General features: G+C 41.6%; 1 protein-coding gene across 1 annotated transcript; it reads right to left on the bottom strand.

Moving 5' to 3' along the window:
• Positions 1-16,064: 16,064 nt before the first annotated feature.
• Positions 16,065-50,037, bottom strand: LOC142103355 (solute carrier family 22 member 6-B-like). Its single transcript, XM_075187417.1, has 10 exons — positions 49,663-50,037; positions 45,157-45,260; positions 35,920-36,074; positions 35,427-35,595; positions 23,958-24,081; positions 21,566-21,684; positions 21,046-21,260; positions 18,249-18,357; positions 17,966-18,166; positions 16,065-16,381 (listed from the first exon to the last, which is right to left on the bottom strand). The coding sequence occupies exons 1-10, from the start codon at positions 50,035-50,037 to the stop codon at positions 16,321-16,323; spliced, it is 1,632 nt and encodes a 543-aa protein (XP_075043518.1). The 3' UTR covers positions 16,065-16,320.
• Between the last annotated feature and the right edge of the window lie 22,052 nt (positions 50,038-72,089).

The raw sequence follows: 72,089 nt of genomic DNA, 5'->3' as shown, positions 1-72,089 counted from the left end.
CCTCCATTTAGGGAAGCCAGTGGAACAGCAAGAAGCTAACCAGGCCCAACTCCTGCACTGTATACAAGGGGTGATGTCCTGCCTGGAATCCTTGAATCTTCCCCAGGCAGCTTCTCCGGCTCCCCTACTTTTTCTAGCGTGAATGTCGCTACCTCCAGGACTCTACGGATTCCCACTCCTGAAAAATATGACGGTAATCCCAAGGGATGTCGAGGATTCCTCAATCAATGCTCCATCCAATTTGAACTTGCACCGGAGAATTTTGCTTCAAAGAGGGCCAAGGTAGCCTACATTATTTTCTCTCCTTACCGGACAAGCCCTGGCCTGGGCCTCCCCGCTGTGGGAACGTAATGATGCATCTCTTTCTAATTCTGCCGTGTTCATCGAAAATTTCCGGAAAGTGTTCGACGAGCCCTGTCGAGTCTCTTCTGCCACCTCTAGCCTTCTTGCCCTCCGTCAAGGATCCCGTTCGGCTGGTCAGTACGCAGTACAATTCCGTACCTTCGCTTCTGAACTGGGGTGGAATGATGAGGCCCTGACAGCTACCTACTGGCAAGGCTTCTCGGGATCTTCCCACCAAACTTGATGAGCTGGTATCTCTGAGCATCAAGGTGGACATCCGTCATCAGGAACGCTCTTTGGAGAAGAATCAAGATCGTCGCTCCATTCGCTTGGCTACTCGCTTTCAGACTCCGGCTCCCCCGGCAGAGGAGCCTATGCAGATTGGGCGTTCTCGTCTGTCTCGGTATGAAAGGGAGCGTCGGATTAGGAACCAACTTTGCTTGTACTGCGGAGAATCTGGTCACTTACTGTCAACTTGTCCAGAGTGGCCGGGAAACCCCACCTCCTAGGCAATAAAGGGAGGATGTCCTAGGATCCAGTCTCCATACTCCCTACTCCCTTAAGGATACCAACTTTCTGATCCCAGTCACCCTGCAATCACCATCAAAAACTGCTATCCTCTTCCTCTCATTACAAAACTCTTCGACCGCATCCAGGGTGCCAAGATTTTCTCTTAATTGGATCTTAGAGGAGCTTATAATCTAATATGCGTTCGGAAGGGCGATGAATGGAAAACTGCATTTAACACCCAAACGGGCATTACAAGTACCTAGTGATGCCCTTCGGGCTCTGTAATACTCCAGCAGTTTTTCAAGATTTCGTCAACAAGATCTTCAGGGATCTTCTCTACCAATCCGTGATTGTCTACTTGGACGATATCCTAGTATTCTCATCTGACCTATGTTCTCATCGTTTCCATGTCAAGACAGTTCTCTCTCGTCTCAGGAAGCATTCCCTGTATTGCAAGCTCGAGAAATGCCTCTTTGAATGTTCCCAGGTGCCTTTCCTTGGTTATCTAGTCTCTGGCACTGGTCTCCAAATGGACCCAGAGAAAGTAGAAGCCATCATCAACTGGCCACTACCTGATTTCTATGTACAAATACATTAGGGGTCAATGCAGAGAGCTTTCATGGGAACTTTTTACCCCAAGGACCATACACAGGACACGTGGTCATCCCCTAAGGTTAGAGGAGAGGAAATTTCACAACCAGCAAAGGAAGGGGTTCTTTACAGTAAGGGCAGCCAAGATATGGAATTCATTGCCAGGGAAGGATGTGATGGCAGATTTAATAGATATGTTTAAGAAAGGGTTAGACAAACTTTTAGCAGAAAGGTGTATCCAGGGATACGACCGTTAATTAAAATGTAGGATTGTAGTGGATATAGGGTAAAAATAGGACTGCAATATTGAGTCTGGGGGGATTTTTACAATTGAAACAGATTGGCGGTTGCTTACTCTGGATCAATTTCAAATATAAGTGCAGGATCGCAGGAGATCCAAAATAGGCTGAACTTGATGTACTGGTGTCTTTTTTCAACCTCATCAACTATGTTATTATGTTACTATGTTACCTGCTAGCCTTAAAGATGCACAACGCTTCATTGGGTTTGCTAACTATTACCGTCAATTTATTAAAGGATTCTCTTCCATCATCGCTCCCATTACGGCGTTGACACGCAAGGGGGTCTGCTGCAGATCATGGCCTGCTGAGGTGATAACAGCCTTCAAGACACTTAAAGAAGCATTCATTGCGGCTCCCATCCTTAAACAGCCAGACCAAGAGAGACCCTTCCTGCTCGAGGTTGACGCTTCTTCGGTAGGAATTGGGGCTGTCTTGTCCCAAAGATCTTCATCCGGCTTTGGAGACGTGTGGATTCCTTTCTAAAAAAAATTACAGTTGCGAATTAAATTGTGGGATCGGTGATAAGGAGCTCCTGGCCATTAAGATGGCTTTGGAAGAATGGCGCTACCTTCTCGAAGGGGCATTACACCCTGTGACTGTAATGACTTATCACAAGAATCTTACTTACCTCCAGGAGGCTCAGTGTCTCAACCCCCGCCAGGCTCGCTGGTCTCTTTTTTTTCTCAATTCCAACTCATCCTGACCTTTCGTCCTGGTTCCAAGAATTGTAAAGCCGATGCATTATCCAGATCATTCGATAATACAGATTCCTTGGTCACTGCAGATAACAAAACCATCCTTAACCCCATTCAAGTGGTGGCAATTACCAACTCCTCCTCCGTCTCTCCTTCTCCTGGATGCTCCTTTGTAGACCCACATCTCCGGCCCAAACTCCTGTGCAGGGCACATGAATCTAAATTTGCAGGTCATGCCGGTTACAAGAGGACTAAGGAATTCCTTTCCAGATAATATTGGTGGCCTTCCCTAGGTTCTGATCTTCGCAAGTTTGTGTCAGCATGCTGTATATGTGCACGTCACAAGACTCCTAGACAAAGCCCTCCTGGTCTTCTTCTGCCGCCTCCCATTCCTGACTCCCCGTGGATCAATATTACGATGAATTTCATCACCGACCTTCCTCAGAGTCACGACTATAATACCATCTGGGTCGTGGTAGACTGCTTCTCCAAGATGTCTCACTTTATCCCATGTAAGGGGCTTCCTTCTGCTCCTGAGTTCGCAAATCTGTTCTTAAAAGATGTATTCCGTCTCCACGGGTGTCCTCGGGAGATCATCTCCGATAGGGGAGTACAGTTTGTGGCTAAATTCTGGAGAACTTTTTGCACCAAGATTGGAGTCAAACTCAAATTCTCTTCCAGCTACCACCCTCAAACTAATGGACAAATGGAACGAGTGAATCAAGATCTGGATTGTTTCCTGCCATGCTTCGTTTCAGAGAATCAAGCTTCTTAGAGTGACCTCCTTTATAGGGCCGAATTTGCTCATAATAATCTCTTACATTCTTCTTCATGTTATTCTCCTTTCTTTATGGTCTATGGCAGACATCCTACCCCTCCTTTCTTATCCGAGGCTCCAGCAACTCCTGTGCCTGCTGCTGACTCCCTAATTCACGATTTGTCACAAATCTGGACCAAAGCCAAGGCGCCACTTTCTACTTCAGTGCAACAACATAAGATTGCTGCTGACATCATAGAAAGAATCTTCCGGTACTGAGAGTGGGAGATCATGTATGGCTGGCAACTCGCAACCTCCGGCTCCGAGTTCCGTCGATGAAATTGGCTCTCCGGTTTATCGGTCCTTTTGCTATATCTCAAGTCAACAATCCTGTTTCTTACAAGCTCTCATTACCTCCTTCCCTCAGAATCCATGACACCTTCCACATCTCCCTGCTGAAACCTCTAGTCCTCAACGAATTCTTCAAAGAACCTATCTCTCCCCCACCCATCAAGACCTCTCTGGGGGACGAATTCGAAGTAGAGAGAATTATGAAGATTCGTTTTGTTCGAGGTAATCCCCAATATCTTGTGCATTGGAAGGGCTATGGCCCTGAGGAGAGATCCTGGATCCCGGTGGCCGATCTTCATGCTCCTCGTCTCCTTGCCAAATTCCTGGAGAGGACTGACCTTTCTTTGAGGGAGAGGAAGAGGAGGGGTACTGTCAGGCGCCGTCTCCGCTGATCTCCGTCAGCTGGGGAACGGACGCCCTCCTTTCTTCTGGCACGCAGCGCTCTGTTGCTAGGCAACAGACGTGCTGCGGCTTCCGCCTCAGAGGCTTGTCGGGACACCTGTCCCGTGGGATCCACGCCTCCTGGCTCCTCCAATCATCCTCTAACCTGTCCTATTTAAACCTGGCTCTGGCGCCATTCAGGTGCCAGAGTAACAGGTTCTATCCTAGTATCCTGGTTCTCCTGCTTCCTTGTTCTCTATTGTGCTTCCATTATTCCTGCTCTCCGTTGTGACCCAGCTTGGCGACCATCCTATAGTCTGTGTGACCCATATTGTACTGCGACCTCGGCTTGTTGACTACCCTCTCGGATTCTCCCTGGTACCGTACATTCCTGATTGGCTCGACCCAGACTGTCTGACCCTTCTACGCTACACCGGCAACTGGCTAGTAGGACCGCGACCTGCGTACCCTGTGCAGCGAAGTCCAAACCACCTTGCAGGGGTCGCTGGCGAACACCAGGGGTACGTTAGACTCCGCACCTGCTAGTTCAGTGGCGCTAATACCGGTTAGTGTTCTGTTCCGTTATACTCCTCAGAAAGCCTGCGGCCTGACAGATTGCAGCTATGCGAGTAGTGCCATTATCGGAATTATCAAAGGATGGTTGGAGAAATTGCTCATTATACAGATAAGCGCAAAAGATTGTTTATTAGGTACGCATTTGCACTATTGGAAAGGATATCCTTGGAATTGCATAAAGTCTCTGCTCACGATTTGCCATATATGTTCACATCTGCACTATATCTTTTGTGAGACTTTTACGTCCACAGATATATGATATTGTGAATTTCTTGTAATATTTTCATCTATACATATCTTTCAGTACTGTTAACACAAACAATACTACACTATTGTGGCACCCTGTTCCATGTGCTTATTTTCCTAGATATGTGTTTATATGTTTAAAATATTTTTTTTAATAATTTAATAAATTGCATCATCTATATAACAGCTCTTCCATCTCTATATTATTTTCTATTTTCGTTAGGGGCAATTTCAGTAGATTGCCTATTGAGAGCAGCACTATAGTTAGGTGTAAATTATCTTTACCAATTAATTTTGAATTGTTGGATTTCTTTTAGCGCTTATTCAGTTTTTCCTTTATAGTATTTATAAAATACTAGTTTAATAATAGTTTGAGGCTTTTTTTCTGGGTGTTTTCAACATTCAGTGACCGCATGTAGAACATTGCAGCGGCTGCAAAAATGTCATCTGCCATGCCACCAGCTGAAGCAAACCCATTGGATGAATTAAATGACAACAAAAAAATTAATGTAAGTTGCAAGAGATAAAATGCTGAAATGCTACGCACACACTACATTTTAAACTTTATGCAGGTATTATGGAGAGTGAAGAGGCAGTAAAAATCCAATGTAATTAGGTGGACAGAAGCAAAAGTAGATATTTATGCACATAGATACCCAATTGTAAAGGGCTAAGTAATTTGCTGTCTTTTATATAAATAAATGAGCATGTTGAAAGATGAAGGTGGCCTGCACCCATACTACAGAAATTCAAACTTTTGACACACAATACATTGCCAGAGTATTCATTGGTTGCAAAGAGCATGGATTTCATTACCTTGTTTTACTTATATGCTCTGTGCCATAATGCTGCACTTATGAATCAACGAGTGGACTCGTATATATATTTATGGGGAGAGAGGGCTGAAAAATCATTGCCCCGAGTAAGCTTTGCCCACCCGCGGGGTACGTGGACTGCCCGAGACTTGCAGCAGAAGCGGTCCACAAGAAGGGGTGTACTCACTCTGACGCCAGGGCAACTGGGATGCCTAACACTGCCACATGCTTCTTGAGTGGACGTGTGTGGCGTGCTCTTGGACCCATTTCTCCTATCTCCGTGCTACCGGTTCCTGCTCATAAGCTTTTACTACACTGAGTTAAGTCCTGGGGGCATCCGAGTACCTGTGAGTGAGTCTAACTTTACTGGAAAGGTGGCTGCTAGTTCATAAAGCTTATGACAGTTACTAGGAAGCCATAACATTGTCAAGGATTATATCCTGGGACCAGTGATTTAATAGCAATCTGACCTTCAACTGTTTGGTTTTGCTATTACTTGTTAGCTGACTCGCATTGCTCTCTCCGCCACCATTTTTGTTTAAATAAAAACTGTGACCTTTTACCAAATTTACATTTATGTCCATGTGGTTATTTATTTATTTATTTATTCATTCAATTACAGTAATAGTAAGTCTGAAAATGCGAAGAAGGTTTGGGTGCACTGAAAGGGAGATATCAACACTATGCAGTTTATTATTTTTTTCATTGAATCAGAGAAAGCAAATGTAATGATGGCAAAGTTACAAAGTCCTTCATTAAGACAGCTCGCTGCCAACTTTGGTCAAAATTGGTGAAAATTGGGCCAGTTTTGAAGGGATCATTAAAAAAATAGAATGGCAATGGCTGGAAATGAATGTTAATGCTATAAATAGTAATATAAGAGCAAAAAAACCTCAAAATTAAATTATTTTGTTATTAGAATCCCCTTTGCCTCCAAACTACTTGAGCGATTAGTGTAAAAACGCATGTCTCACTTTCTCTCCTCTCACTCCATTCTCGACTCTCTGCAATCAGGCTTCTGCCCCCACCATTCCACTGAAACTGCTTTCACAATAGTGACCAATGATCTACTTACTGCAAAATCTAATGGTAATTTCTCCATACTTATTCTCCTTGACCTCTCTGCTGCTTTTGATACTGTTGATAACCCTCTTGTCCTACACACCGTTCACTCCATTGGCCTTCATGACACAGTCCTTTTCTGGTTCTCTTCCTACCCAGTGAAGCACTCCTTTAGTCTTTCTACCTCTGACACATCCTCTCCTCCACTCCCACTGTCTTTTGGGGTTCCACATAGCTCTGTTCTTGGCCCTATACTTTATTTTATTGTATACCTCTTCTCTTGGGACACTTATTCGCTCATTCAGCCTCCAATACCATCTCTACGCTGATGACACCCAAATCTATATCTCTTCCCCTGATCTCTCTTCTTCTGTACTATCTTGTGTAACCAACTGTCTTTCTGCTATCTCCACTTGGATGTCCCAGCGCTACCTAAAGCTCAACATGTCCAAAACAGAACTTATTATCTTCCCTCCTGCCAGAGTCACCACCTGCCCTCAAATCTCCTTCACTGTCAATAACACCACAATATCCTCATTCTCCCAAGCCTGCTGCCTTGGTGTCACACTTACTCAACATGCTACAAAAACTCATCCGTTCTCTCATCATCTCCCGTCTTGACAATTGCAACCTCCTGCTATCTGGTATTCCTGATATCCATATATCCAAACTTCAATCCATCCTTAATGCTGCTGCAAAACTTATCTTCCTCTCTCACCACTCAACATCTGCTGAACCACTTTGCAAATCCCTACACTGGCTCCCTGTGTGCCCAGAATCAAATTCAAATTACTCACCCTTAACTACAAAGCCTTCAAGTACAAAACCCCTGCATGCATTTCAAATCTCATATCAAAATACTCTCCCTCCCACCCTTTTAGATCTACCTCTGACCTGCGCCTTGTCTCGTCTCTGGTAACCACCTTTTACTCCCGCCTACAAGACCTCTCCCGTGCTGCTCTCCAGTTATGGAATTCCCTACCATGCTCAATCAGACTTTCCCACAGCTTTCAAATCTTTAGATGCTCTTTGAAAACCCATCTCTTTTTTAGAGGTTACCTTATCCTCGATAACACTATTCACAATAATGCACCCTCACAACTATCCCAATCTCCACTCTGAGCCACACTTGCTCCTCTTGTTTCAGCTGTGCCCTCTTCCATTTAGAATGTAAGCTCTCTAATGAGCAGGATCCTCCATACCCTTTGTTTTCATGTGTCCATTTTTTTTGTCTGCCTTGTCTGTTCTTGTTTTACGTATGTCCTATTTTATGTATGTTCTTGTCTTCCCTACTGTACGGCGCTGCGGAGCACTGTGGTGCCTTACAAATCTATGATAATAATAATAATTTTACCTTTTTTTCACAATTTTTATTGAGATTCAGATCCAGACCAAAATCAAAACCTTTCGGGTTTGTTCAACAAAACCTGTAGCAAAGTCAAAACATGAAGTTGGTTTAGAACTGACATTGGTTTTGAAACCGAAACGCAAGGGTCAGCGCACATCTCTAATATTTATTAATTTCACTGCCAAAAAAATAACACTTTAGATAAGCTCTGTGCCCTACCTCCCATACAATCATCTTGTTTCAATTATAAAACAGTTAAAGCAGATTGTAAAGGAGTGGAAAAGTACAAGTGGATCACACCAATGTTGTCCCGCCAATGACAAGGTTGTTTTGAAGATCTACTGGAATACTATCTCAGTTCAGTTGCTAGACCCAGAGAGATTAACTGCCATTGCTGTTGTCATCAATGTTCTTCCTTTGGTGATCTATGCGGTCTACTTGGTGACAGAAACTCCTGCAACAATATCCACAAAAATGGGGAACAAGTGTCCTCGCTCCAGCAGCAAGCCTGATGCCAAAGAGAAATACCAGGCATACAGCGCCTCTGAGATGGCAGATAACTAAAAGGGTGCACATGTGGTGCAAAAGGGACAGTCTTCTATAGACCAAGAGGGAGGCACAGGTAAGCTAAATAGTGAAGGTCAGCCATGGTTGCCAGTGATGGATTGTCTTAAGAATTCTAGAATGGTTGGTTTATCTTTCATGTCTCTGCTTTCTACTCTCTCCCTCATTCCAATCATACTACACAATTAGAGATGTTCACTGACAAGTGTGTTTTGGTTTTGGTTTTGGCAAAATCGCCCTCACGTGTTTTGGTTTTGAATTTGGTTTTAGATCTGTATTTTATAGAAACATTTTCTTAAATATGCTAAAATCACATAATTTTTCTATTTTTTTGTTCCTACATTATTATTAACCTCAATAAGACTAATTTCCAGGTCACAATATTATTTTCATCCACTTTCGGACAAAGGCTGCTGGCTGGATTCTAAGCGACAGAGCAACAACACAAACACAAGGCAGTTCTTAACACATCTTGGTAACATTGTCACACAGCAGTGGCAGAAACAAAAAGTTGTGCATGATGGAATTGTCTTTGGGCCCTCCCACCCCCTTTTGTGGCTGAAGTGCTTGGTTTGTTTGGGCCCCCACAAAACAAGCTACCAATAGCTTAGCTGCCTTAAGCCCAACAGTGCTGTCAATGTAAACCATGTCTGCTCATGCTGCATCTTTAATCTCCTTCTCCTCTCTGGATACCTCTCTCTCATCCCTGAAGAACTGCCAATCTTATTTAGACACAGGAATGGATATTACAACCAGAGTGGCATTACATTTGCTTCAGACAGACTGTGACACGAAACATGTGGACAGCATGGAATCTGTCATGTTGGAATATGCTGCATTGAACAGAGATTTAAATCAATATATAAAATCATTTGAGGAGACCGTACTTAAATTAAAACGTGATCCACCGGATGAGATCCCGGATTTAATAGATTGCTTTGAGAACGTCCGCTATAAGAGGGCGAAATGCGTCAGTTGATTACCTGTTGCCTACTCTTAATGTGCATCTGAGAGACTGCAATTGGTACCGATCATATTTCTTATGAGGAACTTCTTACTCAGAATACGTTTTCTGTTCAGACAGATTTAGTGGTGCGTACCTCATCCAACGTGCTATCCAGGATCATTTCAAGCCGGAGAGCCGCGATTGGCGAGCACAAGTGCAGTTTGGGAGAAGTATTATGTATTTCTTTCTCTACACTTTGTAGCCGGCTCATTCAGTGGTTATCAAACCCGGAGATTCACACGTTTGGTTTAATCTATTATATATTAAGTGTCACGGGCACTAGGAGTCTTTACCCAGGTATCACCATATGATGGACTTACCAGAGCAGTATAGTTGGTAATATGGTACTCTGCTAGCGGGGTGACCACGGAACAGGAGACAGCAGATGGTAAGAGAATGCTCGAGAAAAGTCTATGACTAGCAGCACTGGTAATAGGTAGATAACTGTACACGAGGAACTAGATGGACAAGGAAACGTGAGGGTAGTCAGTGGTCTGCGGATAGCAAGTTGTACCACTGCTATAGTGAGGAGGAATGTCCAGGAGTAACAAGGAGGTGGTGAGAGTCAGCGGTCTGTGTATAGCAAGTTGTACCGCTGTCTAGGTGAAGGAATGGAATCCAGGTGAAGGTATCAGGGGAGTCAGTGGTCTGCGTTAGCAAGTTGTACCACTGCTATGTGAGAGGATACTTGAAACTGGTGTCACAGGGAACAGGAGACAGTGGTCTGCATCTAGCAAGTTGTACCACTGCAATATATATGTGAGGAGGAGCACGAGGAGATGACTGCAATGCAGAGTATACACGGGCACACAGAACTTGATCCCACGATGATATGCACAATATAATAATAACTGAGCAGCACTGCACAAATATACAGAGTCACAATAACTATCCAGGCAAAATAGGAAACACAGTCAAATGATAGCAATAGTCTCAGTGGATAGGAACTCCGGAGGAGAACAAACTCAGTCCAGCTAGATATGCAATACACAAGCACAGTCAATGAGAAGTATGCATACCGCGGTTCAGGAGAGCAGGCTGTCAGAGAGACGTGCAGGGATACCTGAGCGGCTGAAGGCCGGCAGGAGGAGAGACCACTGGAAGACGGAAGCGGTAACCAAGTTGGTGCAGCGCACGGTAGGTAGACCAGCAAGAACAAGGCAATACTCAGGAAGCAGTAGTATATGGAACTGGACACCTGGAGAACACGGGAGCGTTGAGGCGGTCTGATAACCAGTAGCTGAGATGAAAGCAGCGGAGCGCTGACCCGATGAAGACAGGCGAGTTGACACGAGCAGGAACACTGTAGAAGCACGGAGACAGCGGATAGGAATCAGCTGGCTGCAGACACGATGAACACTGGAGAGTTGAGGTGAGCAGGACTCTGTAGAATCACGGAGGCAGCGGATAGGAATCAGCTGGTGCAGTCACGATGAACACAGGAGAGTTGAAGTGAACAGGATACTGTAGAAGCACGGAGGCAGCGGATAGGAATCAGCTGGTGCAGTCACGATGAACACAGGAGAGTTGAAGTGAACAGGATACTGTAGAAGCACGGAGGCAGCGGATAGGAATCAGCTGGTGCAGTCACGATGAACACAGGAGAGTTGAAGTGGTCTGGAAACCACAAACGAACAACAGGAATCAGCAGGAGCTGAACACACGAGGAAACACAGGAACACCTTCAGAGGCTCATGGGGAATGAGACTCCAAGATCAGGCAACGAGGTATTGACCACAGGTGCTTTAAATAGGGAGTGTTGCCTGATCAGCCAATTAACTAAAAGCAACAGGTACTGAAGGTTTGAAAGGGCTGCACATGCGCAGACCCTCAGGATGGTGGACGACCACGGTTCCTAAACACACGAGAAGCGGCACTCACAGTCCGGTGAGTGACATTAAGACTCTCATGGTATCTCAAACTTTACGGGACATTTCTCCCTAATGGATTAGTAATGTGGAGTTTTATCTACTTTTCCACTAAGGTCTGGATCCCAATTATCTTTACCAAAAGTGCATATGAACACAACTTTTGATTTTGTCATTTGAAAAGGTTATTTAATTATACCTATTTATCTTATTGGTTTTATTTCTTTTTATTGTGATATCCTACTCTTATTGAATCTTTTTAGGAATACATATTATGTTTTAAGGGTATATTGGATTTAGAACATAAATAAATATAATATAATATAATTAATATTTTAATACTATATGCCGATTGGTTTCGTCTTATTTATTTATTTTTTATCCACTATGCATCAGAAGAATAATACAGAGGAGGCCCTGAGGCAGGATGATAAATATGTCCAGTTTAATGAACAGCTAAGAGGCCTGAGAAAATAAATGGCTGTGTCACTGTCCCCTGCAGATGAAGATTTGGAAGATGAAGACGAGGATATCGCTGTCAATCAGAGCACTCTTATAACACAGTTGGAGTTGGTGAACCCAGTGAAAAACAAAGTATGTGGTCACATGTACGAGAGAGAGAAGCAATTGAATGGATGATTGAAAACAAACTTCAGCACCTATAGCACACTTAGGTAACATTGGCACAAAGCGGTAGCTGAAAGGAAAAGTGGGGCAAGATGGAATTGTCCTTGGGAGCCTCCCAGCCACCCTTATAATGGATCTTAAAAAGGACATGCACACTAACAAACTAAACACTTCAGCGTCAAGAAGTGACAATTTTGTGGCTTAAGTGCTGCGTTTGTTTGGGCCCCCCTCACAAAACAAGCTAACAATGGACTTAAGGCAACTAAGGTAACAGTGCTATCAATAAACTCTACAGTGGCAAGATGTTGTTGTTATCATCTTCAGCCTCATCCTCACCCTCATCAGTGTACATAATCCTAACACAATATTAATTCATCCCCGCAGGAAACAACCATTACAGAAGTCTCTGAAACATAAATGTCAAAATCAAAAATGTAAAAAAAAAGCTTTTACCTTTTTAAAGAAAAAAAACCCATCTTTAATAAAGGTGAAACTTTATTATAGAAAAACATAAAATTGCCAACATGTCATTTTACCCAAATATTAATAAACATTCCAGCATCAGCTAGCTTCCATCTCTCAGCTAGATGCCAGCACCTGCAATCTACACTGTCATCATTCTCACCTCATCAGTTTGTACATCATCCTCACACAATACTAATTAACCCAGTGGGGATCCACCATTACAGAAGTCTCTGTACTTTGATCTAAATGCCTTCCTCGTGGAATTTGTAGTTCATTTTGATGAACATAATCTTTTTCTCATTTTTAAGAAGTAGCCTCCTATGCCAATCGCCGACAAGGTTCTTGGCTGTGCTGAAAACTCTTTCCGTGTACACATTGGAGGGTGGGCAGCTTAGGTATTGCAAAGCGAGTTTGTACATGGGTTTCCAAATTGCCTTTTTTCCTTCCAGTATGGAAAGGGACTGTCTGACGTGTTTATTTCTATGCTATTGTTAAAATAATCCGCAACCAATCTTTGGATGTTGACAGTAGGATCAATTGGCGTTACGGCAGAGGTGCCACAAGTTTTGGGCAATTCTTTTAGGCCAGATGTCAAAATGTTCTGCTGAATCATCTGCATCATCCTTGGATCGCTTTTTTCCTAGCAGGAGTAGCCTGAGAAACTGAAGGAGGGGATGTCGTTGTGTAAGGTACAATTTCAGCTGTCAACTTGATCAACAGGAGCTCATTGCATGTCTTGTGATCGGGGACAGCTGGAAACAAAGAAAAGACATAGCTCTTAAACCTAGGATCAAGCATAGTCGCTAAAATGTAGTGGTCCAATTTCCAGAAATTGGTAACACTTCGATCCAGGCAAAACAATTAAAGTACTTCATCTACAAGGTTGACATACTTAGTGTAATTTCTTTAATTCATCTACTCCTTCAATTTTTGAAGGTACTTTTCCAAAAGTCTAATTAAGGGAATCACTATGCTCAAGCTAGCAATGACTAAAATCACTTCACAGGTGACTACTTTGAATTGTTTCAGCACTTTGCACAACACGGAAAGTATTCTTCACTGCGCTGGGCTTGTGGATTAAGCGTGGATAGCTTTTCGCTGTTGCTCCATACTCACAAACATATAAAGTGTGAAATTCAACCTTGTTGCCACCTCTTGCTTCAGTTGTTGGCAGGGCAATTTCCTACATGCTGTTGCAGAATGTCGAAAATGTCCCAAAATTTTTCAGGCCACAGACAGCATCTCCTGCACATCCCTGTCCTTTTTCAAAAAACCAAGTAGATTGTGTGGACAAGCGGAACTTGGCAAAATAAAGATTATATGACTGTGACAACTCACTGGGTTGATGAATTGCCTTCAGCAGCAGGAACAGCAGCAGCATGTACCCAACAACAACATATTATTCTGAGGCAGGCTACTTTGTTTATCACCCTCTACACTCAGAGGCATAACCCTGACAATCTGTTTAAAAAAGTAAGGGATGTCATTGCAAAATGGCTTATCCCACTTGGACTCTCCTGATGATATGTCATTTGTGATAGCGCCACCAATATTGTGAGAGCATTACAGCGGGAAGAATTCCATCCCATTCCCTGTTTGGGTCATTTTCAGCATTTTGCAACAGCATGTGGGAGATTTATGCTGCTGCAAGAAGAATCAAATTTGAGGAGAAATGTACTGTAGTCCAGCGCAGTGGAGAAGACTTTCCATGTTGTACAAGGTGCTGAAACCACTCTAAGTAGTCACCTGTGAAATGAGTTGAGACACTGTTAGCTAGAGTCAAGTGATTCCCCTAATGAGACTTTTGGAAAAGCAGCTAGGAGATGAAACTAAGCAATTCCGCTAACTATGTAGAACTTGTAGATCAAGTACTTTAATCGCTTCCCCAGGATCCGAGAGTTATCAACATCTTGAAATTGGATCACTACATTTTGGCAAGTGTGCTTGATCCTAGGTTTAATAGCTATGTCTTCTCTTTGTTTCCAACTGACCCAGATCTCAAGAGATGCAAGGAGCTCCTGGTCAGCAAGCTGACAGCTCAAGTGGTACATGACACGTCAACTCATCCTCCCTCAGTTTCTTTGACAACTGCTGCAAGGATGATACAGAGTAGCCTGCCTCAGAATAATGTGACGTACTTGGGTACATGCTGCTGCTGTTCCTGCTGGTGAAGGCGAATCACCGACCCAGTGGCCTGTCATAGTCATATAATCTTTAGTTTGCCCAGTTCCGCGTGTCCACATATCTGTGGTTAAGTGTACAGTGGGTAGAATGGCATTTTGTAGCCCAATAATTACATTTTTACAAACCTTCTGATATAGGTGAGGAATAGCTTTTCTAGTAAAATGGTGTCGTGATGGAATTTGGTAACGGGGACACAAGACCTCAAGTAATTGTCTAACACCAGCTGCATTAATAGTGGATATTGGACGCAGATCTAATACTAGCATAGTCGCCATGGCGTCTGTGATCCACTTTGAGACTGGGTGACAGCGTTCAATCTTGCTAAGGATTGTTCAACAGTCAATTGTTGCAAACTACTAGTAGTCTTCTTCTTCTTGGTCTGCTTCTGGGTTGAAAATCCACCCTGAGCAGCAGGAGCAGCAGCAGTAGGCCTAGCGCACAAGGATTCTTCTGAGGAGTCCTGATAGGGGAGGAGTCATCTCGCATTAGCAACTTGGATGCAGGACTAACTCCGATCATTTGTGAGGATATTGATGATGGAGGTGTTGGGGGTGTAAATTGCAGGTGCTGGGACCTAGATGAGTGAAGGGAGGCAGCTGATGCTAGACTGCTTTTTGTTATTTTTTTAGCATAAGTTTTTGATTTTCCCAAGAGCTTTCCATGAACTCGCTTCAAATGGCGTAACATTGATGAGGATCCTAGATGGTTAAAGTCCCTACATCTACTTACTGTGGCTTTAGAAACACTACAAATGGCTAGCAAACTGTTGTCAGGATTTGGGTAAAAAGAATTCCACACATAGAGGTGGATTTTTTGGTCTTATGCCCAGGCATGACAATAGCCTTCTTCTTATCACTGGCAAGAACTGCTGCAGTCTTTGTTTGAAAGTGTATGAAAATAATATTGTGACCTGTGAGGTGGTCAAAATTGACTGCAAATGACTTAAAATTAGTGCTACTGGGGTTAATAATAATGTAGGAACAAAAAAAGAGCAAAATTATGGGATTTTAGCATATTTTAGCAATTTTTCTAAAAATACAGATCCAAAACCAAAACCAAAACACACGAGGGCGGATTTGCCAAAACCAAAACCAGAGCACGAAGCTAATCCAGATCCAAAACCAAAACCAGTTCACAGGGGTCAGTGAGCATCTCTAGTTCCAAGTAATGGAATAACACTTAACCTAAAAAAACACAAACAAATGTTGTTGTGTAATAGAATATCCTGCCCTTCTATAAAGTGTGCCCATAATTGTTATGCTCCTCTTTGGAGTGGATTAAATTTAATATCATCTAATAATAAATTAAAAAGATAGTATGGGTCAGAAAAAATCAATAATACAACACATTTAAGGAAATGTTTTTATGGCCCTATTCTATACAACATAAAATGAAACACATTCTACAATATGTAATGGAGCAATTTATCAGCTACTGTATACAAGAGTGACTAAACTGCACTGTTTATAATGTAAACATGCTAATCTATAAATGTATAGTAATAAGTTACAATAACAGATTGGTGAGATCTAGTCCCAGATTCTTGTGTGCATACGTTTGTCAAGCTATGTGGAGTTGATGGTTGATGGAAAACATGACATTATCAGGATTTTGTGTTTATGAGATTTAATTAAGTTTCTTTTAAAGGAATCTCTTCATTGTAGTTGATGATCTCCTTTGCATTCCTTGGTCTGTAAAGATATAAGAAGTGGACATGGTCAATCATCGTTGCCATTACAGAGCAGATAGGTGCAATACAACATGGAGGAGAAAGGCGTAAAAGCAATATGTTTGACTGCTACACATTGCAATATGGAACATATTAATAAGTTAGATACATAGGCAGGCATTTTAATTGAGCTTCCTAAAACACTATCACATCGATTAAATTTGTAATCATCTGAAAATAGGTAATATTTGTTAACTGCACACAATGGAGGCACAGAGCAAAATCCTCTTTATGTGCCTTGATTGCTGAACACTTTGCTGAGCAAAATGGCAGCATTTGCGGAAGACCAGACGTTAGGAGTAGTTGGATTGAGTGAGGGTTTTAATTATAATGTATAGAGTAGGTGCATTGATTAATCTAGTTTTGTGTGGCAAATAACAGATTTAATTGTGCTGGTCAAGATTACTGAAGTGATATAAAGAGGTGAATAGGGCACATTTTTAGGAGCATTCTCAGAAGTACATGGCCATTTTGACTCTGCAGAAGGACTTGTTGTCAGAGATCAGGGGGTAAATGTATCATACCCCGGTTTCTTCAACTCGCGGGAGTTCAGCGTCTTTGTAGCTTAAATTTAAAGCGGCGCTGCCTTGTAAAGCGAAGTTTCCCTTTAGAAAGGCAGTGCCGCTTTAAATGTAAGCTGCGAAGACGCTGAACTCCCGCGAGTTGAAGAAACCGGGGTATGATACATTTACCCCCAGGTCTCATCCTATATTTTTAATGGGATTCATTTTGCTCATCAACACAAACCCCTGGCACTGAAATGGTTAAACAGCATGTGATTAGTAAGCACAAGACAAGAAAGAGTAAGCTAGGTATGACCCATAGAGCTACTCATCAATAACAAAAATATACAGTAACTAGATGTTATGCTGACCATGGAATGGCAGAATTGGGTTTATTTCGGCCAAGTGCTGACAATGTAATTGGTGACCAGACTGAAGACTCTGAATGACTTTATGACACAGTTGGCCCTCTGCAATGGGGTATACCAGTAATGGCAGATACTGGCCATTGGCCTCTTTAGTTTTACAAAAGCCTAGTTAAAATGTCAACAATTTCAGATTTTAATGGAGCTCAGTTATGACCTGGGTTCATACATGAAGCAAAGCTTTATTTGAAAGTAACTGAATTGGCTGACCAGCGCTGCCTGTGTGCGTGGTGTTACCAAACAGCTGTTGGTGTAACTCAGGAGTGGAAGTATGAGTCCTCCCTGATTTCTTCTTTTTTATGTTTTGCTCAATGTTCTACAATATCAAAGTTCTTTGTCTCTGTGTCGGTTGCAGTGTTATTGTTTCAGCATTGTTCTTGCCCTCACAATTTTCAAAAATGAATAAAAAATAATTATATTTTTCTAAAACCCAAACTGATTCTTGCCTGGATTTTCTTCTTGGTCATAGAAAGATGCAAATATTTATTTTGTTCATAGCACTGCTGACATAGGAATATACTGATTAATCTCTAAAGAACAGCAAGTAAAGAGCAGGGACTAGAAATTCCACTATAATATAGAGTATAGTTGGAAGAACCAGAATAATATTGTACCAACCTCTCCACATCTTGTATGGTCTCAGGGAGAGGAACACCACGTGTCTCTGGAAGGAAACAGGCAGCAATGCCAGAAGCTATAGGACAGAAGCTATAAATAATGGATGGTAGATGAATATAATAGTCCGCAGTCATCTGAATCAGTGGAGCAACTATTCCTCCAAGCCGTGCCATCATGGTACCCAGTCCCATGCCAGACTGCCTGCAGTGAAATCATAAGTCGTCAATAAGATAAGATATATGAATCTGACCTCTTCTGTATACCACACTGAGTGTTTTCTCACCTGATCACAGTTGGGTACAATTCACCAGTGTACAGGAACACAGAATTGAATGATGCTGCTAGGCATCCCTTCCCGAAGACAGCCATTGACATTCGCACCACATGAAACTCTAGGAAAGACAAAGCATTGACCAAATATTGTTCTGCAGATGACAACAGGTATTTGCATGTATTGTTAGTTTAATTTAAGGCGTATACCTTTATAGAAGATATATATGATTTCTAGATGTGTATTTCTGTATATTTAGATGTGTATCTACTTTGTACCAAGATTAGAAAGCACAGTTGTAGTAAATGGAGTGCATTCATAGGAGAGAAAAGTTACCAGTGGAGTAGCCCAGGGATCCGTACTTGAGCTTTTGCTTTTTAATCTCTTTATTGGTGACATTGAAAATGGTATTGAAGGGAAAATATGCCTTTTTTACAGATAAGACAAATATATTTAACAGGGTAGACACACCATGAGGGGTTAAACAAATGATTGATGATCTAAGTGGACTAAAGGAATGGTCAAGAGTGTGGCAACTACAGTTTAATGCCAAAAAAACACAAAATCATGTTCTTGGGTCTCAAAAGCCCAAAGGATAAATAGTATGGCACTATAATGGAAACTACTGAGGAGGAAAGTGATCTAGGAGTCACTATTTCAGGTAAGTCAGGTAAGCAATGTAACAAAGCAATTAGAAAGGGAACTGCTTGGTTGCATAGAGAGAGAAATCAGTAGCAGAATGAAAGATGTAATAATGGCACATTATAGGTTATTGGTACATCCTCATCTACAATACTGTGTTCAGTTCTAGAGGCCATATCTCCAGAAGGATATAAATACATTAGAGACTGTACAAAGAAGGGCAACTAAAATGGTGCATGGCCTACAGCACAAAAGTTACCTGGAAAGACTAAGAGATCTTAATATGTGTACTTTGGAGCATAGAAGGGAACGAGGGGACATGATATAAACTTTCAAATATATTGTCAAGAAACGGGGCGCTACTGGACTGAGATTTATTTTTTCATCACCTCACGGTTTAATGTACTTTTTATTCCTTGGCCCAGTCCAAGAATATACACCAGAGCATTGGTGTATTATGTCTATTATTATTTCATGTTATTAGGTACACTTTGCCCTTGCTATTTCCTGCAATATTGTATGTATTAGAAATATAAAGAATATTGCCATACTGTGTGAAAATAACAGGACAGCAGAAGTCATTTTGCTTGTGTTAGCTAATGTAATTACCATTTGGTTTGTAATCAGAACAATGTCTGACTTAACTAGCTGGCAGCCTAAGTTAATTAGCTAGGTCAACAGGTAATCTGAGAGGTAATTAGGTTAGAACTTCTAGATGATATGCAATGTGCCTCCAGACTAATATACAGGCTGAAATAGCATTGGTAAATGGGACTCAGATTGTGTAATGTGGTAGATACAATGTGTCAAATGTCTTGTTGTTTCACGCAAGCGTGTAGTGTCATTCCTTGATGTTATATTGTAACCCTTTGTTTAGTGTATTCAGCCAAATAGCTAATTGAGTCAAGCCATCCCATTATATAATCAAGGTAACAGAGACAGTATGTCTAACAGTTAAAGTATCCACTGATAAACCACTGCTGTAAGGGGAAGGACTGAGACATTTGACCCTACTCCCTGTGCATACAGCCAAGAATATAGGTAGAGGAGAATGCCAAGAGAGTTATTGTAGCTTGGAGGATCCTGGTGTACAAGACATTGGCGAAAAGAACTCTGGGCCAGGCATCATGGTGCCAATAGAGGAAACCCTAGCAGGACAGGGTCTGTGTGAGCCAGTAACCCAGGCTGGGTGACACTGTAGCTGTCTAGCTAATCGGTAGTGGTAATATTGTGGGAAGATAAGACTCTGAAAGAGACTGAGATTACTATTTTGGAGTGCTGACTACAAGAGGCTGCTGGAGGATACATATTACCATTTACCCTCTATCTTGTGAACGTCTTGTGGTATTGTGTTGTCGTAATAAAGCCTTATTTTGGATATATTCTGGTCTACCTGAGTTAGTTGAATCCCACAGAGGGTAACTGCCATCCCAGCTAAAGGTGGTATCCTCACATATATCAAGTGTTTTAACAAGGTATAGGAGGGAAACATTCTTAAAAGGAAAATAAGTATTAGAAAATAAGGACATGCATTGAAAATGGAGGGAAGTGGGTTCAGAGGAAATCAGAGAAAAAATTACTTCACAGAAAGGGTAAAGAATAAGTTTTATAGCTCCCCCCCCCCCATCAGAGATAGTAGAGGCTAATACAATAGAGCACTTTAAACATGTCTGCGATAGAATTTGAGGTTACTATAGGCTAAAAAATGGGCAGACTAGATGAGCAAAGTGGTTCTTATCTGCCATCAAATTTTATGTTTCTATGTTTAGGGTTTGGTCAAATGCTTAGAATTCTGGTAACCAAAATCACTTTCCCTGCTATTTTTCTGTGCAAGACACAGTGTATCCAGGAGCTAAAAAGCAGGTAGGAATTTGTCATATATTCCACAACTTCAGAATAAAAGAACACTTTCAAAAGAAAATCTTGGAACAGCCAATAGTTGCTGAAGTCATGTGAAATTGTCCATCTGTTGAAACACTGGTGCTAATGTATTCTGTCAGATGAAGAGACCTTACTGTTTGGGCGCACTAATCACAATCAGTCAAATTAGCTATTGTAAAGTAAAGTGTTATCACAGCAGTATCAATCTCTAGAGAAATGTAGATGGGTAGAAAAAATAACTTATCTAATTAATCGAACCAACAGAAACTATCAAGAAACTCTTTACCTTCAGGAACAAAGATATTCACTAAGATTGCAGCACCAGCTAAGAGCAAACTAGAAGCTTGCAGAACACGACGCCCCAAATAAGTCATCATGAAATAGGAGATAAACTTGGCTGGGATGTCAACTGTTCCAAAGATGGTCTGCATGATGTAGATGCTGAACCCAAATTGCTGAAGGTCCAGGGCCAGACCATAGTAGGCAAAACTGGTGGAGAACCTGAGAGAACAAGGCCAAGGAGAAGAGACAATGACTGAACTGAGGACGTGTCCCAATCACTAAGGGAAATGTAGTATGGATTGTTCTACCATTATGCCAAGTTTGTTTTATATTATTGTTCTTGGTGCAAAAACCTATAAAAAGCATGAACAAATAGCATGTACATATTATACAATTTCTGTTTCCAAATAAATATTAGATGTACAAAACAAAAAAATAGTTTTCTTCCATGTTTGAATGACAAGTGAAATGAAAGTAACACATTTATTTATGTGTATGGGGTCAACAACAAGCTTAATACCTACCAAGTACAAGATATACAAAAGGATATCCGCCGAACCACAGGTGTCCTAATCAGATCTAACGTGGAATAATTAGACTTAGAAGAAGCATTTATTTCCTTTTGCATCTCATATTTAATTGTCTGCAGAAAGAGAGAAAGAAAATGATAAGGTAAGAATGGAAACTCATTGTTATAGTGCACCTCTGGGTCCCATAGCTGCTGCACCCTTGGCAACAGTGGCCGTTACACCCTGCTGACATGCATGCTGTTCAGGGGAGGACAAGCCTCTTAGACTATACCCATAGACATAGGACTACTTTACTAACACTGGCTCTGTCCAATGCAAACCTGGTTCTTATTTGTGTGGTTTTACATCAAGCTACACATTGAACAATATTTTTAACAGTAAAATGACATAATAATGTATGAATGGTGAGGCTGGGATTAATCTCTCTGTAAACGTATACATTTTCCCGCTTGCAATGTTGATGATCTTTGTTAGATTTTTTTTCTATTTTTTTTTTAGTGTTGATTACAGAAGTAAAATACAAATGAACGTGGGAAAGACTGCTGCCCTTAAATTGTATACTTAAATATGAAGTACAGGGTGGTCCATAAGTGTGGAAACTCCCTTTCAAAACAGAAATGAGTAAATAAATATTTATCCAGCGCCTACACATATGATCTGGGTGTGGTGGTAAACTTTTTAGGGTATGTGGCCAGTATGGCGGCCAGCTTGAAGTCAGCCATCTTGAATGCAATCTAATTTTTTTAATTTTTAAAAGGGTGTTCCAACACTTATAGATAACCCTCTATTATCCCACTGCCCATGTAAAAAAACAAAAAACATTTTTATTAAAGGTCAAAAACAATTCTGAAGACATTAGTTGAGGTTTACTTAACCAGTTATCACCATCAATATTTTTTAAACCTGGTCAGTGTGTGTATATATATATATAGATTATATATATATATATATATATATATATATATACACATGTACACACACATATATATATATATATATATATATATATATATATATATATATATATATATAGATTTAGATATATATATATATATAGATATATAGATATATATCTGTATCTATATAATAAGCAGTGAAGGCGCTAGGTGAAATTGTGGAACCAATGCAAAAGTGTGCAAAATGTAAATGAAATCACGTAAAATGGGCAGTTTCCCATTCTTAGCACTTATTTGCAAGTGCCCAAATTCCTGTAATATAAAGCAGAAAGAAGCGCCACCCATAATGTACCAAATATAAAGATATAAAGCAATAATTATTTTTTTTTAAACTCAAACAGTGTAGCTTCGTAACAAATGATAAAATAGTAATGGCATATCTGGTGAAAAGCAATCCTATTTCCGGAATTCTTGCAATACGAATCTTCTTAATTCCAAGATGTAGACAAAAATGGAGATGATAAATGACACACGTAATAGCAGTAGGAAGAACATGCAATCACCGGTGCACATATATATATATATATATATACAAAAAACGTCTATGCTTGTTTTGTCTGCTGGTCAATGAAAATCTGTCTTGAAAAAGGTCTGGATGTAAGACCGAACTATAATATAAAGGAACTGGATTGAAAATAAAGAATAATCTATTTGTTTTAAATGGTGAGTGCCCTCTCTATTTTTAGAATATGTACTAGATATACATATATATATATATATATATATATATATATATATATATATATATATATATATATATATATATATATAGATAGATAGATATAGATATATGTATATATATATATATATATAAGACGCCAGTCCTGCAGTCATCTAAAGCACTGGATTTCTGAAATCAGCTCCCATATATCTTCAGTATATTGCTTGATTATAAACTTATTGGTCACTATACCTGTCAGCACCCTGACACAGGATATCGCTCTTAGTAGACTATACAATATATCTATTGGAGCTGATGAGGTACAATAACAATTTGTTGGACTTTAGAGTGAATAAGAACTCTTTATCCCTATTGTGATTCATCCCTATCCCTGTATCGATTGAAAGATTGGGTTTTTTGGGTAGATTGATGTATCGGGTATTCACCCTTTTTGTTGATACAGACTTGCTATATCAGTGCACTGATTGTATTATGTTTCGGATTAATATATGACCTTTTTAACATTAGCAGCTGCCTGTTGTTATTATCCTAACATACGACACTGACACTCTGGCACCAAGGGAAATCTTTTTGTATTGCTATATATATATATATATATATATATTTGCACTGGCGATTGCACGTCCTTCTTCTACTTGTTTCATTATAACACACCGTATTGTAACCCTGGCATTCTTCTACTTTGTGGCAATTTCACCTGTACAAGTAGAACATCTGGGCTGATGTAGATCCTGGACAAACTACTTACCTCCACGGTAACTTTTTCTATCTCCTCTGCTCTCCCATTAATCCTGGCCACTTTCTTCAGGTATCTGATAGCTTGTTCATATTTACCACGGAGAACAAGCCAGCGGCTCGACTCAGGGAGCCACCTGGGGGCCACAAAGAGTGACATCATCACTGACCATCCTGAAGAATGTACAATGAAGAGCTATATTAATGGATAGGATTAGACCACAAATGCTCAATATTTAAGGCACATGTACACATGGTAGTGCGGTGCTGGCCAAAATTTTTATGTGAAAAGAGTGGATGGATATATATATATATATATATATATATATATATATATATATATAATATAGAGAGACAGAGGAAAGTTAACCAGGCAAGGACTGAATGTTTGTGCTATGCTGTTCTTATGTTGGAATAAAAGGAGAGAAAGAAAGAGAGAGAGAAAGAGAGAGAGAAAGTTCAAAAGTTGGAGGCACCAAAATAAATCTTGGAGGGCTGCGTTTGGCAGTCTTATGTTAATATATAAGGGTCATTTACAAATGTCAGCAACTATGGACACACAATGTTTGATTATGAGTGCAATTCTACTTATTTAAATATCCATATGCATGGTCAGCATTCAGTAATTTTACACTTGGAGAAAAGCTTTGAATCAATAAAAACATCACACAACCTTAGTTATGACTGTGCCAAGCAGGCGCTAACTTAGTGGGAGTCGGTGGGGTTCCAGTTGCCTGGAGAGCCCCTTCTGGCCAAGACTAAATGACTGGTTGGTTCCTCCCACAGGACCAACCATTGCGGCAGATCTGTTCCTCGACTACATCTAAGGATTTACCCACCTACATCTTATTCTATACATGAAGGTATGATACAGGCTGGCACTGATACATAGAAGCATCAAAAGCAAAATCCTTAAGCACCGGGAAGGTGAAGCTCTTTAAAAGGAAACACAGATCTACATCTATACGGTGAGCCTCCTACAACAGGAATGGAAAAGAGAAGAAAAGACCTATATTATACATACAAAGTATAACTACAATTGGTTTGGACTTTCACTATATGTGCTTCTCTGCAGTGGCGGATCCAGGGGGGGGGGCTCTCGGGGCGATCGTTCCCCCTAGCAGAAACTTGCTGCCGACGGCTGCACATTATGTGCAGGTCCATCCAGCCGTGACAGGCAGGGACAGTGTGCTGCCCGGCTGCTCTGATTGTGTTTTAAAACACAATCAGAGCAGCCGGGCAGCACACTGTCCCTGCCTGTCACGGCTGGACGGACCTGCACATAGTATGCAGCCGTCGGCAGCCTAAGATGTTAGAAAGGGGCGGGGCCTAAATCGCCCCAGGTACACCAGTTTTCTAGATCCGCCCCTGCTTCTCTGACATTTATAACAGTATACAAGAAGCTATACAACAAGGTTGTGAATGTTGGAGTGGCTTTCAGCACTCTTACTGTATGACAAACAGTGAAGCCGCATACATTGTATGTATTTTGTATCCATTAATACAACACTATTTTTGCTACATACTGTCTTGTGAATACTTTGTAGCAAACCGCCCCCTCCCCTCCCAACACAAAAGTGTACAGAAGCCTGGAATATTTCCTTATACACCAAACACTGTAAGATTCGAGCTGCATCAGACCCCACCTGTTATACAAGTCTATATGTCTGACTAGCACATTTCAAGGTCAATACCCACGTCATGGTCCTTGGAACTGCTCCTGGTAAAATAATCTGTGACTAACTTAGTGGATACACCTGGACATACACCTGGTGAGAAACTGAAGCATCACTTCAAAGTCCAACCTACTAAAACTTTAGTAGTACTTCCTCATTTAAACTTTTCAGTAGTTCTTCCTAAAATACTGCTTGGTTAATCTTCATTTATATCTTTAATCAATCATTTAAGCCAGGGGATAACAAGACTGTCTTTATTACATGTGTTACTTTTGTGTTTGAATATTTACATTGCTTGAAGTGTGTGTGTACTTTCATGCAAACATGAAACTGTAATGAGCACAATGTGTATAGATGAGACCCGATCTTCCGAACGTCAAAGGTGACAGAGAAATCAAGTAATTTTGCAGGAAGTAAAGGGAGTTTGATCAGGGATTGCCCCTGTAAATGTTACCTCTTCACCACTGTATCTATTATCCCGAAAAACTTAAATCTTAGTTGTGCATTTGGTGAAAAGGTAACCACACTCATGTACTCATCAAGTAACACCAACAATCATCCCATCCCATTGCATTAACTGGTGTGAACATTTGTAGCCCCCCAGAGGCTGCCATACTGACCACAAACCCATGCACTTTCCCAAAAAACAAGATACAATTTCACAAAAGTAGGCCCATCAAATTGCAGAAGAGCATTTTTCATGGGTTTGCAATTTTAGAGTTCATAAAGGACACATTATATGTTATGGACATTATATAAAATAATCACATTAAAACACCATGAAGCTTAAATCATTATCCCTTAATGTCAACGGTCTTAAATCACCAAATAAAGGAACCATGGCGATGCAATATTTCGAGAACAAGGACCCTGACCTAATCTTCCTACAGGAAACACATCTTAAAGATCCGCACCCATCTCTAGCCTCTAAATCGCACTCACATGCTTTTTACTCTTCTGAAAATGTGAAACGTAGAGGTACAGCAATACCGATACACCATAGTGTTCCAATTACAATAGATTCACTGACCTCGGACACTCTTGGTATACTTATCATACTTAGAGGTTCCCTATACCAAACCCCAATACCCTAGCCTCAATACATGCCCCAAATGTGCAGCAGAAAGCCTTTTAGACCAATTTAGCTCACTCTATTGGAGGCATAACAATAATAGGAGGGGACTTCAATACTATTCTGGACTCAACACTAGACTGATCAAACCATACACATATCCATTCAGGACATACCAAAGAATCCTGTGAATTAAATTAAAAACCCAACTCAAATTATTCAAGCTATATAACGACTGGTGGGCATCATATCCTTCTGCTAGAGCTTACACACACTACTTGGTCTCCAAATGATTTACACTCGAGAATTGATTACTTTTTTGTAGACCGAGTACTTCCACAGAAACTGGAAGGGGTCCAGGTCTTCCCATGATGTCCTGGTCAGACCATGAGGCTGCAGAGTTAATATTAATATATCCCAAAACTCCTGTGATCACTTCAGATGGCGATTTAAGAATCGCTTCTTCTCAAACAAGAGCATATGCTCAAAATATGTCGTGCAAATACTGATTATAATAGCCCAGAATGCCTCCCCAGAGATTTTACAGCCCATCCTATGGGAAGCCCATAAAACCACCATACTTGGTATTCTAATCAAAATGTCTATGGGGTAACACATGTGGGGTGAGACTTTTGTATGTTTTCTCACAAAGTGTACGAAAATGCACAGTTAGACAGCACAGTTGGACAAACATTGGACAACATTTGATTACATCCAGCTACATCTGCCAGTCTATTTCTGCAATACTTGTCTATCTATACGGAACACTGCAAATAGGTAATTCTTTAAAATCTCCTAACTTTTTGTCTTTTACTCTTTTATCAAAATGTTCAACAAATTGCTTTTCTTAGTCTCTTTTATGACATTATCTTTAGTACTGTATCACCTTTCACCCCTCCACCAACACAAACATTTGTCCACATTGCACCTGCCTTACTCCACTCACCTCTAGTTAACACCCATGAACTGTTGTCCTATTTATTATCTCTAACAAGTACAGCCTTCACCTGTCGCCAGAAAATAAAAGGTCACAAATCTTACAATCCCCTTTCCTATCTTTTTCTCTCTTTGCTTCTATTAGCCGGTGATATATCATCTAATCCACACTCCTCACACACACATACATCAGAACACTACCGCTCTATAGCAAACCTCAAACCACCTGTTTCCCCTCTCTTCCAAAGTCCTTTAAATGTGCCCTTTGGAATCCACGCTCTGGTTGTAACAAACTTACCTCCATACATGACCTCTTCCTCTCAAAAAACCTCAACCTTCTGGCGATAACAGAAACATGGCTCATGCAATCAGACACTGCCTCACCTGAAGCACTTTCACATGGTGGTCTCCATCTTACCCACACCTCCAGACCTGAAGGCAGACAAGGCAGTGGGGTTGGACTACTTCTCTCCCCACAGTGCACGTTCACAGTTCTACCAAATGTCCCATCACTCATGTTCACATCTTTTGAAGTACATGCTGTTAGGATTTTTAACACAGTCTCTATGCGTGTTGCTGCCATGTATCGCCCCCTGGTCCACACCAACAATTTATTGAGGATTTCTCTGCATGGCTCTCTCACTTCTTCAGACATCCCCACCCTCATCCTGGGTGAATTCAATATCCCCATTGATAACCCACCTTCCAAAGCTGCTTCCAAACTACTCTCTCTAACCTCCTCACTTAACCTCTCCCAGTGGATTGAATCATCTACTCATAAGGATGGGCACTGCCTTGATCTTGTTTTCTCTAGACTATGCACACTTTATAATTTTCTTAACACACCCTTCCCCCTCTCGGATCATAACCTTATCAGCTACATGCTCACCCCCACTGCTCTAACCTCTGTACTGTCTAACTCCACCAAGCCTCCTCATACCCACAGAAATCTTAATTCTATTAATCTTCAACAATTTTCCACCTCTCTCCAACACCTTCTCTCCCCTATCTCTACATTCTCCTCCCCTGAGATGGCAGTACCTAATTTTCACCAAACCTTAGCAACAGCCCTTGATCAAGTGGCTCCAGCGACAATACATACTACACATCGACTTCAATATCAGCCGTGGCACACTACAGCAACGCAAAATCTTCAAAAACTTTCCCGTAAAGCAGAACGTTACTGGCGTAAATCTCGCACCTCTAATGACTTCTTTACATATACTTCTATCTACCGCTCCTATCGAAAGACTCTGGACACTGCAAAACAAACATACTACCAATCTTTTATCTATGCTCAGGCTTCTAACCCCAAACGCCTTTTTAACACATTTAAATCTCTTCTCAATCCTCCCACCCCAAATTCTCCATCTACTATCAGCACCCAGGATCTTGCTTCCTATTTCAAGGACAAGATTGATAAGATCAGACTAGAAATGGTATCCTCTTCCTCGACAAGCAATCAGCTCAATTCTTTCCCACTACCCTCTGATACCCTCTCTTCATTTGACCCCACAAATGAAGAGGAAATTTCTACTCTCTTCTTATCTTCCTACTCTACCTCCTATCCTCTTGATCCTATTTCCTCGCAAATTGGTAGATCCCTGTCTCCTGTGCTCATTTCACCTCTAACTAAAATCTGTAATCTCCCGCTCTCTACTGGCATCTTTCCATCACTATACAAGCACGCAGTGATTACTCCTATTCTAAAAAAACAAAATTCCAACCCAAACTCTCTCTCAAATTACCGTCCCATATCTCAGCTCCCGTGCCCCTCCAAGCTTCTAGAGAGACTTCCCTACACTCGCCTCACACTCTTCCTTTCCGCAAACAACCTGTTGGATCCTCTTCAGTCTGGTTTTTGCTCTCAACACTCCACAGAGACTGTGTTGACTAAGGTTGTCAATGATCTGATCACTGCTAAAACTAAACGCCATTACTCTCTCCTAATTCTCCTGGATCTCTCAGCTGCATTTAACACAGTTGATCACTCTCTTCTCATATAAGCCCTGCAATCCCTAGGTCTTCAAGACACTGTTCTATCCTGGTTCTCATACTACCTTTCTAATCGCTCTTTCACTGTTAATTTCTCTGGGGCCACCTCTGCCCTACTTCCTTTATCATTTGGAGTACCGCAAGGCTCAGTGCTAGGTCCTCTGCTGTTGTCTATTTATACCGCTTCTCTTGGAAATCTAATAAGTTCCTTTGGATTTTAGTATCATCTCTATGCGGATGATACCCAAATTGATCTATCCTCTCCTGATCTCTCGACATCTGTGTTGTCCCGTGTAACTGACTGTCTTTCTGCCATTTCATCTTGGATGTCCTCTCGCCAACTCAAACTTGATCTTTCTAAAGCAGAGTTAATAATTTCCCCACCCACTAACAAGAGCATACCTGACATTTCTATCTCTGTTGATAAAATGACCATAAATCCCACCCCACAAGCTCGCTGCCTAGGTGTAATCCTTGACTCACACCTATCCTTTGTTTCCCACATTGACTCTATATCTAAATCATGTTACATACATCTAAAACACATTTCCAGAATTCACACATATCTCATGCAAGACACTGCAAAAACCTTAATTCATGAACTTATCATCTCTCGCATTGACAATTGCAATTCCCTCCTTACTGGTCTTCCCCAAACCAGACTCAAACCCCTATAATCTATTTTGCACGCTGCGGCAAGATTGATTTTCCTTGCAAATCGTTATTCCTCTGTTGAATCACTCTGTATGTCTCTACACTGGTTGCCTGTTTTCTACTGAATCCAATATAAAATACTTTTACTAACTACAAGGCCATCAACAAAGCTGCACCAACATACATCTCCTCTCTTGTCTCAAAATATCTCCCAATTCGCCAACTCCATTCTACACTAGATCTGCGTCTCTCAGGTTACAGGACTTTTTTTCTGTTGGAACCCACTCTATGGAATTCTCTCCCTCGCACAATAAGACTCTCCTCTGGTCTACAAACTTTCAAGCGTTCTCTGAAAACCCACCTCTTCAGACAAGCTTATAATATTCCTCAACCACCCTCTTAACCTCACTACTTTACCCTATTACCACCCGTTACACAATTTCACACAAGACAACTACCCCATGACCAACATTGTTGTGTGACAGGATCATTTAGCTTATGAGTCACTTTTACCTTTGCAGTCTGGCTGGGCCGAAATGCAAAATGTAGACTTAACCTCATGTGTCAAACTCCCATTGTCCCATAAATTGTAAGCTTGCGAGCAGGGCCTTCTCACCTCTTTGTCTGTTTTACCCAGTTTGTTTATTGTTTGTTCCCAATTGTAAAGTGCTACGGAATATGTTGGCGCTATATAAGTAAATGATGATGATGATGATGAATGTCTGTGACACAAAGAAAATCAGAGAGAGGGAGTGCATAAAATATCTCAGAATACCACAGACAACAACACACCATCAAACTCACCCCAAGAAACGCTTATACATAAAGATTCTTTTGCTTAAATTACAATTAAATCAAATGGTATAAAAAAAAGCAGATAAAGCACTACTATGGGTCCAACAAAAATTCTACGAAAAAGGCGTCAAAGATGACACCATCCTAGCACGTAAGCTCAGAGCTCAACGTACTCGTAATAGAATTAAGTTGCTGAAAACCCCCACTGGTTTTCTTCTCTATGACCCCAAAAAATAATACAGAGATTTTAAGATTATTATGTTTCCCTCTACAATCTGCAACCGGCAATAGATGACCCAAATTTAGTTAAACATAGCATAAAGAGCTACCTTCAATCATGCCACCTCCCTAAACTTACAAGAGTACAATTGGCTACACTCAAGACAGAAATCACCTCAGAGGAGATCTCTGAAGACATCAAGGCATTAAAAGGTCAGTATGCCCCTGGACCTGATGGATTCACCGCACTATTCTACAAAAAATTAAGTTGACAGCTGATTCCCATGCTCACGGGACTGGTTGACTGGTTATTGGCAGAAGGCAAATTTGATAGGGCCACCACTGGAGAGTGGATAGTAGTTATCCCCAAGCCTTTTTGCAAAATTATTGGCAAATAGATTGGGTTCAGCATTACCCTCCTTGGCACATCCCGAGCAGGTTGGCTTTGTCCCTGGTATACACACCTCCAATAGCACCAGGAGAATAATCAATCTGCTCCATGTAGAAAGCAGGACAGCTCTCCCTGCTCTAGTGGTCCTATTGGCTGCTAAAAAGGCATTCAATAGAGTTGCCTGGCCTTTTATGCAACACACTCTTGTATGCTCTATATAACAACCCAACAGCCACAGTATTAGCCAACAGATTCACGTCCACCCCCTTCGACATATGTAGTAGAACAAGACAAGGCTGACTGCTGTCACCTTTACTTTTTGCTCTCATCATGAAACCTCTAGTAGCATGAATAAGAAATTATCCTGATATCACTGGTATACCCACAAGCCCTAGAGACCACAAAATTGCCCTATATGCCGATTTCATTATTTTATCTATTACCAAACCCTACATTACATTACCTAATCTCCTTAAAGAAATAACTGAATACGGCTCTCTTTCTAACTATAAAATACATGTGAAAAAAGCCGAAATACTCAATCTCAATATACCCCATAATGCCCAAAACCTTAAGGCCAACTATAATTTCCACTGACACCACAAAAAAATTAAATATCTTGAGGTAAATTTTACCATATTTACTCACAACTCTATGAGGCCAAATTTTCAAGGCTGATTAATTCAATTAAATCGGATATAACACACAGGCAGCAGACTGCAAAGCATCTGTTAAAATTAGGGATGTTCACTGACCCCTGTGTTTTGGTTTTGGATCTGTATCAACTTTTTGTTTTGGTTTTGGCAAAACTGCCCTCACACCTTTTGATTTTGGATCTGTATTCGGATAGGCGATGTTCGGGGGGGTTCGGTTTTCGGAAAACCGAGCCTGAGCATCTCCAGTTAAAATGAATGATCTACCCCGACTCTTATACTTATGGCAGACACTCCCAATTCAGGTTTCAACACATTTCCTCAAACACTTACAGCAAACGCTCTCCTAGTTTGTATGGTGGACAGGCCACAAACCTAGAGTATGGATGCATATTCTTTTAAAACATCAGACGTCAGGTGGTCTGAGACTATCAAACATACTAAAACATTACCAAGATACACACCTTGTCGAATGTATTCTTTGGCATTCACCACCTCACTAAAGGGTTTGGACCCAAATAAAATCTGACCTATTACAAGTATATTCCCCATATTCCCTGCTATGGGTCTCACCACAAGACCAGGACCAGATGTTTGGCTCAAATCCCTGCAGCAATATTCTCCACATCGATATGGGATCATATAACTCAAACATATAACTTACGCTCCAAATACGCTCTATTAGTACCTCTGTGGAATAATGTAGAATTCGCCAGGCCAGGATCACAAAATGTTCCACCACTGGACTCGACACAATTTACGCTTCGTCTGGGATGAAGCCCCATTGCGTCTTTTCGCTACATTCTCGAAACTTAACATAAGATTAGGCTTACTGCACAAAATCTTCTAACAATACCTCAAAATTAGACATTTTTTTAACTGCCTTTCAATTCCACCTCCATTGGATCAACGCCCCCCCCTCGAATGTTCGTATTGCGATTCCCCCTCAGCAAAAGGTCTAATATCTACTTTGTATCAATTGCTCAATAATCACAATCTAACAACCAAAGATCCTCATGAGCTGGTCTGGGTAAAGAACAAGAGGAAGACTCTGGAATGTCAAAAATCAAATCTAATTTAGCTAAGTCTTCAATTTCAGTCAGAGTGAAATAAAATTCCTTCAAACTCTTCTATATATATGATATTTAGTCCTCTCACATTTAGGGCCATTATCTGCTAACTTCATCATTCTTTTTAGTATATTTGACATATAGTAGTAAACCCCCGTCCATTTGACATTCCATTCCTAACTTTCCCACCACCTACCTGTGATCCGAAATAAACAAGTTATAATGTTGATAACACCTGAGATTGTTAATAATGGTTCGACTCTTTTGTATTATATTAAATATTTTGCATTTATTTTCTGTTATAGTGCAATTAATACCACATTCTACCCCTCTCTCTTTGCGCTGGGAGATTAATTTGTTGTTTAGTCCAATTAGGGGTGCGGGACTGTCCCCTCTTTTATCTCCCCGGCAGCCTATTTTCTCTCCACTTGGGAAGCGCAGACTCCCCATATTTTTATATATATGTAATAATTTCAAATGAACACAATGCAATGTTTGTTATCTACACATTAACTTGTGAACAATAATAAAATTTACTTGGAAAAAAAATTAATAATAGTAAGATAGCCCCAGCCTCTTGTGCAAAATTTGAAGGGAATTGCAAGTACCAAGTCACCAAACTCTGATTGTATATAGGCATATATGTTTCATACCATACAGTGTTTCTATTGAATACTGGTAATCACAATACATCAATAAGCATTAAATGATATGTACTATTTATTAGGAAAACATATTAAAAGCATAAAATACTGTTTGTTGTAGATTATACAAATATGGACCCAATACTGGAATTAATAAGGTTGTTAGCAGTTTTTTTATACCATATATAATTATGAGGCCTTAATTTAAGCTGTTGGTGTTCAATAGGCTTTTACTCCGATGATACATTGTGGCAACACAGGACTTGCATGATGATGGCCAGATAAAGTCATTACTAATTCTTACCACTTTCCCAAAGATGAGAAGCAGGACTGTAATTCCCATGTCCCTGGACTACCTGACAACACCCATGAATAGTCGCTGCTTCAGTGTGATCATCCTGGCCATGCTCATAGGCCCACATTGCATTAAATGGCATTTTGAGTTAATTTATTTGCCCAATATCACCAATCACATAACAAACGTCTCCACCAAGGAAATAGAAACTCACATGGCTTTATTCCTACTGCCAGCTGTACAAGGAATGGGCTGTTAATGTCAATTAATTACAGTCCTTTTGTACCATATGTACCAGCTTCCCAGGCCAAATATTACAAGCCTTTTATTGGTTCTTACCTAAAGATAAATGACGTTATGGCTAAATTTTACAGCTATCTTCAAGTTCCTTTTTTGGTTTGCCACTTCACAGAATGATTGTTTTACACAGTATTTGTAAAGTCTGCATTGTGAGGAATTTATATTTTACAAATAGAGCTGGGACCACAATGGGTCATTTTATTCTGCTTTGTGATATGATTGGGGTGTAATAAAGGAGAAGTTCATGTGGAACAAAAATGATTGGGGGATCCTGGGTGGAGAAAAATGATAGGGGAAAATCTGCACGGAACCCTTAAGGCCAAATTCGTCTGGAAAACATGGGAAATTCTGCGTCCAAAGATGGAATCAGGCAGTTTATTTGCACCACTGTTTTGAAAATATTGCTCTACTCTTACCTGATAACTGGACAATAGGTCTGTTCAATACTCGGTAGCATTGAAACCAAAAAAGTTAGCTTTGTATATTATCAATAATATGTTTTGACATCACAATAAACCATTGCTAATAACATAATTTATCAGTATAATCAATATCATTTTTTTTATGTTGGGTTACAATGATTACAATATGTGGAATTACCTTGGTATCCTCTATCCAATATAACTATGCTTGTCTTATCGGCATTGTACCTTTATATTGGCTTAGTAATTTTTTAATTGTCTAATAATTGACACTATATTATCCCATAAATTATTGTTACTTAGATATTATAGAGAGATGCTGTAGTAGGAAGAATGGTGAGGAACAAAGATATACAATACCATGTATATAAAAAGAAGATGAAGAAGGGAAGAGATGCAGCCAACTGCAGCATGCGCCAGTCCTGGATCAGATAAGCCAGTCCCACCAAGATCAGCTGACCAAATGTGTAACAGTACCCAGTGGCTGTGTTGGTGAGGGCCCGATATTCTGTTGGAATCCATTCCACAACTAAAGAGAAATCATACTGTTAAAGAACAAGTAAAGCCACTTTTAGACATTAACATGGATAAAAGCTAAATAGTATCACTAATGTGTTTATACGTAACTAAACCTATATAACAAACAATTAAAAAAATAGTTAAGTGCGTGGTGATTTTTTATGTTCCATCACTCTTTGACAGTTTAAATACACAGTTTATATAAATGTTTTGCAGTCTCCTAGGTAACAGAAATGTACAGACTTCAGATTGGTGGATTCAAACATAGGGGCAGGAGAATCTATCCATATATGTATCCATCTTCATACAAAAGTATTATGGGTTTTATACTTACCCAGAGAGTAGGAATTGAGAACAATGCCAGAAAGAGATAACCCAGTCAGGAAACGAAACACACAGTACAGGGTGTAGTTAGGTGCAAATGCTGCACATATTCCAGTGACAGACATCTGAAGATTTGACCAGATATACAACGGTCTGCGTCCAAACCTGAGGTTAAAAGTAAAGAATATTTTTTTAGTGATCATCTTTTATTACATAAGAAGGTTCAAAGTTTGCAATAATGCACACTGCCATATTTATGGAAAAGTCCTACTTATATGCCTAGTCAGTGACCTGTATAAGAAATAAATTGCTCTGCTAAAAGCAATGTATGCTACAGTGTATATTTATAATGATAATGAGTGTATATTTATAAAGATATGAATATCTCTTATATGGAGTGTTATGTGGGTGGGACTGAAAAAATGTTTGTAGGTGCTTCCTCCTTTTACTCATTGAAAATACAGTGACAATACAGTGACAAGTGCAATCTTCTAACTTAAATGGAACCATGGGGCCTGATTAATTAAGGCACGTAAATGCTGATATATGCCGTATTTTGTGTAAAATCGTACTGCGCAACAGCAACATCCAATTAATTTTTGACAGTTACTATTAGAGATGCTCACTGACCCCCGTGTTTTGGTTTTGTTTTTGGATCTGGATTACCTTTGTGTTTTGGTTTTGGTTTTGCAAAACCGCCCTTGCGTGTTTTGGTTTTGGTTTTGTTTGGTTTTGCTATTTTGATTAAAAATCAATGTTTTTGGGCATAAAATAACCTAATTTAGTGATCCACCTGTTTCTTGGATAAGTGAGGTAATTCTAAAGCTAATAAATTAGGAAGAAAACAGTTTAATCCCTGGTAGGCCGTCCTTAATTCTCCACACAAACCTGGTTGTCTTCCTCTTCATCTTTGCCTATTGGCAATGCAGCCATCGTGTTTGGGTGTATATTACACCCTCCACTTGTAGTTGAATAGAAAAAAAGCAGCCTGCATAGACTGTGGAATTAGAAAGTAAAAATAAATGAACCAAGGTAGTTTGGTATCTGTCTGCATCAAACCCCCTCTCCACTAGGAGTAAAATAGAAAACTATTCAGCCGTTATAGAGTCTAGAATATAAATAGAAATTGAGAAAGGCAATTTGGTATCTGTCTGCATCATAATCATCAACATCATCATTAGTGCCCTCATCGCCTTCACAAATCTCCCCCTCATCCTCTTCTAATTACAAAGTGGCATCCTCAATTGGTGTATCACCGGCTACACTCGGGCTGTTCAGGCACACATCAGCAGAACTGCTGAAAGGAACCTTCTTTATGGGTACACTGTCACTAACAGAATGCTCACGATTAGACATACCACTGGTGGATGGACTCTCCCCAGGGATTGGTGTCATTTCTGATTCAGAGCATACATTATCCTCTAATGCCTTACTGTTTTCTTGCAGCTCGGCTTTCACGCGAAACAGTACTTGTGCACCACTTTTAGACTCCAAATTACTTGGTCTTGCTTTGTCACGAGTGTCCGTACAAGAAAAAGGCTCAGTAACATTTTTTGATCTGCCACTAAAAGAAAGAAAGGCCAAGGCCTCATTCTTTCTTTGCCACTGCGTGTGTAGAATGGCATTTTGATAATGTTTTTTCATCGGCAGTTAACTTTTCCTCAGTTACACTTCTTTTGCGCTTCAACACGGTAAAAAAAATTTGTGTGTGTGTTTTTTTGACCGATTTCAAAAGACTGTAGTTTGACATCGCCTTTGCCAGATGACGTACTGGGAACACTACTATCAGGACTGGTGACAGAACCTGGTTGCTGATTCTGCTCATATGTGGACTGCTTAGAATGCATTATGAGCCCAACGCACTTGTTTTAGATACTGCTGACAAATATGACATTTGACAGCCAGAAATATTAATGCAAAAGAATGGAGGACACCCTAAAAGCACTTGGGAGTGCTAAATATTATATTTTAAGTCTGCTGACAAATAGGACTTTTGACAGCCAGAAATATTAATGCAAAAGAATGGAGGACACCCTAAAAGCACCTGGGAGTGCTAAATATTATATTTTAAGTCTGCTGACAAATAGGACATTTGACAGCCAGAAATATTAATGCAAAAGAATGGGGGACACCCCAAAAGCAGTTGGGAGTGCTAAATATTATATTTTAAGTCTGCTGGCAAATAGGACTTTTGACAGCCAGAAATATTAATGCAAAAGAATGGGGGACGCCCTGAAAGCACTTGGGAGTGCTAAATATTATATTTTAAGTCTGCTGACAAATAGGACTTTTGAAAGCCAGAAATATTAATGCAAAAGAATGGAGGACACCCCAAAGCACTTGTAGTGCCAAATATTGAAAAAAAAAAAAGACTCCTCTATCCTCCTCTCTTCTCTATCAATTGTTATCAGAATTGTAATCAGAATTATAATCAGAATTGTATTCTCTGTCCCTGCTCTAATCAGCCTGTGACTACACCCTGCTCTCTCCCTCTGTCAAATGGCGATGGATTGCTGTGGAGGCAGATATTTATAATTTTCAAATATCGCGAGAACTGAGCCCCGAGATCCGACGACGTCACGATGACGTTCGGCCTCGATTTGGATTCCGAGCGGGCGGGAGAGTACTGAGCCTGCTCGGCTCGGTACTCGGATAGGCAAAGTTCGGGTGGGTTCGGTTCTCGGGGAACCGAGCCTGCCCATCTCTAGTTACTACAGTCTACAATTCCATTGGCAGAACAGGGAGGGGACTTGTCATATGCACTATGCACGTAGTTAATGTACGATAAAGGCGTGCCAAGCTTGAGTGCACGTAGCAGCGTCCGATTTCAAGCTGTGGGCATCTCTAAGGTACGTGATTTTCATTTGTACCGCTTGCACCAGCTACAAGTCTGGTGTAAGTGCCGAGTGATAGTGATGACGGTCACGTATGCAAGTTAGAACATGTGTTTGCAATCAGCATCAACTATAAAAATGCATTTTATGTACAGTAGACATTAAGAACACCCTAATAAATTTATTTTATGGAAGAATAAAACAGGAAAAAAACTTTTTTATTTTTCATTGTTTTGACATTAATGACTATGGGCCTGATTCATTAAGGAACTTAGGCAAGAAATTTCTTACTTACGTCTCCTGTCCAAAACCATGTTAAAATGCAAGGGGTGAAAATTAGTTTTCTATTTTGCACATAATTAAATACTGGCTGTTTTTTCATGTAGCATGCAAATACTTGCTAGCTTATTTGTACACTGAAATTTTAAGTTGATATTTATGGGCTACATGAAAACAACAGACACTATTTAACTTATGTACAAAATAGAAAACTAATTTTCACCCCATGGTTTTGTTCAGGAGACTTAAGTAAGAAATTTCTTGCCTAAGTACCTTAATGAATCAGGCCCTATATTATTAACAGGTGACATGTATTGAATAGGTTTTATTTCTGTTTCTTTTGTGATTTCATATTCTACATATATGTATTGGATATCTCCTGCAGTGTATTGTCTGTTAGAGCAGAGTGGACCTGGACCTGTATTCATCAACAGACATATCTTTACCTCTGCTCCTTGTTGAGTATTGACGTGCGTATGCTTGATGTACGTGCAGCCTTTGAAGAATAAAGACACTGGTTGGAAGGTGCTACTCACACCATCACCGTGTTAACTGACCATAAAAATCTTCTCTACAGTACGCCAAAAAACTCAGTTCCAGACAAACACGATGGCCCTTAGTTTTCAGCCGATTTAATTTTATCGTTGCTATCGGAGCTGGTTCAGGAATACTAAAGCTGACACCCTGTCTCGCAGCTTCCTTCCTCAACATCATTTAACTTCCAAATCATTGCCCATTATCTCAACATATTCCATTTTTACTAGTCTAGCTCAAGATCATGGGTCTCAACATAGGCAACTACAGAATCAAGCTCCACCTGAAACTCCTGCTAATCAATTGTATATTTCGGATCAACTCAAAAATGCAGTCCTGTCTGAACTCCATGCTTGAAGGATATCAGGGCACCCAAAGACTGTAAATTCTGTCCCGTTCTGTTTGGTGGCTCTCTGTGACTTTTGATGTCAAAGAATTTGTTCACTCATGCGAGAAATAAATCTTCCAGAAGCATCCCTTCTGGTCAGTTGATGCCTCAACATATTCCTGACAGACCTTGGCCTCAAAGGACTTTATTGTGGAATTACCATGTGCCACTGGTCACAATACTATTTGGGTGATGGTAGATTGCTTAGCAAGATGGCCCACTTTATCACTCTTGTCAAGCTACTGAGTTCCTGAGCACTGGCCTCTTTATTTGTCTAAAATATATTCCGACACCATGGGTTGCCTGCTGACATTGTCTCCGACAAAGGGTCCCAGTTTTCATACAGTTTTGAAGATCTTTTAGCGCCAGGCTTGGTATCAAAGTCAGTCTATCCTCTGTTTACCATCTGCAATCTAATAGTCAGATGGAGAGAGTCAATCAGTCTCTGGAACAGTTTCTCTGATGTTATGTCTCCAAATTCCATAATAACTATGCAGAATTGCTAACGGGCGGAATTTTCATATAACAATGCTTGTCATTATTTACATGCTGAAAGACTAAACAAATAATTCTTCAAACAATTCCTGAACAAACCAGGATATAGGATTATAGGATACAGGGTTAAGGAACCCTCCTCAAGGAGTGAGGGGTACTGTTAAGAGTCGCCAAGCTAGTCCAAGGGTCCAAATCTTACCTAAGCTGCAGCAGCGGCTCATACTTCTGTAGCGGCTGCTGCCTAGGCAGTCAGGGTGCAGCTACCCCCCCTCTAGGTCCTAGCTGTTTCCTAGGCAGTTGGGATGCTTCTGCAGTCTCCCACCTCGGCTATTGACAGGCAGCCAATGCGCGCGTTTGAGATTGAAATCACATGACTGCAGTCTCCTGTAATGTTCTGGGGGTGTGGCCTCCTCCCCCTTCTGATTGGCCCTCCATAGTTTGAAAGGTGCTCATTGAAAACCGATCTCTTTTTTAGAGGTGTCCTTATCCCCAATAACACTATTCACACTAATGCACCCTCACAACTGTCCCCATCTCCTCTCTGAGCCACATTTGCTCCTCTTGTTTCAGCTGTGCCCTCTTCCACTTAGAATGCAAGGTCTCTAATAAGCAAAGTCCATCATATCGTTTGTTTTCATATCTGCGTTTATTTTGTCTACCTTGTATGTCCGTTTTATGTATGTACTGTCTTCACTACTGTGCGGTGCTGCGGAGCACTGTGGTGCCTTACAAATCTATGATAATAATAATAAGGCAGAGAGGGCTTAACCTGATGATGAAAATGACCTTGATGCAGCGTTTGAGTGGCAGCTTAAATTGGCTGAATTAGGAGTTTCCTGAGGTAATATTGGCAGTTGAAAGAGGAGAAGCTGTAGAGAGAATAATGGAACTAGCTGGAACAAGGAAAAGAGTTGCTTTTTCCTGTCGAGATCCTGAAAGTGGAAATTCTCATGGAAGGACTGGTTGTGGATCCAATTCCAGTAGACATGTTATGCCTTCTGCTGCCTACGGCATATTATTTGCCTTGGCCCAAGGGAAACACTGAAGTGCCCCTGGATTACCATTTGGGAGGCTAGGCCCATTTTGATTGCCCCTTTCACACCTTGTAGAAGGGGGTGGGAGGATTGTATGGAGCAAGAATACAAATGTATATCACTTGCTTTTCAACAAATGGTAACATCCATCAAGTACGAACAAATTTTTTTTGGACTCGACAGGGGTCGGGTGTAATGTACACTTGGGGGTAAATGTATGAATCTCCGGATTCTTCATCTCTGGCGTGTTCAGCCTCTTCAGCGCTTAAATTTAAAGCGGCGCTGCATTGTAAAGGGAAACTTCCCTTTACAATGCAGCGCCGCTTTAAATTTAAGCGCTGAAGAGGCTGAACACGCCGGAGATGAAGAATCCGGAGATTCATATATTTACCCCTTGATCTGCTCCATGCTGGATACAGCACAGACTGTGTTAGATCGTGTTACAGAAGAAAACTGCAGTTTACATTATCCTCTTGGGCAGCATCCCCCAGAGTAACACAAAAGGAGGAGGTTGCTTTTTTGGAGACCAGCCAGTAAGAGCAGAGGAGGTGCTGGAGGAGCCAGTGTCCTAGGTAGGCCGGGTGACTACACACATCAGTAAGGACTCCTGCTGCAGACACTACTGCTGAGTGCTGCAACAGTCAAGAGGGAGGGAGAAGGATAGCATCTGAGGTATTCTATGATTGAACCTGTCATTAATGTTGTTGACCTATTCTGTGCAGGAACATTGATCCAATGCCCCCTAGCACATTCATATTCAATGTCTGCACGGAGCCCCAACTTTGTGCACCTCATCAAACAATTGCTTAGCAAGGCCTTGTTAGGGGGAAGCAGCAATGTTTGACTGTGTGCAGCGTATGTCTTTTGAATTACTGCTTGGGAAATATATTGTATTTAAATTTGTTATTGTTATTTCCCTGTCAAACAATCCTCATGCCCATTCATATACCATCCCTTTTCCACTTAGACCCTAAGTTTATATCATATAATAAATATGCCTTTTTTTGGGCTGTTGTTTTTCCTTTTAAAAAATAAGTTGGAATCTTCTTTCCTGCCATAGTGTAAGTGAAAATATCAATTAAATAATGTTAATAGACGGACGCAAGTTCATTTAATATAGCCACATCTCTAGTGAATTAAGTGGTATTATCTGGAGGGGTCAATACACAATCAGTCAATCAGATTCAGATAGTGCTACAGATAGTTATTAACGTCATTGCGAATAGATGCACCAGCACCCACAAGAGATAAGCCTCCTAAAAGGCGTATTTGCAGATTTGTCCATGGTTCCGTGTGTCGCAGTTATGTGAACACACTTTTAATGTATTTGCCCAGTTCTCAAGGCATAAGGAAACATTTGACATTTGTATGCAAAAGTCTACATATAGATGTGCATTTGTGGTGCTCACGCACAATATGGAAATGTGCATAATTTTTTCAAAAAACAGATATACATGCAACTCTAAATAAGCCTCTATTAGAGTTGTTATGGGCAAAGGACAAACCAGACAGGGTTCCCAGGGTTCTACAGCTGAAACTAGCGAATCAAGAGCTACATAGACATTGTGATAAGCACATATGAAGGTTAAAAAATAAATGGACACAAACAGGTAGTCATTGTAGTGTACAGTCATTAAATCTTATATGCAAGGGTTAACAGAATAAGTGAATTGGGGACATGTATTGTAAAGAGGGAGGGCGGCATGTGTTTTGAAGAGAGGGGACATGTATTGTGAAGAATGGGGAATGTATTGTGAAGAGGAATGAATGTATTGTGCAGAGGGAGCGGACCTTGAATAATTGTGAAGAGGGGTCGTGCATTGTGAAGAGGGAGGGGGGCATGTATTGTGAAGAGGGAGGGGAGCATTTATGGTGACGAGGGAGGGGCATGTACAGTGAAGAGGGAGGGGGGCATTTACGGAGAAGAGAGAGGGAGGCAATTACAGTGAAGAGACAGGGAGACATGTACGGTGAATAGAGAGGGAGGCATGTATGGTGCAGATTGAGTGGGGCATGTATTGTCACGAGGGAAGGGGGCATGTATTGTAACAAGGAGGGTGCTGCCAGATTAATTTGTACTGGGCCCCACAGTTTCTGATGGCAGCCCTGCTAACAATTACATGTATTGTGCAGAGGGAGGGGACCTTGAATTGTGAAGAGGGGTTGTGCATTGTGAAGAGGGAGGGGGGCATGTATTGTGAAGAGGGAGATGAGCATTTATGGTGACGAGGGAGGGGCATGTACAGTGAAGAGGAAGAGGGGCATGTACAGTGAAGAGGGAGGGGGGCATTTACAGAGAAGAGAGAGGGAGGCAATTACAGTGAAGAAGCAGTGAGACATGTACGGTGAATAGGGAGGGAGGCATGTATGGTGCAGATTGAGTCAGGGCTGTCTCTTCCATAGGGCACGATGGGCAGGTGCTCGGGGTCCCTGCCGCCCAGGGGGCCCGTCAGAGGCAGCTAAAAAAAAAAAAAGTTCCTGAAAAAAAGAAGAAGAAAATACTTACCTTGCTCTCAGCTGGCGATCCAGCTCCCTCCCTGGTCTCCTCCTCCGTGCGGTGCTCGCAGTTCATGTCGGGCGTGACATCATCACGCCCACCCGACATCCATTGCGGAGCGCAGCACGGAGGAGGAGAAGAGGGAGGGAGCCGGATCGGCAGCTGAGAGCAAGGTAGGTATTTTCTTCTTCTTTTTTTCAGGAACTTTTTTTTTAGCTGCCTCTGACGGGCCCCCTGGGCTGCAGGGCCCATATATATATATAATCTTTTTTTTTTATATATATATATATATAGGGGCCCCCGGTGCACTGCTTTGCCCGGGGGCCCCAAATGTTGTTAAGAGGGCCCTGGATTGAGTGGGGCATGTATTGTCAAGAGGGAAGGGGGCATGTATTGTAAGGAGGGTGCTGCCAGATTAATTTGTATTGGGCCCCACAGTTTCTGATGGCAGCCCTGCTAACAATTACAGCTAAATGAAGAGATGTACGATTTCCATACACGGCAGTAAGCATACAGCAAATAATTTGTACAAGGTAGATGAACATGAGATATAGGGTAGAGTAGACCTTGTCCAAGAGAGATTACATTTCAAGAGAGAGCGGTAATGAGAGACAGTAGGAGCAAAAGGACATGAGTGGATGTGGTGGACGGAGGAAGAAGAGGGAATAGACATGAGTGTAAAGGAGGGAATAGGGTAAGCAAGCATGAAGAGGTGAATTTTGAGGAAGTTTTTGAAGGACCTCCTACAAGTGACATAGTCATATAGGAATTGCATGATAACATGATCCTCTTATTGTACAGCTCCACGTTATATGATGATCTCTTATAAATAAAGGAAATGATAATCATGATTTGAGAGTCATAAATTGATCATGTCATATAAAAATAGAGATTCCCCATGTATACAGAGATAAAGTATCTCTTCTGAAGTAGAAGAGACACTGACAATGCAGGACATGCTTCTCTGACCTCCCGCCTCCCCCCTCCGTCCCCGGCCCTTTGCAATAATATTTATTTCTACCTGACATTAAAATTACATTTTTTGTTATCATTTTTATGTCAGCAGAAAATGATCCAAACTTACAGATACATTTTTGAAGCTATAGATGTGCAGTTGTACATAGGCATGTGGTAAACAAAAACTATTGATACAGTAAAACCTTAGTTCGATTTCGCAAAATCTTACTTGTCTGATAGACCCCCAAACACAATGGACCCAACCAGCACACCTGCCATGTAAATGGACTGAGCCAGCTGTCTCATTTTGCGATGACTGCAGACCAGATCCCACTGCAAGAAAGTATGGAGGGATAAGAGGAGACTTTGGAACAACTAAATAGATCAGGAGAATGAGACATGGAACAATGGGCCTGATTTATTAAGGAAAGTTAACCAAAAGTAAGCAAGTAAGGCAAAACCATGTTCCATTGGAGGGGGAAGTAAATTTAAAATCATTTGTACCCCTTGCATTGCAACATGGTTTTGTCCAGAAAACTTGAGTAAGAAAACTTACTCAATTTTTTGCTTAACTTTCCTTAACGAATCAGGGCCAAAATGAATACAAGCTGTTATTTTTGTAAAATAGTAGAATCTATTCAATGGTTTTAGATTGTTGCTTTACTCATTTGTGTCTCATTCGTGTGTTAAATAAGGCATGTGATTAAGATGACATCAAGACAGTGTTTATTTTCTGTGTAACATTTGTACATTTTAATGGCACTCTATTGCTTTTAAAAGTGCTTTCCTACAAAAAAAATGCATCTGCATGGTGAAAAATGTGTTTCCTTGAATGTATAAGCTGACGTCTCGTTACTTGTACCTTCTGTGAAGTGGAAAGAAGCAGACCAAATTTTGCATGCAGGAGGAGGTGCTCTGTGTCCAATCACTGTTCTGGAAACGATCCACAAAAATACACAATATTCATCCCCTAGGGATCATTTAAATATCTTGTTCCACAAAACAACATCTAATGTATACATTTGGGTGCAATAGAAGGCTCATTGCTCCACCTAGTTTGAATCTAGAAAGAAATACCTGATCCCCAAGATGCTCTGGTCAGAAGAACTAACTCTTGCACTCCCACAGTCACACACACACACACACACACACACACACACACATACATCGTCCAATACTTCACCACCAGGTGTAGCAATTGGTCTAATCGATTTAGGATCTAACGGTGATAGCAGAGTTTTGGGCTATGGGACTGTTTATTTCTGTGAATGCTTCATTGGATTGCTGAAGACACTGCCAAGACTGTTTATCCCCTAGTTGCCTACTCTCCCGAAATGTCCCTGAGACTCCCGAATTTCTAGGAGACCTCCCGGACTCCCGGGAGAGCAGGGCAACCTCTTGCATTCTACCCACTTCATTAGTGAAGTGGATGGGATCGGGGCTTACAGTAGTGATTCACAGGGTCCTGGGGGCATGGTCACATGGAATGCATCATTGTGGCCCCACCCCTTGCTGCAGTAGGCTGAAAATGGTGATGGATAGCTGAGGAGCGGGGGCTAATGACGCGACCCACATGGTGACGCCACCCAGGAATCGGCAGGGAGATCTCCGCTCCAAGAGGGAGTTGGCAACTATGGTTTATCCATCCTGACAAGTAAATAAACATCAAAGCGCATCAGAAAAACCTGTGTGAGGAGCCATCTGTATGCACTCTTTCACAAGTGGTGTCATCATGGGATGTGCAAAAGACAGCAAGATCATTGCTGTCCCCCAATCCAACAAATCCACGGTGGTGAGTTATGCAAAACCTCCTGACTACAATGTATGTTTCCTGCATACAAAAGGTGTTGCAATTTCTGAACTCAAAAGCAAATGCATAAAGTTTTTTTTCATTGCTTGCAAGTACTGCAAAAACCTGCTTATTTCAAATGTTTGTTTGCAAATGTGTAAAACTATTTACTACAAAATCTTTGCTGCAAATGTGTGGAGTTTATAGGGGATTCAAACCTTAAACACAAAGCAGGTTTATGAAATTCATTGGTTGATCGTTGTTTGTTGTGAACTACAAGTGACATACAGCCTTTCCCACAAACAAGTCTGTTTAATTCATGCTTAGAGAAGCAAAGTTTAATTTCCCTTCACACCAAAATAGCAATATGGAGGAACTCTTGAGGGCTCCGGTGAATGAGACCACTAGGCAGCAGGAACAGCAGGAGGCATTACTAGCTGTAGCTGCTACACAACAAACACAGCAGGCTCAACTGCTACAGGTTGCAGATGCCCAGATAGAGAATACCAAGTTCTTGCATAAAGAGCTAGCACAAGTGAGGCAGAAGCATGATGTGTCTGAGGTGCCTGTCTTACAGAAAATGACCGCCTCAGACAATGTCTTTGAGAAAGTCGCCATGAGAATAAAATGGTCGCCAGGAACCATATTTGAGCGGTGAAGCTCAGCATGCTTACGTTGATTTATCTGATGAGGCTTCTGTCTATCAGGGAGTAAAGGCTGAAATCCTGACCCGGATAGGTGTCAATGGAGCAGATAGAGCTCAGCGCTACCATGACTGGCGTTGTATTCCAGGAAAATTGGTTCGCTCGCAGATGGCTGATCTCTCTAAAATGATAAAGAGTTGGTTGCGCCAAATACCAATAAACCTCGCAGTATGGTGGAGATACTAACAATTGACCATTGTGTCCGTGGGCTGGAAAGGAGCTTACAGAGATAGGTGCTACAAGCGGATCCACAGTCTTATGAGGAACTTGCTATGGTGATAGACCATTACTCAGCACTGCAACACATGTCAGAGGCTCCAGAGGAGAATCCACAGCTATTGCTCAACCACGGCTGGTGGAGACAGTAAGAAAAGTTTCTCCACCTGTTTGTTTTGAATGTAATGAACCTTGGCACATCCATGCTGAATGTCCAAAGCAACAGGAACCAATGGACTGTACTATGGCTCGGCGGAGGTCAGCCTTTCCTAGTTGCTGCACTGTGTCTCCCTCCATGGGGAGTCCTTCAGCATTCTAAGTGACTATCCTGGTGAATAAGCATGCGGTTTCGTCCCAGGTGGATTCAGAAAGCAAGTTAACATTAGTCTCCAGTTCTTTGGTTCCAAAAGTGGTTCTGCAAGGTGATGTGCATTCATGGAGCTACTGCGGATTACAAAACAGACTCTTCTTCCAATTACCCTAAAAGGCCAAATGGCTGAGGTAGTAGCAACTATAACCCCAAAACTACCATACCCTCTTATCCTGGGGCGAGACTTTTCCATGTTCCAGGAGGTTCTTAATGACTGAACCCGGCTGGACATATCGGCTACTGACAGACCTGCTGAAAGTCCAATCTAAAAGGAACCTGTCCAACTCTCACTTGGCCTGGGAAAAGAGACAACAGAACTGTTGCCTATGGTTGCTGAATACAGGTCCATGACCGCTAATTGTCCCAAGTCTCACCCAAGGAAACAAAAGGGGAAATTGAGCCAATCCTTTACCAGTGACACTCTCATAGAGACTTTGGGGTCAGCAGAGGAAGTTGAGAACTGGTTCCTAGTTCCAAGACTAATTTCATTGCAGGACTTTGCTAGGGATCAACATAATGATGCTAACCTAGAAACTGCATTTAGTTCTGTGGTTAAAGTTAATGATCTGGTTAAAGCTACCAGGCCAGCAGAATGTGTATCGTACTTCTTTATTAAAGGTGATTTGTTGTATAGGGTGGGGGTTGTTCAGAGAAGGAAAATTGAACAGCTGTTAATACCGCAGGTACATGTGCCTTTAATATTGTAAACTGCGCACACATATGTTTGTGGGGGTCATTTAGGAGTGGATTAGACTTGGGACCTAAACTTAAAACTGCAGATGCCCACATCCATAAAAATGCACCTCCCTCAGTATTGACTTCACTGGGGTTGATGAAGCCAAAGTGATGGCTGTGCGACAAAAAGGGCAGTTTTGCGCTCCCCGCGGAGTCCACTTCAGGTAGCTGGACGACGGTAAGGGGAGGGGTATGTGGCAATTGGAACACTTTGACACTTTCTAATAGAGGAAATAGTGATGGTTTCCATGGAAAACCACAGCCTACAGGTGCAGAGAGGGTTAAATACACACACACACACACACACACACACACACACACACACACACACACACACACCAGGAGACAAAGTGGAGCACCTGGTATCATCAGTTAAAGAGTCAGCCAGAGCAATGCCTTACAGGAAGCTTAAAAAGTTGGGTTTGATCTGTGTGTAGGAGACTTTTGCCAAAAAGTGACCAGTTAGGGATCTAACTGTGATAGCCAGAGTGTAGGGCTAAGGGACTGTTTATTTCAGTGAATGTTTCGATTGACTGCTGAAGACACTGCCAAGACTGTTTATCCATCCTGACAAGTAAATAAACATCAAAGTGCTTCAGAAAAACCTGTGTCAGAAGCCATCTGTATGCACGCTTTTCACAATATGTTGTTAACTCTGGTGAGTAATTGATATAACAAAGGCTCAGGCAAAATCGTTAATAAGGAAAACAACATGTCAGTTTTCGGGAATACTTACAAAAACAAATTTGCAGATTAGATGTCTCTGTTTATGCAGTAAAGTATGCGGTATTACATTAAGTTAAAAGCTATTAAGCACTTTCAGATTAGTAAATAACACTGATTATGAGTAAAAGATAGCGGGAGTTAGATAAAGGCAGACGGAACAAGAGATAGAGAATAATACATTTCAAATATTCACACCTGATTTATAATAGTTGAAGAAAACTCGCTGTCATCGTAGATCCAGCCATCTGCACACGTCTCTGTATCTATGTCACTAGTGTTGCTTGTAGAATTATCATTGAGTAAATTAAATTGGGGGTCTGTATACCTCAAGCAGCTAGAGGGATTTCCATTAGACCCCGCTGGAATAAAGGCATGTAACCAAATCCCTGTAAAATTGCCATCCTCCCTTGATTCGTTGAGTCTACAACGATGTTTCGGAATAGCTGCTGTGAAGTTCTGCATAAGATTGTGGCTTGCTAACATTAACACCGGCATGGACAGCAGGACGACATGTATGATCTGATAACGTCCCATGCCCCCTATTCTCTCCAGGATCTCCTGAAATGCCATGTTGCTGCTCACAGTCTCCACACACTAGGAACATGTAACGTTTGTTGCAGAGATCATACTTATCATTAAACCAACAGTAGACTTTTTGCTGTCGATTGTCACTCAGACACTGTGTATGCTGTGGTCTTATATAAGAGTAGAGTTTATTAGGATTTGGAGGCGTGAAAACCCATCAGCTAATCGGATTGTGTTAAACTTTTACTGGTATATTGTAGCATTAACTTGTTGAAAGAAAAAAGTGCACTGTTTAAGGAGATATATAGGGCAAGTTCCAGTACAAAGCTTAAAGAAAACCTATTGACTTGCATAATATGTTTCACCCACTTCAGGTGAAACATTCTCAAATGAGATAATAAAGATATAAAGCTTTGCAGAAGAAGCTCTCCTGTGTTAATGCATATGAATATGCAAACATTGCATAATGTAGCCTAGATAGTGGCACTGCATTTCTAAGAGGGGCTTCACTGAAAGGTTGGCTGTACCAAAACATACTTCTCATTATTTGTTCCAGATATGTTTTAATTTTTAGTCATTTTTATAATAGTCAGAGAAATTTGACTTAAAAGAGTAGTTAATTCCCCTGAGAATGAGTCCTACATGTCTTATAGGGCCACTAAATCTAAAATGCAGGTTATATAGAAATGAGGTACAAATAAAGTTTATAAATGTGCTACTCTTACGCAGGAGAATAGAGTTTTGGGAATGCTATTTGTATAGCAGACATTTGTGTCATTTCTTTTTCCACTGGATTTTTAACATATAACGGTATTTTGTGCTGACATAGAACATTCACCTAAGGACAGACTGATTCACCCTTGCCATGGCAGGGGTGCAGGACAGGATGTTCTGGTCATCATTGGGATAATTTGAACACTGGATATTAAATGTAAATACAATGTAAAACATGTCATTAATATTTACTTATATTTTGTATGTTATCAATAGTTATTGTGTTTTATGTATTACGCAAGTTGTTTTTGTCCTTTAAAGTAGTTGTCCTACAAGTGCAAATTATAATTTTAAAGGAGGGTCACAAAAAAATGGTTTCTATTATATGTGTTTAACTAAAACATAAAGGAAATAATTCATAATAGTGTTTATTCTGGATAAACTATCCTATCACTGTTAATTATTCAATCAGGTAAGACAGCCAAAAGATAATAAATCCATGGTGTTCATAATTACTTTTTTTCTCTTCATGATTGTGTTCACTTTCCTAATAGCCCCATTAGGAGGGCAGGGATACAATAGTCACATTTGCTTTTTATATTTCCTGGTAATATTTATCAATCTCACTAAAATAGCACTTTAGATAAACTCTGTGCCTTACCTGCCATATAATCATCTTCTTACAACTATAAAACAGTTAAAGCAGATTGTAAAGGGAGTGGAAAAGTACAAGTGGATCACACCAATGACAAGGTTGTTTTGAAGATCTACTGAAATAATCAGTAGAGTCAATATATCAGTTAAGTTGCTAGACCCAGAGAGATCAACTGCCATTGCTATCTTCTTCCTTTGGTGATCTATGCAGCCTATTTGGTGACAGAAAGTCCTGCAACAACATCCACAAAAATGGGGAACAAGTGTCCTAGCTCCAGCAGCAAACATCAGAGCCGTAACTTAGAATGCTAGCACCTGGGACAAGAAAGACAAATGCCGCCCCCCTAGCCCTCAATTTTAACCAAATTAACCTAAAATATTCCGAAATTGCGGCCCCCTTCTGCATTGCGCCCTGGGCGGTCAGCCCTAGTTATGGCCCTGGCAAGCATGATACCAAAGAAAAATACCAGGCATACAGCACATCCGAGCTAGTAAATAACTAAATGAGTGCACATGTGGCGCAAATGTGAAAGTCTCATAAAGACCAAGAAGTGGAAGAAGGTTCAGTTAAGCTAAATAGGGATGGAAAGCGATGCTTGCCAGAGACGGATTAATTTAAGATTTATACAGTGGTTGGTTTATCTTTCATGTTTCTGCTTTCCACACTCTCCCTCATTCCAACTGTGCCACCCCACTGGTAGCTACACAGAAATGCCAGTTGTTAATGGTTGCTTTAATATTTGTGGCTGATAATGATTCTGCCTTACACACACTTTTCTCACCACCAGCTACAATTGTTATTTGCTACTTTATGTATCAAATGTTCTTTACACCTCTTAAATTGTAATGTCATTTGGGCAGGGCCATTACATTCTTATGTTTCATGTCATTGTATTTAATTTGTTTGTGTTATGATCTCCTTCAATGTATAGCAGTGCATAATATGTCAATACCTTATAAATAAAGCATAATAATAACAATTTATAATGAACACATACATATTAGGGGGTAAATGTATCGTCCTCCGATTTTTTCAACTCGCCGGAAATTGGCGACTTTGCATTGAAAATTTAAAGCGGCGATGGCTTGTAAAGGCAAACTTGTCTTTACAAGCCATCGCCGCTTTAAATTTTCAATGCAAAGTCGCCGATTTCCGGCGAGTTGAAAAAATCGGAGGACGATACATTTACCCCCAGGTTTGACTTCACAAGTATATTAAATTTCTAACATCGTATTTTACATGTCCAAAATATGATAGTGGGATCCACTTATCTTTAAGTAGCATCAATGAATATACTGGTTCTCCACTTTGTCAGGAGCTAGGAATGGGAGCCAGGGGGGAGAGTTTAGGGAAAAATAGCATCCCAAGTGCACATTGAAAAGTATATCGCCCAGGAGCAGTGGCTAGAGGAGATGTGGGGGAGTGAGGGTCCCCAGCTTATAAGCCCTATTTTGGTGCCAGAAAGCACCCGCCATTGAGGAGAAGGAGAGAGTTGTCCATAGATCTCAGTGGAATACACCTGGGGGAGGAGGTGAGTGGTGCAGAGAGGAAAGCCTGATTACTGAAGGGGAAGCAGCACCAGTTAAAGTGGCAGGGCTTTGTTATTGGGAAAGAAGAGCAAGAGTCCACTCATGAGGAATCTGTCTATACCTGCCGTCATTGATAGGAAAGGAGCCTGTAGTATCAGTCCAAACAAAAGGGCTTAGAGTTCCAAGAGGAAAAGAGGTGTCCAGGTGGTGGGGTGGTCATCCTTCTTTCCCCGAATTTTACCTTTTTTGCCATCTCCCTGAGCACTCCCTTTTATTCTCCTCCTTTGAGGGCCACCGCATACATCTTCATGTCTCTGTTATCTACCGCCCTTGTGGTCCCAATTCCCCAGCGCCCATCAAACTTCTTGCCCTTTCTTCCTCCTTTGGCCTTTTATAATGAACCTCCTACCCCACCCAACGCCTTGGTCACTCCCTTGGTATTGTCTTCTCCCATCAATGTGATCTTTCTGACTTTTCCAACTCTCCCTTCCCACTCTCTGACCACCATCTCTTCTCCTTCTCCTCATCTCTTGTACCCTTCCTCACACCCAAATCTACCCTTTTTTCAGATGCAATCTTGATGGTGGTGATCCTGCTATTTTTGCCTCTTCGCTTGAAACTCTGCTCACCCCTCATCCAGCATGGCCTGCCCCAACCAATCAGCCTCCCACTACAACCACACCCTCACCATCACTCTTAACTCTGCTGCCCCTGCCCCTTCTGTACACTTTCGCCGCTCTATACCTCAACCTTGGCACTCCAAATCTATCAGGTTCTTTCAAAAATGCACATGTATACCCGAACGCCACTCAAGGAAATCTCATTCTTTGCAGATTTCATTCATTTGAAGTTCATCCACTCATCTTACTGTTCTGCCCTCGCTAAACAATCCTTCTTCAAGTCTCTCATCTCTTCACAGTTCTCCAATCCCTGCCACCTATTTTCCATACACTCCTTTGTCCCCCCTCCCAAACTCCCTTACTGCCACCAACTTTATATCCTTTTTCACTTCCAAAATTGAGAAAATCTCCTCCTCTCACTCTTCTGCCACCCCTACCATTCCCCACTTCTCTCCCTCTAGGCATCACCTCTTGTCCTCTTTCTGCCCCACTAATAGTGACAAAGTCCATTCTCTTATATTATTCTCTCCACCCTCAACCTGCCCCCTGGATCTCATCTCATTTTGCCTTCTTTGCTCCCTCTCCCCTACTGCCTGCTCACCTCTTCAATCTGCCATCTCAACTGGAATATTCCCCTCATCCTTTAAACATGCTCTTGTCTCACCCATTTTTAAAAAACCCAAACTTGACCCAACCTCATACTCAAACCACTGCCCCATTTCTCTTCTCCCTTTTGCCTCCAAAATACTTGAGCAGCTTGCCAACAACTGTCTCAGCAGTCTGACAACTCCCTCCTTGATCCTCTTCCACCCCCTAGTAAAATAGAAAAGATGAACATAAGACCTTCTCTAAAATAAATATGCCACCATAGAAATTTATATAACACAGTTTTAGGGAAAGTCTTACAATAATTGATGTCTCATGTTTATCGTGGATTGTTAAAATGGTAAAATATAAATATAGTCCATATACTGTGATGGATCACAGTCCACCAGTACGCACCAAAAAAAAGCTAATAGTATTATTGTGCATTTACATGTATTGTAGGGTTTGGGCATGGTACAGAGAAAAACCATGTGTCAATTTGGGTGAAGGCACTGTTCTGAATAAGAGAGGTGAGAGTAAATCCTACACCCATATCATTAACATCAATTCCCAGAGGAGCCTGGAAAAGGGGTGTTACACATGCAAGATCATAATTAATGTGAGTACAAAACAATCTGATATAGTTTAAAGTGATTGATTGCTGAATTTCTATGAATATGTTTTATGATTTAAAATATCCATATAGTATTTTAAAATGAAAAGCCCTCTTTCTATTCAAACTAATCCCCACATTAAGTTATTTGCCCTCAAGCCGCACCATTAAATAAATAGTCCATTCACCCCACCATAAATTAATAAGCACTACCATGAACACCTCCCAATTAAATAGTCCTCACCATCAAATAAACTGACCCCACCATCACCCCACCAATAGATTAAAATCGAATTAACTATCCCTTACCGTTAAGTTAATGCTCCACACACCCCTACATTAGCTGATAATTACCTATCAAAGGACTGGCCAGCGCCTGTATTGTAATCCAGGCGGCGATTCCAGCCATTGCCGCTTTAAAACCGGCAATCTCCCTGTGACCATTGTAACTGACATCATTTCTTCATGGAGACATTGTACAAAGTTGCATTTTCCTCCTGCCAGCAATTAAGTGTGGGGGGAATGTTGGATGTCAATTATATGGCAAGTCTGTATTTACTGATTGTTAGCCTTACAGTATTCACATTTTTTATGTTGTTGAAACCTTTGTCGGGATTGTGAAAGCCGAATTAATTACTACCACCGGGTAAGGAACAGGAATAACCGTCAACAAGCCAAAACGCTGAGACGGGTAGCGGGCTGGGATGAACAAGAAACAAACCAAGGGTCAAGATGGGCAAGCAAGCAGAGAAGATCCATGAACAGGCAGGTGGTCGCCAACAGGTAATCAAACGGCAAATATATAACAAAGGAACAGGTAACAAGGTTCAATGGCATAAGGGGCAGGGAGGCAATGCCCTACCTAAGTAGACAGGGCCAATCAGATTGCTCCATCAGGAGCTAGCCCCTCTGCAACGACAGGTGATTTCAGTCATGAGCCTAGCAGTCGGGACAGAAGGCCCAACAGGAAAATACATCTGGCTGCTTTGCAACATCTGGGACAAATTCCAGTGTGAGTCTTCATGGGGAAGCTTAGCAACAGTGGGAATAGAGGGTATTCAGAGTGAGCCATTGCGAGTAGATCAACAGCTCACACCATAAAAAAATGATATAACTTGTTAGACTAAAAGGATCACTTGTGTCAGGATTTCCCAGGTATGACCACGGAGAGAGTGTAAGTGGTTATAATGACTTTATTAAGACACACAGATGACAAGGTAACTTGATTGCAGTTCAGTATACAGATGAGAAACAACAGGTAGCTTCAGCATACAGCGTGGAACTACAAGTAAAATTGTTGTTGATGTGGAAGTCCAGTACACAGATAACAGCAATAGTAGATTCAGCAAGCAGTGTAGACAGAAGCTGAGCACAGGGAATGCTCACAGGAGTGACCTGATGATCTGGCCCAGACTGTTTGAAGCAGGCTGGTTTAAATAGGCCTCATGCAGCTGAAACCACTCCCAGTGATCAAGGAAAATAATCAAAGTAGCACAGTGGCCCCTTTGGTGGGCAGTGGTACTACAAGTAGAATGCATAACAAATTCAATAGAGTCACTGCAGACAGCAGCTGCAGAATGCAAATCGTGACAGTACCCCCTCCTTAAAGGGTGGATTCCAGATGCACAAATACTAGAGATGGTCTGAAAAGTCAGAGTCATAGTCCAGAATTGGGCATGTAGTTGAGAAGGCCAGGACGGGAAGGGTATAGAAACCACACCACAGGGGAGTTGAGATCCAGGAGAATCTTTCTTCTTCTTTTTCTTTACTTTCTTTTTATGGTTTTTAGAAGGTTGCTGGAAATGGAGCGAAGAAACGATAATCTCAAGGTTGGAGTAGCCGGTGATAGAACATGTGGCATAGATGAAGCACTGGGAGTGGGATTGGCAAGTGCTGGTGTAAATTCTTTGATCACGGCCTCAGTAAAAAGTTGTAAATCAGACAGGATGGGATCTTGGCTTTCCATTAAGGGTTCTACCCATTCCAGAGCTTCCCCTGTAAAGTTGGCCAACATGTAAAACACTTGCTTTCGTTGAGTATCAAGGAGGTCAGATACAGAGGAAAAATAGGATATACAAAAGTTAAGAGCCTGAAATTGCTGAATATCCCCATTGAAGGTAGGTGGTTGGAAGACTTGAACAGAGGATGAATTCGAATTAGCATGAGACTCGGCCAGCTCGGGTTGAACATACATCCCTGGGGAATCGGGCAGGACACCTTTGGCAGAAGACAACCCGGACTGGGCAGATGACTTGAGCCCGGATTGGGTGGCAGAGTTGACAGGGACAGCACTGTGAGAAGCCTCAGGTTAGACAGCACTGTGAGAAGCCTCAGGGTAGACAGCACTGTGAGAAGCCTCAGGGTAGACAGCACTGTGAGAAGCCTCAGGGTAGACAGCACTGTGAGAAGCCTCAGGGTAGACAGCACTGTGAGAAGCCTCAGGGTAGACAGCACTGTGAGAAGCCTCAGGGTAGACAGCACTGTGAGAAGCCTCAGGGTAGACAGCACTGTGAGAAGCCTCAGGGTAGACAGCACTGTGAGAAGCCTCAGGGTAGACAGCACTGTGAGAAGCCTCAGGGTAAACAGCACCAAGTGGCAACTCGGGCTGAACCTCATAGAGTGGCAACTCGGGCTGAACCGCATAGAGTGGCAACTCGGGCTGAACCGCATAGAGTGGCAACTCGGAGAAGACTGTAAGGGCAGCGCCCCCTCTGGAGAAGACTGTAAGGGCAGCGCCCCCTCTGGAGAAGACTAAGGGCAGCGCCCCCTCTGGAGGAGTCTTTAAGGGCAGCGCCCCCTCTGGAGGAGTCTTTAAGGGCAGCGCCCCCTCTGGAGGAGTCTTTAAGGGCAGCGCCCCCTCTGGAGCAGACTTTAAGGGCAGCGCCCCCTCTGGAGCAGACTTTAAGGGCAGCGCCCCCTCTGGGGCAAACATTAAGGGCAGCGCCCCCTCTGGGGCAAACATTAAAGGCAGCGCCCCCTCTGGGGCAAACTTTAAAGGCAGCGCCCCCTCTGGGGCAAACATTAAGGGCAGCGCCCCCTCTGGGTTGAACTGGGGAACCCGGGTTCTCATGGAAGCAGACAGCGTGTCTGGAATGGAGACAGAAGCTTGTAACTCAGAGCTGGAGATAGAGGTTGAAGATGGTCGGAGTCTACGGAGCGGGTAATCCTGTAAAAAATGTACATCACTGGCACAGTAAAGACACAGTTTGTAGGTCCTTCTGTGCCATCGCTCCTCTTCGGTCAGGTGAGGGCGTGGAGCACCTGAAAACCTGGAATTTGTTACAGGAATATTGGAAGGTACTGCTTGCAGAGAGTCAAAGGCAGACAAACTTGGTAATCAAATGTTAGCAGCACAGTTAGACTCCTTAGAGCAGGATGTATTAGGGGTGGAAACTGGAAGTTGCTTAAGCACTTGGTTCAGCAAAGAAGATACTTGCGCTATTTGAGTGCCAAGTTGAAGAATGTCCACTTGGAGCAACTGGAACAGGGAATTTTCGGAGGAAATAGCAGCCATGGTCTTAATGTTGAATACGGAGTAGGTCACTTCCCTGGAAATCCTTTTCAAAAGAGATGAAAGCCGTGCAGCAGCAGGCTTGGTATTATGGCCAGATCATACTGTCAGGATTTCCCAAGTATGACCACGGAGCGAGTGTAAGTCATTATAATGATTTTATTAAGACACACAGATGACAAGGTAACTTGATTGCAGTTCAGTATACAGATGAGAAACAACAGGTAGCTTCAGCATACAGCGTGGAACTACAAGTACAATGGTTGTTGATGTGGAAGTCCAGTACACAGATAACAGCAGTAGTAGATTTCAGCAAGCAGCGTGGAACTAGAAGTACCAGGTATAATGGTTGTTGATGTGGAAGTCCAGTACACAGATAACAGCAATAGTAGATTCAGCAAGCAGTGTAGACAGAAGCTGAGCACAGGGAATGCTCACAGGAGTGACCTGATGATCTGGCCCAGACTGTTTGAAGCAGGCTGGTTTAAATAGGCCTCATGCAGCTGAAACCACTCCCAGTGATCAAGGAAAATAATCAAAGTAGCACAGTGGCCCCTTTGGTGGGCAGTGGTACTACAAGTAGAATGCATAACAAATCCAATAGAGTCACTGCAGACAGCAGCTGCAGAATGCAAATCGTGACAACTTGGTTAGTGAAGGTCTGTCTAAAGTTTTACTTTCCTCAGCACAGAAATCAAGGAATTATTTTATTAGAATTTTTTTTTCTGAATGTCCCCGTTTATCTTGTAAGAAACTTTGTCAGAAGTCGGAAAGGGGGCGGGGCCTAAATCACCCCACCCTAACATCTCCCCCGGGAACAAACATTTTCTAGATCCGCCCCTGCATGTGTAGCGGGGTGTGTGTGTGTGTGTGTGTGTGTGTCTGTGGAAAAAACTATTTTCTCAGAAACGGCTCATCCGAATGACCTGAAATTTGGTATACTGACATGAGTATCATGCACGGGTTAACTTGTGTATATATATATATATATATATATATATATATATATATATATATATATATATAATGCTGCTTTAAAGCTTAATTGTAGCAGGATAGAACTTGTAATGATATTCTAAGCATTGCAAGAACTTATGAGCTTTTGACAGCTTTTTGAGAGATTTTTAAAATTATATTTAGACAGACAGGTGGACTTGTAGTGGTTAATAATTTGTGACACACATCACACAAGCTCAAATGAGCCCTGTTTGTGACACTTGACTGAATTTTCTCTGCTTATTTGTGAAACTTTGGGGTAGATTTGCTAAGAATCATGTTTGGAGACAGGGTTGAACCCACCACACATCATTGATGGTTTAGTGCTCCAAACCGCTGTATTTACTATAGGGTGGTTTGAGGCTGGGATGTTAAATGACTGGCTATGAGTGGCAGGTTGAAAACAGCTAAACTTCCAGCGATTTGGTCAAAACCGTCAGAAAAAAAGACAGGTTTTTTTTTTATGTCTGATTGGTTTCATAGCTCAAACATTCTATTTGAGCTTTCTTGCCATTTAGAACATAAGAGGAGGCATCATTGACTTATGAATTATGGGCTCAATCGATATTTATTTATTAAGGGGCAAAATTCATTTATAATTAACTTTTGGGGGCAAACTTTATTTCTTTATTATACTAAGGGGCAATATTTTTGTATTATTATATTATTGGGTCACTATGTAGTGCCACATGTGTGCATCATATAATTATAGCCCCTATTGGTAATCAAATAGTATCGCCCATTTAATATAATTATATATTCATTTTTCCCCATAATATGATACAATAATAGTGCCCCTTAGTATAATGGAAAATAAATTTTGATCCCATAAGTTAATTACAAATTAATGTTGCACCTTAATCAATAATCACCATAATTTATGTCAATGGTGCTTCCCTTTATGTTTGAATGGCAAGATAGCTCAAACATCAAGCAGTTTTAGAAAATTTGTCTCTCACAACCTCCTCTTTTGTTTTGGCTGTTTTTCCGGCAATTTTCCTGGCGGTCTGTCAAACAGCAGTTTAGTAAATCTGTTTGTATTTTGAATTTGATCACATTAAAAGTTGGGATGGTGATTTGTAAACTAGTGGCTATTTATACTGTCGATTTCAGCCTTTCAACTGGCGGTTTGGCCTTTATTAAATCCAGAAAACTGGCAAACCGCTCTTTAGATAACCTAGCCCTTGAAGTTTTGGTGTATAGTTTGAAGATGTGTTTAAAGTAATTAAACAACTGTTCACTTTGAGTGTAAGGGTCTACTGCATGTCTGATCTTTTTATAAGTCCTACACAACTTTATTTCCATTGTAGAGCCATGGTGCACTCCTCCAAACAGCAGCCAACTTCAATATACAACAGCTCGGATCTCTCTTGATAGAGAAACTTGAGTTACATAATAAAAATCTATAAAATGCATAGCGGGGAAGTTTTCCCCAAATAACACACCCTGTGACATAACCTTTACCAAACCAATAAAGACACGGACACCAAATTAAAGTTGGAATGAATAACGGTATTTATTAATATTTAAACTAATAGGACTGTAAGGCGGACGAGAGCAGGGCAGTCAGGAACGCAAAACCAATAAAGGTGGAAAGGTCAGACCATAGTACCACCAACCCAGGATCATACCTTATCTATTGGCCGGTGCTAAGATCAAGTCCAACGGCAAGACTACGCCCCCTATTAACTACGCCAGTATAAACCATACAAAACTGGCCCAATGGTCCTCCTAATATACGGACCAACCATGGTATGACACCATAACCACAGAGGGGTAGGGCCTATGACAAGATCACCCGAGCACCATATGCACAGTTACAGACTGCACTGCTCTTCTACTCTAACCAACCACAACTCCAAAGATATCCATGAAATTGCAGGGAGGGCGGGAGGAATCCGGAAGCAGGAAGAACTTTATCCTCTGTGCACTGTGTATAAGTCCCAACCCCTTCCTGCTCCCATTGGCTGACAATCCAGGAATCCACAGATCATAGGTTCTTTGGTAAGTCACTCACCCGCATGATTTTAACTGCGTTTAGTCTAATGGACACACTTCTCTTCTAAGGAAAAAAGGAAATACAAATAGACTTTCAAGCAGGAAATCCCTTGGCTGTCAAGTTTCTAACCCAAATGGGATAATAACGGTTCCCTGTCTTTGTTTGATTTTGTTATAGTTCAGATCAGTACAGAAAGCTGCCTTTGCGCTTCTCTTTACTATGCATGTGCTGTAGGAAGTATTATGTCACAGTCTGCAAGCATACAGAGAGGCCGAATAAGGTAAAGAAGAGGCGGGTTTGCATAGCTCGAGCACAATAAAGGGATCTTAATGCTTCTTATGTACTATGTAGGTAGCAAGCAGTTGCAAGAACATCACTAGGACGCATATTTGTTGTGGCTGCTTCTCCACAGTGCAGCAACTTGCAATTGCTGTAAAAAAAAACATTTTTAAAAACGGCATGCAGGACCCACCTCCTCCCCAAAAAATAAATAAATAATGCCAAACATCCCTGGTGCGGTGGGTGGGGGGTAATAAATAAAAACATAGTTCCTGCATTATTTTTGGGGGTTAATTCCACTAGGCATAGGGTTTATCAGTACTTTGGCAGGGGTGTCACTCACCGGACCGTGAGTGCCTCTTCTCCTGTTATTATGAACCGTGGCCGTCCGCCATCCTGATGGTCTGCGCATGCGCAGCCTCTATGAACCCTTCAGACCTGTTGCTTTTAGTTAATTGGCTGATCAGGCAACACTCCCTATTTAAAGCACCTGTGGTCATTACCTCGTTGCCTGATCTTGAAGTCTCATTCCCTGTGAGTCTCTGAAGGTGTTCCTGTGTTTCTCCTCGTGTCTTTAGTTCCAGCTGATTCCTGACTATTGCATTGCCGGTTTCCAGACCGCTTCAACTCTCCTGTGTTTCATCGTGTCTTCAGTCCCAGCTGATTCCTGACTATTGCATTGCCGGTTTCCAGACCGCCTCAACTCTCCTGTGTTTCATCGTGTCTACAGTTCCTGCTGATTTCTGCATGAATCATCATTGCTCCACTCGTGTCAAGTTCTCTGCCTGTGTGCTACACAGACACGGATTACCGCTACCACTCTCCTGTGGCCTCTACTCGTGTCGGCGTTCAGCCGCTCAGCTATCCCTGTGTTTCTCTCGTGACAGCCTGCTCAACTGAATCGCTTACCTTCTATTGACTTCACTAGTTTATTGAATATCCGCTTGGACTGTGTCCTGCTCATCTAAGGAGTCCTCTATCTTAAGAAGATATAGATGCTATTGACTTTGTCTCATTTGACCTGGATCTCAGTAGTGACTTTGTATCTCTCAAGCAGCGCTTGTCATTTGCTACTGTATTGTATCTACCATTTGGGATCAAGTTCCTTGTGCTCTCCGTGTTACCTTCTATGTTCCACTCATCTACACTAGTGCCTATCCTCACCTATAGCAGTGGTACAACTTGCTGAACGCAGACCACTGACTCCCAGTTTCCTATTGGCACCAGTTACAAGTTTCCTCACTATAAGCAGTGGTACAACTTGCTGTACGCAGACCACTGACTCCCAGTTTCCTTTTGGCACCAGTTACAAGTTTCCTCACTATAAGCAGTGGTACAACTTGCTATACGCAGACCACTGACTTCCCCGTTACCTACTTGCACCTGGAACCAGTCCCATCACTACAAGCAGTGGTACAACTTGCTGTACGCAGACCACTGACTTCACTACCTCCTATCTACTCCTGGACAATTCCTCTCACTATAGCAGTGGTACAACTTGTTGTATGCAGACCACTGACTTTCCTCACGTCTTCACGTCCATCAAGATCCTCGTGTTCATATTGTCTAATCCATAACCAGTTGCTGCTAGTCATAGACTTTGCTTTAGCATCCTCTCACCATCTGCTGATTCTCCTGTTCCGCTAGTCACCCTGCTATCAGAGGACCACTGTGTGTATACACTACTCTGGTAAGACTACATCTGGTGATATCCTGGGCAAAGACTCCTAGTGCCCGTGACAAGGGGATAGCCCACATTGTAGGTTTTCCTGCAATTTTTTTCACCAACTCTGGCCTGCATAGCCTATATGACGAAACGAGTGTGATAACCCTGTGACCATTCTGTTTCTCGTTTCTCACATAATGTGGGTTATAGCAAGTACTTTTTATAGCCCTTGCTTTTGTTCCCCAGCTCACCAGACTCCAACTGCATTGTCCAATTACATGTGGCTAAGGGGACATTGTAACTCAGTGTAAATATGTATATTGTGTATTGTATATTGATGACTTGCAGTAAGGTTATTGTCAGGATTTCCCAGGCATGACCACAGAGAGAGGGTAAGTGGTTATAGTGGCTTTATTAAGAAACACAGATAACAGTCCACCACGGATTGTGGCACAAATATACAGAGGTGAAAAGTCAAAGCAACAATTCATTGGGAACAACAATGTTGAAGACTTAACTGATCCGTTAGATGGTAATGCAGACAGGAGCTGAGAACTTGGTAATACAGACAGGAGCTGAGAACTTGGTAATGCAGACAGGAGCTGAGCACCTGATAATGTAGACAGGAGCTGAGCACCTGATAATGCAGACAGGAGCTGAGCACTAGGTAATGCTCACAGGAACAAAGCACATGGAAATACTCACAGGAACAAAGCACATGGAAATGCTCACAGGAACAAAGCACATGGAAATGCTCACAGGAACAAAGCACATGGAAATGCTTACATGAGTGACCTGATGATCTGGCCAAGACCGTTTGAAGCAGGCACGTATGTAAAGGCCAGCAGCAGGTGAAACAACTCCCAGTGATAATGAGGAAAAATTTGTCCAAGTAGCACAGTGGCCCCTTTGGTGGGTAGTAGTACTACAAGTAGGATATAATATACCCAACAAATCCAATAAAGTCACTGCAGACAGTAGCTGCAGAATGCAAGTCGTGACAGTTATTAATTGTCTTTAAAGTGAAGCCAGGTAGGTTATAGGTAGAGATCTGGTTGCAAGATGCTGGAGTGGGAAAACTAATTAGCGTCCATTGTTCTCACCAGGCTAGTCCAGACAGGCCATCTAACAGGGGAGGTTCTGTGGACGGACAGCTCATCTTTACTCCCCTCTCCAAACCCCCCAGTCCAGCACTAACCAATGGTTAAGAAGAATAGACCCAGGGGTTTGCCCAGGGAGGGGAAAGACTGTGAAATTAGACCCGAGATATAAGGGATTTCATTCATGAAAGGTGCAAGATCTGGGTTTTGGAGTTGTCGTTCTCTACTAGAGTCTACTAGAGTCTATATATGCAGCTGAGAGAGATCCATGGGTCGTCAAGTTTGGACAGCCATGTGACTATAACTCCTTAAGCTAGTGGGGTAAGGGAAAGATGATGTGGTAAACCTGGCATTTATTTACTGTGTGTACATAATATTCTAGTGTTGTTTGTATGACAATAAATGTACTGTTGTACTTTTGTAACTGCATTTGCCTATATAGTATAGTGACTATACGAATACGCAATATGCGTTGCTCATTCGCATAGTCTATTTACAGTATTAGGTCATTTTCCCACGCTATTGGGGAAATCACCTAATACTGTAAATAGAGCTTGGACAAAGAACGTGCGTTCATTGCGTAGCGGAGTTCCTACTAGCTAGGACCTCCGCTGCGCAATGAGCGTATTTCATTGCGCATGAGCAACGCTCATTGCGTAACGGACCTTCTAGCTTGCTAGGAGGTGTTTGCGGCGGCTCCAGTTTTTTTTAATTTACCTTCAATCAAGAACACAGATTCCGGATGTACATATATGGGGCCCTCCTGGCCGAAGAAAAGAAGACTGCTATCAACAAGGGGCCCCTCCTGGGCGAAGCAAAGAAGAGATTTTTCAAGCCTGGACATTTGGATGGTATAAATACTTTCGGACTGGGGCAAGGCTGGACATTTGGATCATCAATTTGTTTTGGACTTTTTCAAGCCTGGACATTTGGATGGTACAAATACTTTGGGACTGGGGCAACCTGGACATTTGGAATTAAAAATTGTTTTTGGACTTTAGTGACAGAAAGAAGACTTCATTGGTGAGTATTAGGGGATTTATTATTTTTATTTAAAAAAATTATGGTGTAAATGAGGGTGCTTACTGTGTTTATTGTGGGTTTTCTATTTTTATTAAATGTTAGTGGTTGTAATGAGGGTGTTGTGGTTTTTTAAACATTTTCTTTTGTGGAACTACAGGTCCCAGCCAGCCATGGATGTCAGGGCATGTTGGCACTTGTGGTTTTCCAAGTGCCAACATGCCCTGGCTGCCATGGGTATGCTGGTGCTTGTAGTTATACAAGCAGCAGCATGGCCACTTTATTTTGGGCAACCTGGCTGGCTGGGACTTGTAGTTCCACAAAACAAAATGGCACCTGTTTATTTTTTTCACTATTTATCACCGTTATTACCTTACTACCCACAGCCCAGGGGTAGTAGGAAGAGCCCTAGTGCTATCAGCACTGGGCTGGGGGTCTCTAGGGGGGGGCGCTTGTTTTTTTGGGCAGACCCCATTCCCTAGGGAATCCAGCCCAGCGCTGAACAGTCTAGGGTTGGTTAGTCATTATGGCAGGGGCACCCATGCTGCATGTACCACTGCTATAGTGCTGCCAACCCAGGCTGGTTTGCCTAGTGCTGGTTAAGTGAAAATCGGGGGGACCCCACGCAAAATTTTTCACGGAACTAGCAGTAGTCAGGCAGCACTAGGGTTAAGCTGGAATAGAGGGGGGACCCCACGCTTTTTTTTTTTTTTCACTTTCATCTATTCTTTACAGTTTTGACAGCTGCCGGAGCTCCGGCAGCTCTATGACAGGCCGTGTAACAGTGATGTGTTTAAAACTCGCTGCTACAACACAGGAGAGTTAGCTAAACACGGGAGTGTTTACATCGCAGCAAATCGCCAGAGATGACCAGCGATTTTGAAGATCAGGCTCAAAATCGCAGCTTGATACATTTCAGTTATTTTTGCCTAAAATCGCGGGTTATCACCCACGACTTGCCGCAATTGACACGCTGTCAAAATCGGACCTTGATACATTTACCCCCAGATGTCAAAATGTTGTGCTGAGTCATCTGCATCGTCCCTGGGTCCCTTGGGAAAGCTACGTTTTTTCCTAGCAGCAATTGCCTGAGAAACTGAAGGAGACGCCGTTGTGCCACATACAACTTGCTTGCCAGGAGCTCCTTGCATCTCTTGAGATCTAGGTCAGTTGGAAGCAAAGAGAAGACATAGCTCTTAATCCTAGATTCAAGCACAGTTGCCAAAATGTAGTGATCCGATTTCAAGATTTTAATAACTCTTGGATCCTGGCGAAGCAAACAAAGTACTTGATCTACAAGTCCAACATACTTAGCGTAATTGCTTTGTTTCATCTTCTCCTTCAGTTTCTCAAGCTGCTTTTCCAAAAGTCTAATTAAGGGAATCACTTGGCTCAAGCTAGTAGATTCTCAACTCACTTTACAGGTGACTACTTTTAATGGTTTCTGCACCTTGCACAACGCGAAATGTATTCTCCACTGCACTGGACTAAAATACATTCCACCTCCTATCCCTTTTTATCTGTGGTTAAGTGTACAGTGGGTAAAATGGCATTTTGTAGCCAAATAATTACATTTTTACAAACCTTCTGGTATAGGTGAGGAAAAGCTTTTCTACTAAAATAGTCTTGTGATGGAATTTGTTAACTGGGACACAAGACCTCAATTAACTGTCTAAAACCTTCTGCATTAAAAGTGGATATTGGACGCAGATGTAATACTAGCATAGTCGCCATAGCATCTGTGATCCGCTTTGGGACTGGGTGACAGCTTTCATAATTGCTTCATTTTGCAAAGGATTGTTTATTAGTCAATTGTTGTAAAGTTCTAGTAGTCTTCTTCTTGGTCTTCTTCTGGGATGAAGATCCACCCTCAGCAGCAGCAGCATGGGCACTAACGCTAAATAATTCTTATGCGGAATCCTGGATAGTGGAGGAGTCATATAGCCTTAGCAACTTGAATGCAGGACTAACTCCAATCGGTAATGAGAATATTGATGCTGGACTGCTTGTTGTTATTTTTTTAGCATAAGTTTCAGATTTTTCTAAAAGCTACCTTTTAACTCACTTCAAATGGCGCAACATGGATGAGTTTCCTAGATGGTTAAGGTACCTACCTCTGCTGACTATGGCTTTACAAACGCTACAAATGGGTAGACAACTGTTGTCAGGATTTGGGTAAAAATAATTCCACACGTAAGAGGTGGATTTTTTGGTCTTATGTCCAGGCATGACAATGGTCTTCTTCTTATCACTGGCAAGGACTGTTTCCACTGGTGCAGGACTTACACAAACAACATCATCGTCATAAACATCCTCATTAGCGCCATCGTCAGCTACACAAATATCCTCCTCATCCTGTTGTAATTCCAAAGTGGTATGCTCAATTTGTGTATCACCGGCTACACTTGGGCTGCTCATCCATACATCTTCAGAAATGCGGAAACGAGGCTTCTTTATGAGTACAGTATCAGAAGGGTCAGGCTTACACATAGCATTCGTGGAAAGACTCTCCTCAGGGATATGTGTCATTTCTGAATATATAGTTTCTTCTAATGCCTTACTGTTTTCTTCCAGCTCGACTTTTACACTTCAAAGTATTTGGGCACCACTTCTTGAGCCAGAATGACAAGTTCTTGCATCGTCATGACTGACCTTACAAGGAGATGCCTCAACGTCAGTTGCTGAACTAGCACTCAGAGAAAGGCAAAGGCCTGATTCTTTCCTTGCCACTGCATGTGTACAATGGCATTTTGGAAAATGTATTTATTTCTGCCGTTACATATGCACCGATTGCCTTTTTCTCTTTACCAAGGTAAACGTTGTTTTTTTTTTCATTTTTGTTTCCCTGACTTAAAACCACTATGCACTTTAAATAGGCTTTAGCAGATGACTTAGAGGGATTACTAACATCATGACTGGTGCCAGCAGTGGCTTGGTGCTCCTGGTCTTCTGTGCACTGATGTGAATCCATATCGATGGTACAGAGCAATGTGATGGAGACTTTTAAGAACAGTGCCATCCCAATTATTTCTGTTTCAGCACAGACAATGAGCAATGGCACGTACACTGTAGACTGGCAAGTACACTGCCACCCCTACTCTTTATGTTTCAGCAATGGTACTTACACTGTAGACTGGCAAGTACACTGCCGCCTCTCCTGTTTCTGTGTGAGCTATACCACAGAGCAATGTGACTGGAGACTTTGAAGAACACTGCCACCCCTACTGTTTTTGTTTCAGCACTGAACACTGCCACCTCTCTTGTTTCTGTTTAAGCACAGTACAATGTCACTGGAGACTTTTAAGAACACTGCCTCCACTATTAATTATTATTCAGTACTGACAATGAACAATGGCACATACACTGCAGACTGGCAAGAACACTGCTACCTCTCTTGTTTCTGTGTGAGCTATACCACAGAACAATGTGATTGGAGACTTTTAAGAACACTGACACCCCTCCTCTTTTTCTTTCATTAATGACGCTGCCCAACTGCACTGGAGACTGCCAAGAACCCTGCTACCCCTTCTTTGTCTTTCTGTGAAATGGCGCCGGATCTCCGTGGAGGGCAGTACATATAGTATCCAACATTTGTGAGTTCCGACTATGTAACAATGCCGTTTTGCCTTGTTTTCAGTTTCGAGGGCACACAAAAGTACAAAGCAGGCTTGGGTGGGCTAGGTTTCAGAAAACCGAGCCCGAGCATCTCTAGTTGCTAAGCAGCTCCTAAAACACTTACACAGCATCTAAATAGGACTAGTTGAGTTGAGTATGGGAAGTATGTCTCAGCCTTATCTCTTCAAGAATGGTAATTATGACCTTTCTAGTGGTGCTCTCCCTTGTATTATGTTAGCAAAGGCAATTGTATTATAAATGGAAATGCTTTGCTATATTTACAGTAATGGCCAAAAGTTTTGAGAATGACATAAATATTATTTTTCACAAAGTCTGCTGCCTCAGTTTTTATGATGGCAATTTGCATATAATCCAGAATGTCATGAAGAGTGATCAGTCCCTCTTTGCCATGACAATGAACTTTATCCCAAAAACAACATTACCACTGCATTTCAGCCCTGCAACAAAAGGACCAGCTGACATCAGGTCAGTGATTCTCTTGTTAACACAGGTGAGTGTTGACGAGGTCAAAGCTGGAGATCACTCTGTCATGCTGATTGAGTTAGAATAACAGACTAGAAACTTTAAAAGGAGGGTAGTTCTTGAAATCAGTGTTCCTCTGTTTACCATGGTTACCTGCAAGGAACCAAGTGCAGTCATCATTGCTTTGCACAAAAAGGACTTCACAGGCAAGGATATTGCTGCTAGTAAGATTGCACCTAAATCAACCATTTATCGGATCATCAAGAACTACAAGGAGAGAGGTTTAATAGTTGTGAAGAAGGCTTCAGGGCACCCAAGAACGTCCAGCAAGCACCAGGACCGTCTCCTAAAGTTGAATCAGCTGCAGGATCGGGGCACCACCAGTACCACAGGTTAGCCAAGCCTGCACTAGACTCAGATCATTTGACAGACTGTCCTACCTGTTGTTGTCACTTTTACCACCTGTGGCTGCTGGTTTCTTTAGTTGCGACTTGTCTGGATCCTGGAATGTTGAGGGCCCTATTTGGAAAAAATAATGGGTACATTTAGAAACGCCAACCATCCCTGCCATTAAATCAACAACACCTACATTTAATAATTAGGTCTCTCTCCAGCCTCAACATTAAATTAATAGTGCTCACATTTGATAAATAGATCTATTTACCTCCAACCAACCCCAACATTAAATTAATAGTATTCCCATTTAATAAATAAGCCTATTACCCTCCCTCCAAACAGCCCCAGCAATAAATTAATAGCATTTACGTTTAATACATCCATTTCCCACAACCATTCCTAGCATTAAATAATTAATATTCACATTTAATAGATAGCCCTTCTCCCCACACTCAGCCCCACATTCAATTATAGACCCAAACCACCTCAGCATTAAAGGTCTCATTACCTCCTCCCTATAGTGTTCTCTGTGCAGCCCCCCTCACTATAGTTTAGCATAGGCAGCCCCCCTCACTATAGTTTACCATAGACAGCCCCCCTATAGTTTAGTATAGATAGGCAGCCCCCTATGCCACATAGTAGTGCACCCAAAACAATGTTATGCCACACAGTAGTGCTCCCAAAACAATTTTATGCCACACAGTAGTGCCCCCAATGTTATGCCACACAGTAGTGCCCCCAAAACAATGTAATGCCATAAGGTAGTGCACCTAAAACAATGCTATGCCACACGGTAGTGCCCCCAATGTTATGCCACACAGTAGTGCCCCCAATGTTATGCCACAAAAGTGTCCCCAATATACATATGCCATGCAATAGTGCTCTCAATTCACACACATATATATATATATATATATATATATATATATATACAGACGCCGGTCCTGATGTTTTTAGTTATGCGGTGGTCTTACCACGTATCTGATCTATTACCAGCATTATTCCTTATCAAGCAACAGTGTATTTTACTAATTCTTGTGTATGTGCAGGATGTCAGCCGCCATGCTCCTCTCCTCCAACACAGCCGACACTTCATTGATTCAGCTCTCTGTCTGGTGGCGCCAACTGTGCAGTCATTTGGTGCACTCATGTAGTTAATCATGGTGCAATATCCCATTGGTTCTGCTGACTTTATAAACCCCTTTTTGCCACCATACCAATGCTGGTGATAGTTCCTGCTTGACCTAGTGTACCTTGTATCCTGATCTGTTTGGTTCTCAGTGTTTGACTCATATCGTTTAAAAGATTATCTATCTTCCCTGCCCCTGACCTTGCCTTGCTAAAAGGATCTGCATATATATCTCTACCTGACCCCTGGTTTATTTAAAGGAACTGCTGTATTCTCCTGCTCCTGACCTTGGCTTGTTAAACGGTTCTGCATATATATATTACTGAAATCAATCATAATGTACTAAAAATAGTAACTTATTGAGAGCAGATGATAGGAATTGTACCTAAGATACAGAAAAAGTTGTACTATGCAATTAGGCAATATGGAAAAATAAAGACATTTCAAGGGACAAAAACTTCATGAGACAAGTCTCTAAAACATTGCAGTATCCATAGAAATTAGGGGCAATTGGTGACTGCATATTCTGGAAAGTGTAGATTTTAACCTGGTGCATTTTTGCTTTCTTTCTATGCATATGATATTAAGCCTTGGCTGCATTCAGTGGTAGCATTGAAGTGGATATTATCCATAATAGGGCATTGGCTCAGACATAGGCACATCTGCAAAGTTTGGCCCAGCAAAGCAGTATGTTAATCCCTGTCACTTGCAGTATTCCTGTGTTAAAGATGCTAAAGGACTACAATTCCCTTCCTGACACCCCAGGTACCCATCTGATTCTGAGAGATAACTATGGAACACCATACCTGCTGCTGTCACTCGTCTTAGACCACCTGGATCTGCTCATACTCACCGGCTGTTACGTCCGCCTTCTGGGGTCATGGGACTTTAGGTGCTCTTTTGAAAGGTTAGAAGTGCTTTGAAAGCCACTCTTACTTATCTATAGCTAAACTACTCACTATCACGGGTCCAAGTGTTCCACTATGTTGAGGGCCGAATGCCCGTCTATGACTATCAGGACCTAATGTCCTATTTACCAAAGAGGGCCAGTTGCCCTTCTAACCACATGGGCCTGTTGCCTTACTAACAGCTATATGGCCTACTGCCCTGCTAAGAGGGACCTACTGTCCCTCCTTAACACTAACAAGGGCCTAGCACCCTACTAAGAAAGGGATCTGCTCCCCAGC

The sequence above is a fragment of the Mixophyes fleayi genome, chromosome 10 (assembly GCF_038048845.1).
Source record: "Mixophyes fleayi isolate aMixFle1 chromosome 10, aMixFle1.hap1, whole genome shotgun sequence".
Taxonomy (NCBI): domain Eukaryota; kingdom Metazoa; phylum Chordata; class Amphibia; order Anura; family Limnodynastidae; genus Mixophyes; species Mixophyes fleayi.
The sequence above is the reverse complement of the archived record's forward strand: the minus strand, read 5'-3'. Positions and strand labels throughout refer to the sequence as shown.

Bases quoted from the DNA above. Each gene is read 5' to 3' on its own strand.
- LOC142103355 (XM_075187417.1), bottom strand. From the start codon at position 50,037: ATGGCATTTCAGGAGATCCTGGAGAGAATAGGGGGCATGGGACGTTAT. The intron at 45,261-49,662 runs GTGTGAATATTT...ACTTTCTTGCAG, and splicing joins CTTCAACTATTATAAATCAG to TGGGATCTGGTCTGCAGTCA. The intron at 36,075-45,156 runs GTAAGATTTTGC...TTTTAACCTCAG, and splicing joins TTTGGGGGTCTATCAGACAA to GTTTGGACGCAGACCGTTGT.